Source organism: Coloeus monedula (assembly GCF_965178545.1).
Source record: "Coloeus monedula genome assembly, chromosome: 12".
NCBI classification, from domain to species: Eukaryota; Metazoa; Chordata; class Aves; order Passeriformes; family Corvidae; genus Coloeus; species Coloeus monedula.
In genome coordinates, this window is record NC_138792.1 from 19,123,209 (window position 1) to 19,192,410 (window position 69,202).

General features: G+C 56.0%; 1 protein-coding gene across 1 annotated transcript; it reads left to right on the forward strand.

Annotated features, from left to right (window-relative positions):
- The first annotated feature begins 11,025 nt into the window (after positions 1-11,025).
- EFNB1 (ephrin B1) lies at positions 11,026-60,152 on the forward strand. Its single transcript, XM_082289743.1, has 5 exons — positions 11,026-11,233; positions 39,552-39,829; positions 53,587-53,679; positions 54,624-54,752; positions 55,685-60,152. Exons 1-5 carry the CDS (start codon positions 11,118-11,120, stop codon positions 56,071-56,073), a joined length of 1,005 nt encoding a protein of 334 aa, XP_082145869.1. The 5' UTR covers positions 11,026-11,117; the 3' UTR covers positions 56,074-60,152.
- The last annotated feature ends 9,050 nt before the right edge of the window (positions 60,153-69,202 follow it).

The window sequence follows — 69,202 nt, forward strand, 5'->3', positions numbered from 1 at the left end:
CATCGTTTATCAGTGTAGCAACACCTTGAGGTGAAGGGGCATGCGGGCAGGGCCCCCAAACCATCCACCCTCTGAGTAAAAAGGCTTGGGAGCACCTGGAAGGATGGGATGGCTCGGGATGGGATGGCAGGGACCCCCTCTGCCCCCCATGGTGGGGGGTTTCACACAGCCGGGTATCCATCGGGCTCCCGATGCTCTCGCAATGCTCTCCCGATGCTCTCCGTGCCTCCAAGCAGGGCTTATCGGGGCTGGACATGCCTTGGAGGCAGCGCTGAAATGGATGCTGCTCACTGAGCTCCTTAATTGCTTTTAGCTGTAGACTTATTAAAGAACAAGATTTAAATAACGTCAGGGGGAGGAAGAGAAAAACACCTCAATAAAAACAAGCTGAAGGAGGGAGTGGAGAAGCTTCCTGTGGTGCCGAGCTGGAGTTACCGCGAGGAGTCGTCAGCAAAGGCTTCCAGGTTTCCTATTTTTCCTCCAAATCTGCTTTGAGTTTAAGCAAATCCCCAAAGATTGCCCATGAATAGTCATGCGGGAGCTGCCTGTGCCTGTGCTCCAGCCGCTATCCCAAAGAACTGGATTCCTGGCAAAAAGGAGATGAGAAAAAGCACCAGGTTTTCCTTGAATATTCCTTATTATTCGGGGAAGGCTTGTAGACACTTGTGCTGAGATCTGATAGGAAAAGATTTGCCCAATTATGGAATGGAAACGGTGCCGGGGGTCGCAGCCAAGGCAGGGAGCGGCTCCCGAGGCTCCGCCAGCCCAGCCCGGGCACAACCCCCCTGCCAGGCAGGGAGAGCTGCCCCTGCCCCTCCTGGCACAGCCCTGCACGTGTGGGTGTCAAACTCCGAGCGAAAAAATCATCCCGAGCACCTGGGGGAAATCCAACAGTGAAAAGGAGCCAAAACACTGCGGGAAAACTTCCCTTGATCACCCCTTGGTGTGCTCAGGGGTCAGGGAATGGGAGATGAATCCCAGATTTGCCCTGCGTGATGGAGGCAGATCATAGGATTCATCCCAAGGAAACACCCCGGAAAGGGCATTAGGAGGGGGACTCGTTGTGTCTCCATGGAGTTAATTGGGATCACGGCAGGAGGTGGGAAGAGGGTGCTGAGGAACCCAACACAAGCCGGTGGCTCTTGGCATGTCCGGGGGCTCTCAGTGGGATGAAGGATTCACCCAGGGCTTGGAATTTGCCCCAGATTGCCTCACCTTTTCTTGGTAGAAAAGACCTTTCCCCCAGCAAGGTTTCTAGAAGTTGCTCTGGACTTGGATGTTGGGATTTCAAATAGCAAAGGAACAAAAAGCTGTGGGTCACGTGTTTCTCTCCACTGTATCCTGTAATCCCACCAGCCATCCCCTTTCCCTGGAACTCAGGTTTTTTTCGGTGGAAATGCAGGAAGAAAATGGCAAAAAAAGGGGGAGAAGAATAGGATGGTAAATGGGAAAGAAATGTGAGAAGAATGGGATGGGAGATGAGAAGGAAATGGGAGAATGGGATGCTGGCAGGGCAGGAGCTCCTGCACCTCTGGAACTGAATGCTCCGGGCTCAGGATCTCTTTCCTCTGCGCCAGACCCAAAACTGCCTGGTCTGATCCCAGAAATGCTTTTGCCTGGGTCTGAAACTGGGAATAAACAAGGGGAGCAGAGCTATCCCTTGGCTCTCAGGGGTGCCCCTTGGCCCACAGAGAGGTCCCTTGGATCACCAGAGTGTCCCTGGGCTCTCGGGGGTGTCCCTGCGGAGCTGAGGATCGCAGCCGGAGCCGGGAATGGCAGCCGGAGCTGGGAAAGGCTGCGGGAGCAGGCGGGAAAGGGGCTCGGCCGCACGGGGCCCGTCCCTGCCGTAGCTGCAGCTCGTTAAAGTCTGGCTGGAGGCGAGAGAGATGCCTCGATAAAGATGTGAAGCGAAATCGAGGGTAAGTACAGTAATCTCCCAACTTCCCACCGGGGTGTGAGCGCCCAGGTTGTAAATAGGCTGGAATCAAAGACTCATAAACCATGCAAATTGCTCCGTGTGTGTTTGTCTGTCTCCTTCCCATGTCTTTGCCCCTCACCTCCTTCCTCTGTGTCTCTATCTCTCTATCTCTCCTCTTTCCATGAGCTCCGCTCTGCTCCCGACGAGCCTGTTCGGGCGAGGGAGGGAGGCTTTAAAAGGCATTTTTGTGGTTCTGGGCAGCAAGTCAAAAAAAAATCTGCTTTTTTTTCCCCCTGCCACCCTGCCCCCCTCCCCATTCCAGACTCAGGGACACGTCACCCCAAACCTACACAGCCATCAAAATAAACATTAATTAAGATATTTCCAGTGATCTTCACTGTCACAAATTACCAGCCCCACAAAAGTAGTGCTGCAACTGCTCAGGATGTTCAGTTTATCCCTTTTTGCGATTGCTGAGAGATAAAACTGAATTTCTCCACTTTCTTCTTTTGCCTTTCAGCCCATCCTGCTCCTCACAGGGAGCCAGCAGGGCTGGAAAAGCAGCGGCACCATGGAGCTGCATCCCCAAAAACTGCAGCGGGGCATGGAGCGATGTCCGAGTGGGAATCACGGAGCCATGACCCACCTGAATGGGAGGATTGTAGTGCCTTGTGCTCTGTGGGAAAGCGGGATCCCCTCCTGGGTCCTGCAGGGGTGGGGATGGGGCATGGGGGATGCAAGGATTCAGGGATGCAGTGGTACTGGGATGTTGGGATGCAGCGGTGCAGTGTGAGGGGATGCAGGGGATTAAGAGGATGCAGGGAGGCAGGGGTGCAGTGGCACAGGGATGCAGGGGCACAGGGATGACGGGAGGTACAGGGAGCGCAGGGGTGTAGGTGTGCAGATGTGCGGGCTGTGGGGATGCGGGGGATTAGAGGGGAGACAGGATTCGGGGATGCAGGGATGCAAGGACACAGAAATGTAGGGATACAGGGATGCAGGGTTGCAGGGGGTACAGGAGTGTAGGGGTGCTTGGGTGCAGGACTGTGAGGATGCAGGGATGCGGAAGTATAGGGATGCAGCACCACGTGGATTCAGGGGCACAGGGATACAGGAGAACAGGAGAGCAGGAGTGCAGGGTACAGGGGTACGAGGGCACAGGGGTGCAGCAGTGAGGGGTCCAGGGGCTGGATCTCCCTGTCCCGGCTCCCGCAGCCGCCCGGGAAGCAGCGTGGGCCGCCCGGAGCAGGCGGGCTGCCAGGAGCCTGAGCTGGCAGGGCAGGGTGGGGAAGCAGGAAAGGGAGCCCCGCTCCTCCTCCCCTCGGGGAGAGCTGTGGCTCTCGGCGGGAGGCTTGTGAGTACACACAGACTCTCTGGAGCCTCCCATGTAAATCCTGGCAGGACGCAGCCAGCTCTGAGCTCATTCACGTGAGATCACCGGCTCGTTCGGGGCACGCGGGTGGGGACGTGCCGGGAGCTCGGCGGGACCCTGCCCCGGGGGGCTGCCCTCCGCTTGGGAGCTGGGAGAAGAGCTCAGCCCATCCAACCCCTCTCCCTCCAGGTCCCTCTTACAGCAGCACCGTGCCCGTGTGGCCACACACGGCATTCCCCAGCCTCCTGCAGACAGCTGTCAGGAACCTGCTGTCGTGCCAAGATACGGGCTCTGATCCTGGGGATGGCACGTGGGACACTGGGGAGGGCAGGTGTGACACTGGGGATCAGCTCTGGCACTGGGGATCAGGTGTGGGATGGGAGATGGGGCACTGGAGGCGGCCGGTGTGACACTGGGAATGGCAGGTTTGACCTTGGAGATGGAAAGTCTGATCCTGGGGATGGAAGGTTTGGCACTGGGAATGGCAGGTCTGACCCTGAGGATGGTGAGTTTGACCCTGGGGATGGAAGCTGTGACACCGAGGATGGAAATGGTGACACTGGAAGTGGAGTGTCTCATCCTAGGGATGGAAGGTCTGGTCCTGGGAATGGTAGGTCTGGCCCTGGGCATGGCAGGTGTGGCACTGGGAAAGGAAGATCCGGCCCCGGGAATAGCGGGTCTGGACCTGGGGACAGCGAATCTGGTCCTGGGGACAGCAGCACTTGGATTTTCCACCCCGGCCAAGGAGCGGAGGCCACGGCAGGCGGGGGAACAGCCCTGGGGGCGGCGATGCCTTGGGCCATCCCCCGGCAGCCGCGTGTCCCGGCACTGCCTCGGGCTCCCGGCACTTCCCCTGGGATAGGACGCAGCCCCAGGTCACCTCCTGCTCTTCTGCCACCCTCCACCACTTTTCCTTTGGTGTTCAAACCCCGCGGGAGCTCTGTCTGCAGTTGCGACTTCCCCTGGCCGCTGGCGCTCCAAAGAAAACAGATCCATGTGTTTGAAAATCTCGGCTTACACAGCATTCCTTCAGCTTCTGCTCCTTTTTGGGGCTTCTCCTTCTTTCTCTGGCTCGGTGACCTGAAAATGCACTTTGTGTTTTCCCCGGGAGAGGTGGATGAGGAGAGCTCCGGCATAGCTGCATATTAAACCCTGCGGATTTTCCCGAGGTGCCGCTGCCGCGCTCCCGCTCCAACAAATTTTTAATCGCTCGCCCCAGATAGACCCGATTAGATTTATTTTTTTTCCCCCCGCTAACAAAACCATGGCGTTTCCTGTGCTCCTTTCTGGCTATTCAGGCCCCTTTCATGTCTCCCTGCCTGTGGAAGGACGGCCGGCCCCGCACACCGGGATAGCGGCGGGAATTTCAGCGGGAATTCCAGCGACAAGCTGCTTATCTTCCCTGCCAGGTCATTAACGAGCTGCTGGTGCCTTTTGCAGGTCATTAAGGGAGATGTTAAGGAATGACCTCGGCAGTGTCCCCTTGGATATTCCCGCCTCCTCCAGCAAGCTCTGCACGAGTGGGTACATTGCTACCTTATACATATATAAATATATAAAAAGACACATAAAAATGTATATAAAATACACATATATACTATATAAACATATAAAAAGGCATAGACCACATATAAATATATAAAACTCATATATATCCACATACAAATATATACTAATGCATATATACCCACATATCTATTTATAAAATTACATATATGTATATATATATATATACACACACACATTAATATATATCTATAGATGTTCCTTTTCCCACCATGTTCCTCGTGGAATCTCCCACTTCAGGGCTTCTCCTTCTCCAGCCAATTTGAGGCATTTTCCTGATATTTTCAACAATAACGGTCAGAGTTAAAGGCAGCTCCCCAGCATGTTGCACCCCTCACCTTTGTTCTTACAAGAGTGAGGTGATTCAGTGATGGGGTTTTTAGGATGCATCGCTTGGTTTTCTGGGAATCTCTGGATGCTCAGGACCCCTCTGTTGCCCTCAGTCCATGTTTAGGGTGGCACCAGCTGCCTGCCAGGGATTTTTCTTGTGGTTTTTGTTGTCCCTTCCCTGGCCCTTTGTCAGCCCTCAGCCCCACTCTGCTCTTTTCCAGGGCACAGCCAAAGCCACGGATTTGCTGGAGGTGGGGAATGATGTGTCCTGCCCTGGAGAGCAGCGGGAAGACAGAGCCAGGAGGGAATTCGGCCTCTCTCACCCATTTCTGCGGCCTCATTCGTTGAAGCCAGTATTCCTCCCTTCCCAGAGGTCCGGAGGAAAGGGAGCAGCTCCAGTGAGGATGTTTAGGATTAAACCTCTACTCCAGTTCCATTAAAACTCCTGATTAAAGTGCTGGACTCCAGACAATGCTTCCCTGACTTCCCAGTGCCAACAGCTGCTCCTCCAGCTCCCACTTTCCATCGCCAGCCCAACCCCTTTCCAGCCACCTTTGAATTTTCCCTTTCTTGCAGGGTTTTATTCTTTTTCTTTAATGTTTTTTTTTAAACCCCAAATCCATGAGTGGCCACTTCTAGAAGCGATAAAAATCTTATTCCCTGCCTTTGGATTTTTTTTTTCCAGGCAATTGCAGCTTGCAACACCTTAATTATCGCAGCTCTGAAAACCGGTTAAAGATTTTAATACTTCCTTCCCCAGCCTATTATGCAGCGACTTCTCAGCCCCATAAAATTTTCCTCTGGAGCCCCATGGCCTCGTGCTGCTGCATTTCCCTGCTCTGTCCTTTCCTGATGGATTAAACACCCCCAGCTCCCCCTTTCCCTCTCTTCCTGGGGCAGGTGGGAAGTGCCTGGATTTCCAGGTGGAATATGGGGCTTTTTTAAAATTGAAATCCGGTGACACAGCCAGCAAAAATGTTGCATCACTTTAATCAGGCAACACATCTGCAGAAGGTGCAAGATTCCCGGAGCCTGAGCGCGGGAATGATGGGATAAATCACGGGAAAGGCGAATCCTTGACATCACCTTCGTGGCTGGGTTTGATGCTCTGATTTCACTGCTTCCCTGGCACCCATCCTGCCTGCCTGGCTGTTATTCCATGGGTACACGGCTCTTTGGATGTCTCCATGCATTCCACATCCTTCAAAAAATCCCTGAGTTTTTTTTCGTTGTTGTTTTATAGAGACTTGGGTTAATCACAAATTTTGGCCCCATCTGTGCAGGGCTCCTTGGAAAAGCACTTTCCAGGGAGAGGGGCCACACCTCTGTGAGGGTGTTGGGGTACATGTGCCAGCCCGGTGGGATCTCATCCCTTTCATCCTAGAAAACACTTAGGGGGAATCTCTCCCTGGTCCCACGGTGCCTTTGGGATGAGAGAGGTTTATTCCCCACCGATGTTTTATTTAGGTGAGTTTTAAATAACTCCAGAGCTTTCCTGGGGGAACCATCCCCCGGATTTCTGCACTAAGCACTTTTTCCTGGTGTTCAGCCGAATTTTTCTTTTCCTTTTTTTTTTTTTCACTCTGTTTTATCCCATTTCTATTTTTTTTTCCACTCAGAAATTTCTCAGGTTATTTAAATGTGAAGTGGCTGTGGAATACATTGGGCTGCAGCTCATCACTTGATGAGGGGCTGATTGGGCTCAGAGAGACTCTGCCAGTGGCGGGGGAGGCAGGAGAACCAGGAATTTTGGGAATGATGCCGCGTGTCACCATGCCAGTCCCTTTAGAATGGAGCAGGTGAGGGAAAATCACCCGGATCATTCCCAAAAATGTTGTTTTAAAGAGGTTTCAAGGGAGGTGAAAAGGGAGGAGAGGGAAGCCAAGAGTCCAGAATCCACACAGTGCAGGAAGGGCACAGTGGGATGTGTGGGAAGGGGGCATGGATAGGACACGAGGCAGCTCCTGGGCCCCAAAAAGGTGAAGAATTTGGGAATTCAGAGATGCCTTTTTTTGTCCCTCCCCAGCTGTAGGTGAGGACTCTGGGGAACACCAGGTCTGTGGGTGGCTTTTGGATTGCTCATGGAATGGGAGCCTGGAGCAGCACCCCAGGATGGAGCTGTGTGGGAGCTGAGTCTCCCAAAACCTGTGACACCCACGTGGGAATGCCCATGATAGCCCCAGGAATAGCGGGGCGGAAGCAGGGCAGTAAAAGGGAAGGGAGCTGGAAATCTCGGTGACTCCTTGTGGAAGCACCAGGATCACCGACCATGCCTGGGATTTTGGACATGGATGGGGGGTTGTTGTCCCCTGGGCCTGCTCAGAACCCCCTGGCTCAGCCCCCCAGGATATGGATCCCCTCCTGCTCCAGCCCGGAGCCCAGCCCAGATCCTGGTGTCACCGCTGCACCTGAGGCTGGGAACCATTTCCCACTTAATTTATTGGGGCTTTTTACCCCGAACCATGCAAGGAATCGCCCTGGTTGGGCACCACCGATTCCTTCCCTTGGCTGGGTGGGAAGAACTGGCGCTCTGTTTCCCTGGGCAGGTGTTTCCTGCTGTGGGACAATGTGGGGAGGGCTGGGAGCAGGTTATCCCCGTTCTCCCAGACTGATTCCCACCTCTCCAAGGTGTCCCACTGCCCTGGATGAGACCTGTTCCCATTCCACGGGGCCTCTCCCACGTTATAGGTGTTTGCTTTGGTGTCGCTGACACATTCCAGAGTGGGCAGAGGCCACAATCCGGGTTTTTCCCGGCGTGCCAGGTGTGGCTGTGCTATGGAATTCTCCATGAAGTGGTGACCTTTGGAAGCTCGTGCCTGGCTCACCTGTGCCTGGCTCACCTGCTCCTGCCCTCATCCCAAGGATCCACAGCACCAAATTTGTCCCCATTGGGTCGAGGTGATGGAGTCTGATCCCAAAGTGTTCCCAAAGTGTTCCTGAAGGGATCCTGTGCCCTCCTCGCCAGGGGAAGTTGGGCACAGGGGAGCCGTGGGGACATCATCCTCCTTTCCATAGGATTCCCGGCTCTGGATCCCCACCTGAGCCTGTGCCGGGAGAGCGGCATTGCCATGGCAACAGGGCTTGATGTCACCGGCAGGGATGGAGGGGCAGGAGAGTGGGAACGGGCAGGGTCAGGGCAGGGAAAGGGCAGGGAAAGCCGGGAACAGGCAGCAAGAGCCAGGAATGGGCAGGGAATGGGCAGGGAGAGGGCAGGGAATAGGAATGAAGAGGCAGGAATGGAGAGGGAATGGGCAGGGAGAGGGCAGGGAAAGAAGGAATGGGCAGGGAATGGGCCAGGAGCAGGCAGGGAATGGACAGACACACCCGGGAATGGGCCAGGAACGGGCAGGGAATGGGTAGGGAAAGCCGGGAACAGGCAGGAAGAGCCAGGAATGGAGAGGGAATGGGCAGGGAGAGGGCAGGGAAAGAAGGAATGGGCAGGGAATGGACCAGGAGCAGGCAGGGAATGGCCAGAGAGAGCCGGGAATGGGCTAGGAGCAGGCAGGGAGAGCCAGGAACAGGCAGGGAATGAGCCAGGAGTGGGCAGGGATCCAAGGCCCCTCTCCCAGGTCCCAGCTGGGTGCTCAAATATATAAAAAATCAAATTTTTGGATGGTTTTTTCCCTCCTTCCTCAGGTATTTCCTTCTCCTTTGGGTCAGGATGGCTCCAGAAGAGCCCAAATCCCGCTGCTCCTGTGGCCAGGGAGCCCCCACACTCCATGTGCCACCCCCAACTTGGGGTTTGCATGGAAAAAGTAGAAAAATTGCGTTTAAAACTTTGACTTTAAAATAAATTTTATTAATATGGAGCCAATTTGACCCCGATTTTATCTTTTTTTATATAATTTTCTCAACAGAAACTGAACAGACCCCACCATTTTTCGGAATTTTTGAGCTTTAATTTGAATTTTTTAAATAAAAACTGAAAGGACTCGGGGGTGTTTAGGTTTATTTTTGTACTCAAAAGTGACTTTTTTGTTTGTTTTTCAATTTTCTCAAGACAAATGAAAGCCACGCCAAAGTTTGTTGGTTTATTTTTGTAATAGAAAGGAACTGACTTCAGGGTTTTTTTTAAAATTTCCTTAATAAAAAGTGAACAGACTCGGGAGGGGGTTTTATTTTATTTAGTTTTTATTTTATTAATAGAAATCAAACCAACTCCAAAGGGGTTTATTATTGTTCTTGTAATAGAAAGTGAAGAGACTCCAAAGATTTTCTTAATAGGAAGAAAATTAATTCTGGATTTTGGCTCCCCCCTCCCCACGGCCAAACTAAAAAACGATTAAAAAATAACAGAAACTCCAAAAAGTCCAGAAGGCATAAAAAAAATTGCCACAGAAATGAAGAACCCACTTTAAATAAAATTTTAAAGGAACCTCAAAATGGCTCCAACAGAAAAGAAACTTTTAAAAAGTTAAAAAAAAAAAATTAAGAAAGAAAAGCTCCAAACAATTCTAGAAAGGAAAAAAAAAATTAAAAAGTTAAAAAAAAAAAATCAAAAGATAAAAAAAAAAAAATATCAAGAAACCTTGGAAAAAAAATTTAAAATCTAAACACAACCCCTAAAACCCATCCCTAACCTCCAAAAACTACAATAGAAACCCCAAACTAAAAAAAAAAAAAAAAGAAAAAATCACGTAGACTTAAAAGGGTTTAAAAAATGTAAAGACCTCGAAAAAATAAAAAACTTTCAAAGAATTAAAAAGAAAATAAAAAAGCAGCAAAAAAAATCCAAAATAGTAAAAAAGAGAAACCAATCAGAAAATTGAAAAAATACATAAAAAATACTCTTCAAAAGAGTTTAAAAAATCAAAAATCTGGGAAAAAAAATTAAAAACCCTGTAAAAAAGTAGACAAATACCCAAATCTTAAAAAAAAGTGGTGAAAGGAAAAATATTTTCAAAACACTTTAAAAAGTCTAAAATATTAAAAAAAAATTCTTTAAACAAAGGCAAAAAAGTCAGAAAACACTTTAAAAAAACTTCAGAAAAAGTAAAAAGAATTTAAAAATCTTTTAAAAGCCTGAAAAAAATAAAAAAGTTAAAAAAAACTGAAAAAGCCTCAAAAAATTCCAAAAATACACACATTTTTTAAAAACCCTCGAAAAAAGTCCAAAAATATTGGAAGAGCTTTAAAAAATCCCTCGGAAAAAAAAAATTTTTAAATTCTTTTAAAAACCCTCCAAAACGTCCATGAAGTGGAAAATCTTTTCTTAAAATGAGGAAAAATCTGAAAAAAATCGTTGAAAAAGCCTCGAAAAAATTTTTTAAAATTAGAAAAACTTCAATAAATTTCTTTAAAAATGTAAATACCCTGCAATCCGCTGGAAAGAAGTCCCAAACCGGTCCAACTCCTTTAAACCCCTCCCAACTCAGATATTTAATGGAATATTTAATGGAATATTCACGTTCCGTTCCGGCTCCGCCGCCGCTTCGGGCCTAGCCAGCGGCGTCCGCTGGGGGGCGCTCTAGGATCGCGGCTGAGGGGGGGAGGGCGAGGCCAAGCGCGGCGCGCAGCGGAGGGGGTGATGGGCTCGACGGGGATGGGGCCGGGCCGAGGAGGCGCCCACAGCGGCGCTCTGCCAGCTCGTCCCCAACGCTGTCCCCTCCTCACCCTCCCCCCAGTAACCCGGCAGCAACGGCCGGCAACCGGGGGGGCATAAAAAAAGGCAAAAGTCCTCCGCACTCCCCTTAAGAACCCACAATGGGCGTGCCCTCCCTCAAGGCCCCCCCCGCTCCGCTCAGCCATTGGCCGCCGGTCCGGGCTGTCCGCGCCGCTGCCTGCGCGGAGGGGTAGAGCGTCTGCCGCGGCGGGCGGCGCCTCAGTCGGTGCAGGGCGGGCGGAGGCGGCGGGTTGGGAGCGGAGCGGGAGGAGGCGGCGGCGGAGCGTGATGGGCGCCTGACGCCCGGCCCGTCCCGCCGCCGAGGGACGATGGCGCGGCCCCGCGGCGGGCGGTGGCTGCTGGGTGTCCTGCTGGCCCTGTGCCGTCTCGCCGCGCCGCTCGCCAAGAGCCTGGAGCCGGTGTCGTGGAGCTCCGCGAACCCCAAGTACGTGCGGCGAGAGAAGGGGGGGGGGTCGGGAGGGACGCGCCTCGCACCCCCCGCGGGGAAAAAGGCATCGAAACCGCGTTCTAAATGCGAATTTAACGGAAACAGCGAGGTTTTTAAGGAAAAATCGCGCCTGGAGGCTGCGGGCGGCGGACGGAGCGACCCCCGGCTGAGGACGGACCCGCGGCGCCGCGCTGCTTTTCGTACCAAAAAAAACCCCTCCTTTCATTTTTTCCCCTCCGTTTTTAACTATGCGTTTGCTTTTTGCAGCTTTTCCTCTCTTGAAATCCGTTTTTATTTTTGAAAACCACGTTTTGTTTCTTGATTTTTAATTTTTTTTTTTTTTTCATTTTTCACGCCTCATTTTTTTTTCCCCACGGATCGCCGCTTCCCTCCAGCGTTTGGATTTATTACCTTTTTAAAAATTTTTTCTTTCTGGGTTTTCTCATCCGAAATCAGCCGCGGAGGAAGGCGAGGGGAGTCGTTCCGCCCCCACCTCGGGCTGGGTCCGAACAAAGCGGGCGGTGGGGCTGCTCCGCCTGTACAGACACCTAAATTCTATAAATTTATATATTTTTATATAAATATATGGATGTGGACGCGGCCGCCGTGCAGGAACAATATGAAGGGCGAGGAGGAGGAGTGGGGGGTGTTCGGTCGCCCCTACCCCGGGGCTGGTGGTCAGGATGGGTCGGTGGCCCTTGCTCAGCTTTATCTTGTAGATCATGGAATGTTTATTTATCTTACCCCTTTCTCCCTTCAAAAAATTCCTGCCTTTAGCCTGCCCTTTTTTTTTTTCCCACCACACTTCTCAGGGCAAAAAATAACCCAAAAATAATCCAAAGAGTTTTTGAGGGTTGGAAAGAACCGAAACAATTTGGACAACCTTCCTGCCTGGACACGTATTCCAACCAAATGTTTATTCCCTTGGTTTCTTGTGGGGGGGAAGGGGAAGGAACTTTGCAGGCACACTTTGTGTGTCCCCAGCTCTGGAAGCGCTGGGACAGCGGCTCTGTCACTTCGTTCTCCTCGGTGTGTTTTTCCTTTCTTTGGGAGTTGTGTCAGTTGGCTGGGAGCGGAGAGAGCCTTTTCCCTCGGGAATTGCCCCGCTGGATTCGTGAGCTTGGTGAGGGGCAGGCAAATTGGTTCCAGAAAATAGAGTTTTTATTTGGGAAAAGGCAGCTGGAGCCGGAGGCGGCTCCGGTTTGGTGGTGGGGGATGCCATGTCACCCTGCTTCCCGTTCTTATCCTGCGTTTTCCTTGAGCTGCTGAGGCCTGGGAAGTTGGGAGGAGGCCATGGCCATCGGCTGGCACAGAGGTGACACACCAGGACTTCCCACTGAGCCCTGGAGTGGTGGGCTTGGAGATGTCCCTCGCTGGTGGGGTGTCCAGGGAGAGCTCGAGGGGTTCCTTGGTTTTCCCGAATTGGGAGCTTGGTGGTTTTCTGCTCCCAGTTTTTGAAGCTCAGTGGTTTCTGCCTTTGGGTCACCCCTAGTTCAGAGCTCAGACGTTGTCTGGCTTCAGTTTTCCCCCAGTTCGGATCTCGGTGGTTGCCCTCTCTCAGTTCTCCCTGAATTCAGCGATTGGGGTTGTCCACCCTTGGTTATCCCCAGTTTAGAGCTCAGAGTTTGTGTGCTTCCAGCTTGGAACTCACTGGCTGCCCACTCTCTGTTCTCCCCAAATTCAGATCTTAGTGTTTGTCTGCCCTCGCTTCTCACCCAGTTTGGAGCTCGGTGCTTTTCCACCCTCAGTTCTCCCACAGTTTGGAGATTGGTGGTTGCCCACTCTCCGGGAATTTGGAGTTTAGGGTTTGTCTGCTCTCGGTTGTCCCTGGATTTGGAGCTCGGAGGTTGTCCGCCCTGGGCACAGCTTTCTGGGGATGTGGAGCTGCTCTTGTGGGTGCTTCTCCATCCCTGTATCGCCACAGGGACAGGAGAGAGTGGGAAGCGCCCGAAATGTCGGCGTTTCCACCCAGGAATGGCTTTGCCGGGACGTGCACGGGCAAAACCCATGGAAGTGTTTCGCCTCGGTGGGGATTGTTGGGGCTCGGCTGCGATCCCATTCAGATCCTTCGAGTCTGTGCCCCTGCGGAGCGACCCTGGATCCTCGTGTTTGGGATTTACTTTCCCAGCTCCGAGCTTTGGAGCGTGGCATCGGGCAGAGCCTCCGCATGACTGCTCCCAGCAAACCCAGTTGAGGAAACCAGTCTGGGGATTGGTGTGCTGGGCAAAGTCCGTCTCCATCTGGAGGAAAAGTCATGCTCTTGGTTGGACCGGGATTATCTTCCGGATAGATCCATGAAAACCCTTCGCCACTGTACCTTGGGCTTCCAAGCCCCTTCCTGGGGCGATGCCGGGGCTGTGCCAGCCCCCATCCCACTCTGCCGAGCTTTAACTCTTGTTTTTAGAGTAAAGAGAGCTAAAGCCTTTAAAAATAACACAGCTAAGTGGAATTTTCCAACGGATCCGAGGAGCAAGCATGGTGCTCCGGGCCCGGCTGGCCTCAGTGCGATTGCTGTAAATAAGGAAAATATTTTCCTGCCCTTTCTGGGCAGCTGGGAGCTGTGGGCTCCAGCTCCACCAGCAGGTCTGGGGCTCCTGGTGTTATCAGAAGGATGCTGATAACACATCCGATAGATGGAATGATTTCCTAATCGAGTTAAGTTAGGCTTAAGCTGTGTGCTGGGTTGGGAAGCCCAGGTCAGCTCCTGGGTGTGTGTCCCAAAGGCAGCGGTGAAGTCATCACCCACTTCCCACTGTGAGGATGCTGGGTCTTAAAAGGGAAAAAAATAGGCCTAGGAATGGTTTTGTTGGAAAAAGTGGTAATTGTCTCAAACCTGTGCTTGGGATGAGCTCACCCTCTGAGTGAGCTTTCCCTCGGATGCCTTCAGAGCCCTTTGGAAGGGGGCTTGGAGAGGCAATATGGCTTTAATTTATTCCATCGTGTCCAAGGGGGGCTTTGGGGAAAGTGCTTTTGGGATTTACTCGTCCCCTTTGCTGCACAGCCGGGGGGCGGTGGGAGCGTGCTCTCCTTGGACAGCCGGGAATTGCCAGAGGAATTCTGGCTAAATCCTTTCTCAACTCCCTTGGCTGTAATTTGGGAGAAATATTGACCCTGGTGGGCTCCTGTACCGACCGTTAAAGGGAAGCATTCCTAATAAAATATGGTTTGGAAAATTCATTTCAGGCTGGAATTTGCCTCCCCAGAAAGTATTTTAATAAGGAGGTGGGGGAAATGGGACACATCATCCACGCGGCTCCAGAGAACGGCTCCTTTTGCCTCTGCTTTTCCCTCTTCCCCTTCCAGAAAGTTTTGCTCAGCTTCGAACTTGTTAAAAACAAAGCAAATGCATTTATTTAAGAAAAAAAAAAAAAAAAAGGTGAGGGGAAGAGGAAAAAAAAACCCAGACAAAGCTCTAATCTTTTGTGGTATTTTTATTCCGCCTTTAATGACATGATGGTGTCCCATGGAATTCTGTCAGCGCTGGGGTTGAAGTCTGGCGGATCTTTGCCTCTTTTAATGCCGTTTTACGAGGGACAAAGTGCTTGCGGGAAGGCTGTTTCCGAGGGGAAAGGCTGGCCCAGAGCTCCGGAGAGGGGGGATTGCACTTGTCAGAGCAGATGGAATGGAATTACGGGAGCTGTGGGTGCAGGAGGCGCTCCGTGGTGTCAGGATTTGGGAAATGGGGAAAACTCGCTGCTTATTTTTAATTAAAAGTCGTTTCTGGCTTGTGGAGACTCCCCCTTCCTGAGGCTGAGAGGTGGGGAATGGCTTTAAACTAAAAAGATGGGAAGTTTAGATTGGAAATTGGGAAGAAATTCTTGGCTGTGAGGGTGGGGAGGCTCTGGCACAGGGTGCCCAGAGAAGCTGTGGCTGCCCTATCCCTGAAAGTGTCCAGGGCCAGGTTGGACGGGGCTTGGAGCAACCTGGGCTAGTGGAAGGTGTCCCTGTCCATGGCAGGGGGTGGGACTGGATGGGCTTTGAGGTCCCCTCACAACTGAAACCATTCCAGGATTAAGGATTCTGTGTTCCCATCAAGAATCCCATGGCCCCCATGTGTACCTTGGCCTTTCCAGGGCTTTGCTTCATCTCCGAAGGCTGGGTTGGGCAAAGCAAGCCTGGCCAGCCTGCTTTCCAGCTGGAGTTTCCCTTTGGTATGGGGGGGACCCTTTGCTGAGTGCCAGGTCTTTGGGAGCCCTCCCAGCTCCTGCTCCCCACAAGGCAGACTCCCCCGTGCCCAGCCCACGTTTCACCAGAGGCATTCCCCCTCTCCCTGTGCCAGGGGGAAAGGAGCACCCGGGGCTCCTTGCAGGTCGTTTGGGAATGACTTCATTAACTTAAATTAAAAAAAAGGGAAGGCAGGGCTGCGGCTCTTGCAGTAGCCGGGTAAATACCACTGGATTCCATAAAATGGATTTAACTGCTTCCTTTAAAAGAAAAAAAGAGCCGTGATGGGGTGGCTGATTGATTGTAAAAGGAGCCGGAGCTTTCTCTGGAGCAAAACAGCTGCTGCAGCTCCTTGGATCCACTTGGCAGCGGGGCTGGACAGGGCTTCCATGGGACTTCCATGCCATTTCCGACCGGCAAGGGCTGGCAGGGAGCTGGCGGGGGCTGCTTCTCTCTGCTGCACCTGAGCTCCTGTGTCACTTTGGGGGATCTAAGCTGTTCCATTGAATCCTTATCCCAAATGGGCTGGATGTGGCAGGGCAGGATGTGCCCGTGCCCTTGGTGGTGGAGTGGGGTGGGGTGGGCTGGGGGTCCCTCTGAGCAGCTTCACGAGGTGCTGTGGGGCCCCCCAAACAGGCTTTATTGGGGACTCAGGATGTCCCCAAGCCCTGTCCATGTTTTTAGGGATCACAGGGGTCCCAAAGAGCCGGAGTGCACGAGCAGCCCCTTGCATGACGTCCATCAGGAGCGGTTTGGATTGTCGCCTGTAAACCAGAGGCTTAGCAGTGGGGATGATCCCTTGTTTCCATGTTGGATTGTGTGTCCCACCTTCCCCCCGGCTTTCCCGTAGCTTTGTGCTCCCTGCCCCTGTGGCAGCACACCCTGTCCTCGGAACAGCAGTGGCCGTGCTGCTGGGAAGCCTGTCTGCCCAAGGAGCACTGGACTCCAGTGGGAAAACATCTTGGAGCGATCAGTAGCACATGCTACTTGGAGTCTGGCAGCTGGAATAGGGTGGGGAGAAACAAAGCTGATTCCATTCTGTCTCTAATTAATGATTGCTGGGATCGAGGAGCAGGAGCAGGACTTGCTCGGCGCTATCGCGGCGTCAAATCTGGGCAGGAATGTGCGGCCCGGCTGCAGGGCTTTTGTTGTGCAGGGCTGAGGGAGAGCCCAGCTCCTTGCTGCTGTTTCCTGATGCTTTTCCCCTTCCCATCCCTTGCTCTGGGTTGGGTGGTGTGGCAGAGAATCCTGCTCTGGAGAGCAGGAGGGGGATGGTGGTGGTGGTCCTCCTACTCTTGGAGAGAGTTGGTGCACTTCCAGCATCCTTCAGGATGGGTTTTCTTGCCCTTTGCGTGGATCACCAGCTCATGGCTGTGCCAGAGCTTCGGAATCCCATCTGTGGTTGGAGCCCTGATGATCTGCTCAGGGCTGTGCTGGAACCTCTGGGTTCCATCTCCCATTGGAGCATCAGAGCTCAGCTCATGGCTGTGCCGGAGCCTGGGGATTCCGTGTCTGGTTGGAGCAGTGGTGCTCAGCTCACGAAGTCTCAGGATCCCATCTCTGGTTGGAGCCTCAGTGCTCTGCTTGTGGCTGAGCTTTGGAATCCTGGCACTCCTGGCTCCCCCAGCCTGTCCAGGCTTGGTCCCAGAGGAGTTGGAAAGCCAGGGCTAAACGTCCTGCTCGGTGAGGCTGGATTTGTGCACACGGTGGGGTTTTCCTGGCCCCTGCTCTTCTGTGGAGCAGGTTCTGCTGGAGCTGGAGTGGGGACTGCAGGCAATCCCTGGAGCACAGCTTGGGGGCCGCCAGTCCCTCCTCCCTGGAGGATGAGGGGACAGGTTTGGAGGGTTCCTCGTGGTGTTCCAGTGAGCAGTGGCTTCTCTGTGAGCTCTCCCTGCCGGAGCCCCCAGGCGGGATCCGAGCCGGCTCAGGTGCCGGCGTGGCAGTGCCGCCCCGGCCGAGCTGAGCTGAGCAGCTGCACTTCAAAAATGCCAGCTATTTATAACCCTGGCTCGGCTGCTCGGGAATAACCTTTTCCTACCCGCAGCTGGCCCTTCCCAGGTGGGCTGCTCACCCTTTCAGAGGCCATGGGCCTGGGCTTTTCCAAGGGGGCTGTGTGAGGGCAGAGCAGGGGGGTTGGTTGGTGTCCAGCCATGAACTCCCCTTGGTGTTTTCCAAAGGGTCTATCCTGCCGTGGTGCTGTGCCTGCACAGAGATCCATGTGTGCTATGTCTGCTGGGGCTGGGCTGTGGTGAGAAGCTTGGAGTCACCTCGTTTGACATGGATTGGCCCTTGCTGGTGCCAACATGGAGGTGCCGGGGTGGGGTACTTGGGAGATGCCACACAAGCTGTCCCAGCTCCTTCTGTCCCAGCACCTTCAGGCCGGAGTTTGGGAAGTACAAAGCCCTGGAGTGGGTGCCCTCCCTAGTTGGGAGTCGTGGCTGGTTTTGGTGGCACCCAGGCCTGCGTCACTGCTGGTGATGGGACAGGAACATCCCACTTCCCAGCAGTCCCTTTCCTTGCCCCTGGCATCCTGCCGGGATGAGCCCAGCCCTGTGCACCAGCTGTCATGCCTGGCTTTTGCCATCCAACCTCTTCTGAGTAGGTACTTTGGGAAAAGCAAAGTGCCTTTTCATGGCTTATGAGCTATAAACCCCCTTACACCATTCCCATTGATCGCAGAGTGTGTCCATGTTTTCCTTCTCATTAGGCTGGGAAGCGTCTGCGGTTGCTCGCGCGGGGCTGAGGCTCGGCGCCGTCTCCTCTTTGCCACCGATTTTTCCCTTTTAATGGATTTCTGAAACGTGGGAGCACGGCCTGGTGTGCGGGTTGGCAGGCGGGGCTGGCAGCCTCTGGATGTGGAGGGATGCAGGGATGTGCTGGCGCTGGGCTCTGCGCTCTTTGTCTGGGCTCGCTGTAGTATTGCAGCCAAACGCGAGAGGGAGGGACGCAGCCCCCTGCTCCCACTGGGATTTCGGGGGGCAAATCCTCAGTGGGGGTTGGAAGGGGAATGGGCACAAAGGGACTCCCCCATTAAGGCAGGGTGGCCAGTGTTCCTGTGCGGGGGGTCAGGTGGCTCCCAGTGCCGCAGGGATGCCGGTGTGCCCTGCCTGCGGCCGGCCGGGAGCATATGGAAAGGATCTGGGTGTAATATCCCGGGCTGCTCCGCGGCTTTGCTGAAGAGGCCACTTCAGCAGGGGACGCGGCGTGGTTAGTCCTCCCGGCTGACACATCCCAGGCCTTCCTCCGACTTGAAAGAGCTTGAGTTCGCCTTTGAATCTGAGGATTTATAGCCCTTTTAGGCCTCTCCAATAAAAGCACGGCTCCCTCCTCAGACAGAGCCCACCGTCTCCCTCCTCCGAGCTCATTATCCCGGGGATTTGTGTTGCTTGCTCTCGCTCTGTTGTTCGCTACCGCCGCTTTCTTCAGATGTGTGGCCGAGAACTTCAGAGCAGAAAAGCTGAGCTGGAGCGGCCACAGGGCCCGGCCTCGCTCCAGGTTGGAGCAAGCATGGATCCACATCCAGTGGTGTTCCCAGAGAGAGCCCTTATCTGCTGATGATCCCCTGCAGCTGGGGAGCATTGGGGAGCAGCAGTTCCTCTTTGTTCTGTGTGCTCCCTCAAGGATTGTGAGCACATCAGGATGAGCTCCCATTGCATGGAGAGCTGCAAGTGAGTGTCTGCCCCATGTATCCATCCCATCTTCCTCATCCCAGCACGTGTGGACACTGGAGCACCCTCAGCCCCACAGATTTCTGCTTTCTAGAGGCCCCTCAAGCCTCGAACTGTTTAAAGGGAGGCTTAGGGAAGAGGCCAGAGAAACGACATAATAATTATTGTATTACAAATTGTTTCCTTTAATGGACCCTGTCAGATCGCTCAGTCTGCTAAACACATTGTGCCCTCCCCCAGCCCCTTCCCACTGCTCCAGCCTCCCCTCGCAGCCCTGGCCTGCCAGAAGATTCCTCCTGGTGAGGAGCTGGGGTGGTGGGATGAGGGATGGGGCTGTGTGTGCATCCACTTGCTCCCTCGGCGCTCCATTTGTGAGGGGAGATGGCGTGGCTCTGCTTCCGCATGGGGATCCTCTCCCTGCGGGTCCCTGCCTGTTTCCCATGCTCCGGAGTTTTGTATTACCCTGGATGTTGCATATTCCAAGGGCTTTTGGCTGGTAGCACCCCCAGCTGATTCTGGGGGCTCATGGACATGGACTCAAAAACCTCTTGCTGTGCAAGTGCTCCCTCCCTCCCGTTCTTTCGTGGCGTTCCGGTGTGTGCTGGCGGAGGCTCCCAGGCAGCGTTTTGGCAGCTCCCAGCCCCAAGGGCTGTGGGGTGTAAGGAGAGGAGCCACCAGCGGCTCTGTGAATTTTTTCGTTGCCCCCCAAAGAATAAACGTGTTGGAATTAGGCAGCAGGTTACGTTTCTTCAAGGCCAGGCAGCAAATATGTTTTAAATTTGGCAGCCGACAGCGGAGAGCGGGTGGGAGAAATTTTCCAGGTATTGCGTTACACTTTCCCCTAAAAGGGCTCTGCTTTGGGGCTGGGGATTAAAGGGAGGAGAGGAGGGGGACCCCTTCCCTTTCACGTACTTGCAGCCCTGCTCTGAGGGTGTTGGGACTGGGATGCCCTCCCTGGGTGCTGCCTATCCAGGGTGATGCCCGCCCCAGGTGGTGCCCATCCCGGCTGAGTCAGGCCCTGCTCGGGGCAGAGCTGTGCTGCGGGGGATGATCGGGATTAACTTTTGGGCTTCCTCCCTCTGGGTGCGATGGGAAATTTACAGTGTGCTCTGGGCACCGCCCCGGCCTGCCGCGCTCTGCCTGGCCCCCCTCCCCTCCTCTCCTCTCCTGTCCTCCTGTGATGTCTTTAATAAACGCTTTATGCAAGAGCAGACCTGGGATCCACTCCCAGCACGGACCTGGGGCTCGGCCAATTAGTCAATTATTTCAAAAGAAGAAATTAAAAAAAAAAAAAAAAGATGAAATGTTATTTTTGTAAGAGAAGGTCTGGCCCATGGCTCAGCCAGCACCCCCTCTCCTGTGGGAAGAGCTGGGGTGGGGGAAGATTGGGGAGCTCTGTACAGCCCCTCCCTCAGTGACCATAGCCTGCAGTGGCTGAATCCCGTGTCCCTCTTGTGTCTCCCCCCATGTTCCCAGGACAGGGAGCTGCCCCTCACACCAGGCAAGGGGAGGGGGTCTTGGCAGCTGCCTGTGCCCTCTGCACCAGGCTGTCCCTGCCAGCCTGTCCCTTGTCCCTGGGCAGCCAGGCGGGTGGTCCATGAATGTCCATCCCTGCCGGAGCTGGCACTGGTGCATCCATTGTTCCCAGCTTCTTTCATAGCATGTGAGGAAGAGGAGGAGGAGATGCTTCCCCAGGAGGTGGGAAGGGCTGTCCCAGTGCCACTGGGGATGCACAGCCCCCTTCCCTCTCACTGGGCCAAGGAGGCCTGCCTGGATGGGGGTTTCAGGAAGGCACTTGGAAGTGTGAAGGGCTGGAGGCAGCTGGAATTTCCCCTTCAGCTGTGTTAGGGTTTAAGATTTGTATTATTCTTCTTTCATGGAAATTTGTGAGGCCGAGATCTGGTTGTGCATCCCAGCCGGTTTGTGCCCTCCTTTTCCTGTGACCCCCTTTCCCTGTGCCCCCTTTCCCCTGCCCCCCATTAGCAGTGCCTCAGCTCAACTAATTACTGAAATAATGGAGGCAGCAACATCCTGGCAAAGCAGTGCGGGGAGGGGAAAGGAGAGGAGGGTCCCTTGTGCTTCCTGGACCCCCAGCCCTCTCCCCCTGCTCCGTCATTTGCAGCTTTGTGCCTGCTGCTCATTTAACGGCAGTAGAAGAACTTTTTCCTATTTTCCTTCTTTTTTTCACTCCCCTGAGCTACAGGAAGACTCGCTGGCAGTAGGGGATGGAGGAAAGCCTGCTCATGTTGTCTTGGTTTTCCCTCCTTGCAGTGAGTGGTTTTGGGGTGCAGGGATGGGGTGGGGGGGGCCCAAAGGAGTCCATTCCCAGGAGCAGCTCCCGATCCTGGTGAGGTTTCATACTTGATGCTGCTTTTGATCTCTGCCCTGACATGGTGAGCGCTGGATGCTGTTCCCTAATTACCCCCTTCACGTGGGTCTGTGCTGGGTGTTTGTGCTCACCCGGTCTCTCCAGAAGAAAAACCCACCCTGCGAGGGCGTGTGTGGGGTGGGGGAGCCCACGTGCTTTCTCAGACCATGGAGGAATCCTCCGGGCTCTCCATATAGCCCTGGGTGCTCCCACCCACGGCAGGCAGTTTCATGCTCCCTGCCTGGTTTCATAACATCCAGGAGAGGCACGAAAGTCTTCGTGAGCCACCTCCCTCAGCTGCATGTGGAACTCGTGGGCTCAGGATGGTGGGCAGGGGTGCCTCTTTTTTAGGTGCTGGGGGTTTGCTGGACGTGCCAGCCAGCTGGAAAAGTCCTGGTGCCCATCGACGAGCCCTTCTTGGCTGGGTTTTCTTTTTGGGATGCAAGCTGCTTGTTGTGCCCTGAGCACCGTGTGGGATGAGGATATTGCCAGGGAGAATGCAGGGACTCCTTAGCCTCAGGAGGGTGTGTTCAGGGTGGTGGGGAAGGGCTGTGGGATCCTCCTGCTCTCCTAGACAAGGCCTGTTCCTCCTTGTTTTTCCTCTTTGAGGATGGAGGCACGTGGGTTGAGGATGGAAACACATGGTTTTAGGCTGGAGGCGTGTTGGTTTAGGATGCAGCACATGGTTTGAGGATGGAATTGCATGGGGTGCGTTGGAGGCATGGGGACCATCCCACAGAGCTCCCAGGAGTTCATCCATGCCTGTAAAACAGTTGGAGGCTTTTGGGACATCAAACTTGGAACTAAAATGTTGGAAGTGCTGCAGCGTCGTACGAGGGCACAGGCAGAGGAGAGAAATTGTTGTATTCCTTGTCTGAGTGGGGTTTCCTCCTTAAGGTGCCTACAGGTGCCTGTCGCTGGTGTGCCCAATTCTCCTGTGACCTGGCAGGAGGGACCTTGGCCACCCTGCCCTCTGTCGGGAAAGTCTCCACTGCCTCATTGGGATGAGGGGGAAGAATTCCTTTCCTGGTTTATGACAGAGAGATTGCTGATACTGGGAATGGTTCCTTGCAGAAGGAGTGGGTGACAGATACAAGAGTGCTGGGATAATTGCTTCCAGATGCTGCCTCCCCTTGTCTGCGGGGCTGTGTGTGTTCCAGAGTCCTGCCAGCTCCAGTGAGCGAAACCAGGGAGTCATCCCAAAAAACAGGGCTGGCTGGAGCAGTGTCAGACAGCTCAGAATCCTCCACACGACTCCTGGTGTCACCCCAGCTTCTGGTGGCCAGTGTGACCCTGTGTGGCTGTGGGAGCAGGCGAGCTCACGGGGACTCTCCCAGGTCTGCCAGCCCCTGAACTGGGGCTTCAGGAGGAATACCGAGTGCTGCGGGACTGGGATACACTCTGGAATTGGCAGCGCCGGCTGCATTGTGCGCAGCAGGCGGCTCTCCCGGATCCTGCCTCCCCTTGTGCCATAAACACGGCATTTTTGGCATCTGGGCTTTCTTGCAGAGAGCCTGGTTGCTGCAGCAGCATTAATGATTATTTATTGGCTCTTAATGCCGAATAACGTCAACATCTGGCTGACGCACCACACGTGTCCCTCATTCCATGAGGCATCTCCGGGTGCTTGGCGTTGGGTTGGCGTTGGGCTTGTGCGCTTTAGGAATTAGAAGGTGGCAAATGGTGGGGTTGTTTGGATACTCCCCTGAAGGGACAGATTCTTGAAGGGCTTCGCTGCTGACCTTCTCCTTAATTGCTGCTCTGTGGCGCCAGCAGGACCAGCTCAAAGGGAGCAATGAAGCATCGGCACCGGCGCTCGGCCCAGGGCCCTGCGAGGGGAATGCTGCTCCCTCTCTTCTGCTGGGATGGTGCCTCTCTCCATGAGATTCCCTGTGCCTGGCAGCTCGGAGCTCCACTCATAACACCTGTTTTAAGGTTACCATTCTAACCTTCATTTACACCAGCAGTTGAAGCAGAATTTTTCTCAAGGTGACTGCCACAGAGGTAAATCCAGCTGATTATAAAGGTGCCAGGGAAGACAAGGGAGGAAAATGGCTTTGCCACACATTCTTGCTGATGGACACAGGCTTTAGCTCCCTGCAGCTTTCCCTGCTTTCAGCCCCAGACAGAGCTTGGAGGGAAGGAGAAAGGAAAATGTGAATGGAGGAAAATTTACTTCTGTGATTCCTGTGTGGCTTCTGAAGGTGAGAGTTGAGTCACTTTGCCTGGAACCAGCTCAGCAATTCCACCTCGTCCCCAGAGAGTGTCTGAAGTCACACAGGGAGAAATAATGCTGGGGGTTAAAAATAGATGCTGACAATAGGAAGGGAGGACTGCAAAAGCTCTGTGTCAGGCAAGGTGGACAGAGCCTGGTGAATGGCATTGGGACTGTGCACTGCTAGAGCTGGGCTTTACTGGGTTAAACTGGAGTTAAACCTCGTTTGCACTTGGAACCAGGAGCCGATTTCAGTCTTGGGCTTGTGTGTCCATCTGGCATCCTGGGGAAAGCACCTCTGCTTTTAAGGGACTTGGAAAAATGAGGGAGGATGTGGCACTGCTGGGGCCAGGGTTGGGGGAGAAAACAGCTCAGTAAATCCAAATTGCTGGAGGAGGACAGGTGGGACAGCGAAGGGGCAGAGCAGAGTCTGGCACTGGCACCTGTGGAAATGTTCTGGCTCCGCTGGCGTTTTGAAGACTCATCTGCAGAGTGAAGCGCTTACACTCGATCCGCTTCGTTGCCAGCTGGGATGTGCAGTCATGACCAAGCCCAGAGCGCTTTGTCGGGGTCTCCCAGTGCCACCAGTGGCCTCCGTGCTGGGAGTGGGGTGTGCAGGGCGCTGCTTGGCCGGGGACAGCGGAGCAGGATGGTGGCTCCTGCAGCCCTTGCCCGAGGCTTTTGTTGAAGCTCACTGAAACCATCTGTGGCCACTGGAGCCCGAGCAGAGCCCCGGGCGACAGCGGAGGCTGGGGCAGCGAGTCCCCGGCCCCGCGGAGGGGACACGGCCAGCGCCGTCCCCCGGGGCGGCCGCCAAGCAGCAGGCGGGAGGAGATGGGGTCACAGCTCCCGCTGGAGCGGGACCAGGAGCGATTCCGGCTTCTCTCTTAGTTTCCAGCTCTTTTCTTTCTCTCCTGTTCCTTTCCCGCTGGCAGCGCGCTCGGCCCTCTCCTGGGGCTGCGAGGACAATGGGGCTGCGAGGTGGGGTGGGAGGGGGACGGAGATGAAAGGGGAAAAGTAAAATCGAAGCATGTCTAGAAGGGCATTTTGATGTAAATGGGACTTTTTGATAGACTTAGAGAGACACCGGCAGAAAGGGCACCGGCCCCCTTCGGCGCGCTGAGCTCCGGGCTCAGCTCTTTCATTTCGTCAGGAAAAGGGCATTTTTTCACCTCCTGTTGGGTGCAGCCACGGTTCCTCCTGGTCCTCTCCCCGTCCCCGTCCCTGCCCGTGTCCTGGTGTGAAGCACTGTGTGCGTGTCTTAATGAACTCCAGCAACCGGAGCTCCTGTTCAGATGCTGAAAGCAGTGGCTGAAACTCAGGAAAGGGAGATGGCTGCTTGCAGCCCATGGGCGGCCGGGAGGGCCCGGCTCCATCCCACCTTCCTTCCCCCGGGCAGCTCCCTCCTGAAACCTTCCCCCTCCCCGGGAAAGGCGCGTGTTTGATCTGCTCCCGTGCTTTTGATCCCAGCCTTTGTCCTTGGCACCGTCTCGCAGCTCTCGCGTGTCGGTGGAGATGTGGCCTCACCGTGAGTCATCCTCCTTCCTTTCTGCTGCTGTTTTATTTTTCCCTTTTCCTTCTCCTAAGAGAGCACTTAGTAAAAGGAAGCAGCGCATTCATCCAGGAAACAGGAGCACAACAAACGCCTGCCGTTTATCCTTTCAAAGGCGTCTCCCTTGAGCTGTTGCTGCTGCTGTGACAGGCTGGGGAGAGAGGCAGCTGCTGGTGGGGGGCCCGGGGATGCTCCCCTGTGCATCGTCCCCGGGGTACCTGGTCCTGCCTGGCCTCGGGGAGCCCTCGGGGCGTCACCTTCCCATGTGCTGGCAGCTCCTGACCCTGCCCAGGCGGGAGGAGGAGAAACGGGGACAGAGCTGCTCCCTGGAGAGAAGTCTGACAGGTCGGGGGGCTGGGAGGGGGGGCCGGGAAGGTCGATTGGAGTCGGCATCCGTGTCCCTGTGCCGGCGCTGGGGAGCCCAGGAGGAGCCCTGTCACTTCTCATCTCGGAGTTGTTGCCTGAGCCCGGGGCTGGGCTCGTGTCCTCCCCGCACCTCCCCGCCGCTGCCTTCAGTTGTCTCGCACACCGAGCTGTCAGCAGCCCAAAATTTACTGCTGGCATAAACCCATCAAAAAGCCAAACTGCTGGTCGGTAAAAATGGCAAAGCAATTGCAGGGAAACTTGTTTCTTCCTCTGACAACTTCTGAGTCAGTCCTTTAATCTCTAATCTAGGTTTATGGTCATTTTATTGAAATGCTGGGCTCTGTGGAAAGCTGACATGTATGACCATCATAAAACAGGAGTTATGGGAGCCCAGAATTGCCTTGATGGTCCAAATGTCTGCAGGAAGCATTTTTAAAATCTGTAATTGGGATTTATTTGCCATTGTGGCTCAAACTGTCAGGAGAAAATAAAATAATCAGTCTGGGATTTTTTTTCCTCTTCGTCTTTTGACTCTTTCCACATATTCTTAAATCTTTTGGTGCTTTGCTTCCGTGCTTAATTCCCTTGTAATGGGGGGACATGGGTGAGAGAAGGGAGCCCAGCCCTGTGGGTGTCCCGGCTCCCATCCTGGGGGTGCAGGTTCCCCGTGCCCCCCTGCCTCTTTGTCCTCCACCTTGGGATGGCTGGGATCTCATCAGTGTCCCATGGGATGTGGTGGTCATGGACATGTGGGGGATGTGGATGTGGGGACATGGAGCAGCAGGGGAGCCTGGAGGAGGCCTCTTGGCTGGTTCAGTGGAGGATGTGATTTGTGGGTTGGTGAGGCTTTGTTGGAGATGGACATAGCAGGAAGCTTGTGGTGGGCTGGCATAGGGAGAAGAGACTCCTGTGTCCTGCCAGAACCCGTGTCAATCAAAGCATCCACTGCCATGGGGTTAAAATGTGCCAACACCAGAGCCCAAGGCCAAGGGCACATTTTGTACCAAGAGCCCGTCTGAGGCAGTGCCATGGAGGGGGGTGGGCGATGCTGGAATGGGCCAAGCCCTGCTGGGTGTTCGGCAAACCTCGGGAAGGACCTTGGTGCTCCATGTCATGTTCTTTCTTTTTTGGATGTGTTGAAGCAACCCAGCTTTTGGGGTTTTTCTTCCCAGTCTGTGAGTGACTCCTGTGCTTTGCCTTATGTCTGTCCATGTCCAATGGGCATGGACATCCAGGCTATGGATGCACCGTATGGTTCTTGTCAGTGCTGCCATTCCCTGGCTTGCCTGGTGCAGGATGCACCCGGAAAAACTCCTGCCCCTTCCCCGTTATCTGCCATTTCCAATTTTCTCTCCATTAACCTGCGACCGTAAGCAACACCCAGCAGTGCCAGGTCCAGAGTTACCCTGGAATAATCTGCTGGGCTTGATAAATATCTCTGCTTCCGTTTTGTTTAACAAATATCTCCTTTAATGGCACAGCTTTTTGTTAAGCTTCCTCGCATTATCATCCCGCTTAATCATGCAGGGTGACTTCTAAAAGTTCTTTTTTTAAAAATGCCACTTTTTATCCAGGTTTTAAAATTGAAACTCATTTTTTATCCAGAGGCAGGATATAAATGAGTCTACTAAAATTAGATTAATCCTAATAAGAATGTCAGTTATCATTTCTGAATACATTAATTTTTTTTTTTTTTTAAATTTTACATGCCTCTTTAGCTATAATTGCTGGTGTAATTTCTTACACAGACATGGTGTGTCCTCATGGTTGACAGAAATACTTAATGCAGTGTCGACACCGCACTAAGTTCCAAATTAGTGCGTCGCAGACACTGCCAACAGTTTGAACTTTCTCCTTAATAAGTTAAAAAAAGAGAAAGGCAGAGAAAAAAACATCTTAAATGCAATGAAAGACTTACATGGATTGAGGGGGTTGGAGTGAAGTGGGATAGTTGGAAGCTAGAGCCCCATGAATGGCTTTTGTGGGAGAGGGAAGCAGGAAGGGATGGAGGAGCTGGGGGTCCTGGAGGTCAGGGAGGAGATTTGGGGTCCAGCGAGGTGTTTGTGGGCTGAGTCCTGCCGGGGGCTGGCAGCTGCAGGGCAGGATGGAGGAGCTGAGGGGCAGGGAGGAGATTTGGAGTCTGGTGAGGGATTTGGATGAGTGAGTCCTGCTGCAGGGGCTGCAGGGCAGGATGGGGTGGTCTCGCAGCAGTACCAGTGCTGCTCACTTGGGATTTTCCCAAGCCAGGATAAATGACCCTGTTTCCTGGGGGACACCCCAAAACCATTCACTCCAAGGTGGGGCTTGGTCTCTGCTCTCGCAGCTCTGATGGGTTTGAGGGTGCTCTGTGTTGGGGACCAGCTCTGCCTGGGGGGTCAGCGGAACAGACGGACACCAGCCTTGGAATAAACTCCCGTTGGGTTGGTGGCATCAGCCCTCTCAGGCTCCCGGCATGGTGACATGGCTGGGATGTGGCCCCAGCCTGGTGGCACACACTGAGTGGGGCGAGGACCACCGCTGGGAATGCTGGAGCTAGCAGGATTTTGGGACAAGGCTCTGGGGGATCGCATCTGGCAGCAGAGCAGGGGGGCAGGATGTGGTTGGGGGAGACTTTGGTCTCTCCTGCTGCTCTCGCCAGTTTTCTTCCATGAGTGTGGGTGGCAAGGCAGAGGATTTCGTCTCGGGGGGAGGATTGGGAACACTCCCCATCCGCAGGCAATTGGAAACTGCTGGCGCTGGAGCGGGACAGGCTGGGTGCTCTGCCCTCCTCCTCCCCAGGCCCAAGGGCTGGGTTATTTTTAGGTTTAAACACGAGCTTTGCTTAGTGCCTTGTGAAAGCTCCCTCTAGGAGTGGGAGCCGTGTGTCCCGGCGGAGTCTGGTGACGTCCTTGGAGATGGAATGAAGCACCAGTCCCAAGATCTCCGGCTCTGGCAGCGCCCGTGACACCAGAGCCAGTGCTGGGTTCTGGTTCCTCTCCTCTCCCATTCCCAGCTGGAAGTTGTATGTTGGATTGAAGTTCAGCTGTACGGTAAATCTGGCCTAAAAATAAAAGCAAGTACAAGCCAGATCTCTGGACTGGAGGAGAGATTAAAACCTGACACTGCTGTGCTGTGCTGGCATCTCTCCTGGCCCCTCCCTCAGCTGCTGCTCTTCCAATCAGCCTTCAACTGGGTAAACTGGGAGCAGTGGAAGGGCTGCTGAGGGGGAGCACAAGAGTGTCCCAACTCCTTCCAGTGGTGAAACCTTTAGGAGGGTCTTTTTGGTGTGGATATGGAGAAAATTTGGGCTGTTGTGCCAAAACAGGACCTCACAGTAAAGAGGGGATGTGGGCAGCACTGGCAAGAGGTTCTGGGGAGAAAGGGGCAATTTCTTCCCTCCTGAGTGACATCCAGAGCAGGGCTGGAGGAGGCTGGATCCAGCTTTCCTGCAGAGCTGGCTCTCCAGGCTTTGCTGATGGCTCAGTTCTGTGCGGGAGGACAAGAGGGGAGAAAACAAATAAACTTTTGAGGACCTGTGACTCATCTTTAGTTTTTTCTCCCAGACCTAACCCAGCCCCATCCACCCCCATGGAGTGGGGCCAAAGGTCCTGGGCGGCCGAGTGCAGCGTGCCGGTAGTGGGACTGGTGTGGGAGTGAGGAACACGGGGTGACCTGGTTCAGCCTGGAGAAGGGAAGGCTCTGGGGAAATCTTGGGACCCCTTCCAGTGCTTAAAGAGGCTCTAGGACAGCTGGAGAGGGACTTTGGATGAGGGACAGGACAAGGGAGAATGGCTTCCCACTGCCAGAGGACAGGGTTAGATGGGATATTGGGAAGAAGTTCTTCCCTGTGAGGATTGCGAGGCCCTGGCACAGGGTGCCCAGAGAAGCTGTGGCTGCCCCTGGATCCCTGGCAGTGTCCAGGGCCAGGTTGGATGGGGCTTGGAGCAACCTGGGCTAGTGGAAGGTGTCCTGCCCATGGCAGGGTTGGAACTGGATGGTCATCAAGGTCCCTTCTAGCTGGGGTGGGCAGCTGTGGGCAGATGTGCACATGCTCTGTGTTGGGATGGGGGGTTTGGGAAGCTCTTCATAACCCACCAGGGCCGGTGGCAGCCAAGCAAGTTCCCAGTAGTGATGCTGGGGCTGAGGGCTGGTGATTTGCAGCTGCCTGGGAAGATGGCACTTCCAGACAGGAGCCAGAGCTGGAATGCCAGAACTCGTTTGGCCACTCCATGAGCCAGGGGATCAAAGAGCCCGGTGTGAGTCAGGGCGGCGCGGTGGGGGTGACGCTACTCCCCTGGGACCAGGGGCTGGCAGGGCTGGCGAAACCCGGGAGACCTGTCGGGGCAGGGCAGGGCATCCCACAGCTGGGATGGGGAACCCTCCGCAGGGTTTGCTCCTCCCTGCCCAGTTCCTAACGTTGGGATTAATCCTTCAAACCGCAGCATTGCATCCCCAGGCTGAGCCAGAGCCCCAGGGACCTGGGTGGGTGCTCTGGAGCTGTCACCCAGCCCTCAGTGAGATCTCCAGGGATGGAAACACGAGCCCTGGGACACAGTGAGGGGCTCCTGGGAGCCAGGGGAAATCCTGCAGACCCTGTGGTTTCTGCTGCTCCCCAGGACATGTGTGGGCTTTATTTTTGTGGTATTTCTCAGAAAAATGGGGGAGGCTGGTGTCTCTTCTCCCTTGCTTTGGTGGTGGCCAGAGAAGTGGGAAGCTGAGGGATTTGGGGAGCCCTCCTGTACTCCTTGGAATGCAGCAGCAGGAGCACCTAGTCACTGTCCCATAGGGAGATTTGAGACTCCCGGCTGCAGTCCGTGTTTGTGAGGTGCAGGGTTAGTGGGGTGTCAAGTCCTGGAGTTCAGGAAGGAAGGGGCTCCCTGTCTCCTAGGGCCCAACCACCAGTTGTAACTTCAGCTCTTGGCTCTTAGCTTTCAGTTCTTCTTTTCTTCCAGCTGAGCTGGAGAAGTGAGAGATGGGAAGATGGGGGATCTTGGAAAATGTTGGGGTTTGTGTCAGGTCTGGTGTGCTGAGCCCCCCACCCACCCTTCCGTGTGCCCCCAACCCTGCTCTGGGGAGGGGGGGGCTGCAGTTTGCCTCTGTTCTGTCCCGACTGGGGTTGATCTGCATAAGAATGAGCGGGGCTTGGCGGGGAGGGCTTGTCTTGGGTTCCTTGGGCATATTCCTGCCGCTTTCCTGTCCAAGTGGGCGCCTGGAAGGGCAGCCCCTGCCAAAGTAATTCTTTGCTTTGGAACCAGGAGACGAAATCTCCTCCGTTTTATTTCGGAGGGGTCAGGCAAGGAGTGGGAACCCCGCTGATTCAACCGTGTTCCCTTTTAACCTGCCTCTCCCTCTCTCCCCCTCCCGGCCCCCCGTCCTCCGGATGAGCGGGGCTGTAGCCAGGGCACGAGTGGCCAAACCGAAGCCGGAAAACGCACGGAGCCGAGCAGGAACATGAGCTGTTTCCGATGGATCATTTAATATCTGCAGCATCCCAGGGCTGGGATTGTGCAGCTCCTGGTGCCGTCAGGGTTTCGTGATGCCTGACGTGTGCTGGACTCTGTCGTTCTGCCTCCATGTTTTCCCTGTGGGTTTTAGGTGGTGGTTTTTGGGATGGGGGTCACGGTGCACCATCCAGCTGCCAGCCCCTGTTGGGGTAGGGATTGGGGTGCAGGCAGGAGAAGGTGAGTGCCCGCTGCCCACACCTCGGCCCCGCCGCCACCGCCCAGCCTCATTGTCTCACTTCTCTCTCCATTCCTACGCCAATTAAAGCGCTGTGTTGCCATTCATGGCCCTTATGGTTTTGTTCAGTTGTCTGTCAGCTCTTGTCAAGCCCTGTCCCCTTCCCCTCCCCCGTTTCCAAAAACAAAACCCCTGACAAACCCCCCTTTGAATCCCCTCTTACCTCACTCCCAACGTGGGGCCCCATTGCCGGGGGATGCCGGCGGCGGCGGCGGGGAGACCGCTCCCCATGCTGCCTTTGTGGGCCGCCGCCCCCCGGCCCTCGGCCTCCCGCTTCTGCCAGCATTAATTAGATAACTCAGCCCCTCTTGATTCCTCTGAGGGGAGATGGGGACGATCCAACTCCGGGGAGAAAATATGGCTTTTCTTCCTCTTTATTTTTTGGCCAAGCCCTTGGTTCCGTCACTGCTGGAGGTGCTTATTGTGCTGGGATGCACATGTTGGGGGTGGGTGTGGGGTGGGGTTGGGTTGAGCCTGGGGGACTCCCAGTGTTCCTCATTCCCTGTCCATCCCCCAGGTGGGTGTGGGTGGGAGCCCAGGGTCCCCCGAGCCCATGCCAGCGGCTGCAGAGAGTGCTGCAGGTGGCAGCAGCAGCCTGCACCAGTGCTCTGGCCCTAATTAAATCTGCTCCAAAATCCGTCAATTAGCAGCAGGTTTTGTTTCCCCTCCCTTGCAGGGTTTGCATTGAGATTGTTCGGGTGCAGCGTCCGAGTGCATGGAGTGTGCGCGGAGCTGGGAGGACAGAGCAGCACATGGCTGCTCCCGGCAGGCCCGGCTGCTGCGAGGGCTGGGAGTCTTCCCTCTCCTCCCCCTCTCCTCTTCCTGCTTTTTGGGGCATGAGGGTGGTCAGCAGCTGTCCCTGGAAGTGATGGACTGGCATCAGGATACATCCTGGCTGAGCCCATGCTGGGACAAAGGAGAATGTTCTCCTTTTGTGGGCGCTGCCTTTGGTGGTGGTGATCTGTTGTCCTCCTTGGGGCTGCTGGGGAGTCACTTGGATACTCTCCCTGGCCATGCTCTAATTATGGGGATAGCTCAGGGAGAAAGCCCTTCCTGCAGCCCTGCTGTGGCACAGGAGGGCTGAGTCACTGGGGCCAGGGATGTCACCAGCTGTGGTGGCAGCCGCTGGCTGTGGGTGCTGAGGTGTGGCTGGCATCCCACAGCATCCATGCCACCTTTCCTGAAGCCTGCTGACCTGTTCTCCCAGCATCCTAATGGCTGGAATCCTCCTCTGCTCTTGGCTGGTGGTAACCTTGGTGTGACCCTTCCCTAGGAGAAGGGTTCTGGACTGCAGGACGGAAAAGCAGACCTGTCCACAAGCTGCGGGTTTGCAGCTGAAACCAGGATCCTGCTCCCAACTTCCTGCTTGAGAAACCCAGCAGTGGTGGGTATTTTCATGGGAAAGTGGGCTCTCTGGTGTTTCCCCCAGATGCTGGGTAAGGGCTTGGTCTTCAGATCTATGGCAGCGACTGCAACATATAAGCAAAGCTCAAGGAGCTATAGTGGGACCTTCCCTGCATCCCACCTTCCCTGTGTCCCACCTTCCCTGCTTCCAGTGCTGCTCAGGGTAAGCAAGGTGCTCTCTCGGCCTTCAGTGTTTGAGGCTGCTTGGGGAGAGTTATGGTCCAAAGTGTTGAACATGAGGCTTGTGTTTGCCAAACCTCTGTGTGAAGTGTTGGAGTGGCCTTTTGGCCGTTGCCAAAGCCATGGGAATCTTCAGAGCCACCGGTTTCCCTGCGGAGAGATGCTGGGAGCCAGACCATGACCGGGGCTGGTGTTTGAGTGTGGACAGACTACACTGCCTTGGGCATCACCCCCCTTTCTGGGCAGAGAGGGGAAGTTTGGGTTCGTTTCCCCTGCACTCGGTGTTTCCGTCCCTTCCACTCAATCCCAGCCCTGGCTTGACTGTGACCCGGAGTCGGTCACGGTGCAGAGCTTTCCGGGGTGTCTGTGCCAGGGGAACACTGGCTTGGTCATCTTGTAACTTCACCTCAAAAAATGGTACCCCTGGCACCCCGGGGTGTGGGGTGGGAGGGTTATCAGCCTGCAAGGAGCCTCCCAGCTGGCAGGAAAGCAACAAAGGGGTTTTGGGGAGCAGCAGAGTTGGAAAATGGCATCCTGGAGCTGGGGGGGGGGGTCGGTGAGCGTTACCATGGAGACCCGTTTATGCCTCACTGATGCGTCGTGTAAATCCGTTTGGAAACGAGAAGGGCCTTTTGTCTTTGGGAGGGTTGAATGGGCCTCATTAAACCCGAGATGAGGAAAAAAAAGGCCCTTAGAGTGTATGTGGGAGGGGGACGGGACAGCCCCGGGGGGGCTCAGCAGAGGCTGTTCCCTCTCCCAGGGATGGTGAGGAGCCGGGGGGTCTGGAAGGTGAGAAATACCTCCCTGAACAGTGGACACCAAAGGAGTGAAGGAGATAGGAGCTGCTTTCAGATACCTGGAATCGCTGGCTCTGTGTGGCCACCTCAGCTCAAAGGATGGAGCAGAAATAGAAGAGGGCTGCCGAAGGGCAAGGAAAATAATTATCCATAGATTAGCAGGGGGAAAAAAGATGGCAGGCTCTTCTAAAGGAGACTAATAATAGAGGAGCACATGAAAGGAGTAGGATCTGAGAGTGTGGGGGTTCGTGTGCTCCTATTTACCCTCTTGTGGTGATGAGCGGCGCGATGGACAAGCGAGAAGGCGACAGATACAGAGGGAGGAACCTTTTCATTCCACTTGTAATTAACTTCCTTCCACGGAGTATCTTTGTTCCCAAGAGCTGAATGGGAGTCAAAAAGGAGAAAGGGGCTGTGCCTCTGCGTGCTGGCACCACTCCGGGGAAGGGCTGTGGATGCTGGCAGTGTGCTGGGATCAGGTGGGCCTTTGGGATTAGGGTGTAATTCCTCTGGTTTGATTGTGCTCAGCTCTGGAGAGCTGAAGTGAGGTGGATGGGGGCTGCAGTGTCTCACTGATACCTCCTGGTGTCACCAGGAGAACCTCTCCCTGTGACATGGGGTGTCTGAGGTTCCCAACTCAATCTCCCTGGGGACCATGTGGTTGTCCCTGTCTGGTAGCGCTGTTTGACCTGTGAAGTCCTGCTTTCACGTAAGTGAGGTCCCAGTTTTTACTACTGACCTCTCAATTCTCAGTGAAAACACAGATTTTGGCAAGGGCAGAGGTGTCTGGCTGTCACCAAGGGAGCTTTGGACAAGCTGTGCAGGGACCCTCCAATGGCTGGAGTGTGATGTGGCTCTGTGACATCGGGGTCTGGAAAACAGCTCTGCAGTGGCAGAGAGTCCCAAGTACCTGGGCATGGCTGCTGTGTCCTGGGGAAGCTTGGAAGAATGAGGCAGAGAGGGCAGGGTTGGATTTGTGTGTGGCTGGGCACTGGCAAATCGCAGGGCTCAGGAGTGTTTTTCAGGATCCCACACCCAGTTTGAACATGGGGCTTTGGCTTTTTTACTGGATCTGGCCCTTTCCCATCCCTTCCTTGAGGTGATTCCCAGTGGGTGGGAGCTGTGATCTGTCTGGAAGGACTCACATGTTCTGTTGGTGTGGAGAGCTGGGCCCACGGGGGCTTCAGCTGCCCAGACACCAGGAAAACCTCCCAGCTCCTGCAGGTCTCGCTCTGCCGGGCATTGTCAGCCTTCCCTGCCAGACGTACACGTCCTCCATGTAAGATCCAGTTATTTTTGGATTTCTTTGAAGCAAACAGCATTTAGCATATGTCATCTTATATGTATGTCAGCATCAGCTTTAGAATATCTTCTCCAAGGAGAAGGTTCTTGGGAAATGTTCTGTTTCTGCCAAGCCTGAAATCAGGTGAGGGGTGTCGTATGCCGTGGACGTGGGGAAAGGTGATGCTGCCCTGAAGATTTTGTAGTTGACGTGGTTCAAGGAATGCCTGGATCCAGGGGGAGAGCAGTTGGAAAATGTGTCAACCCATTCTTTAAAAAAATTGTATTTATTGGTCTTCCCTAACAAAGAGCTGAAGGGCTGTTGGATTTTAAGGTTCCGGATTACTTACCTGCAGGACACTTGTGTCTGCAGGATTGCTGGGAATGTGTTGGCTCATCCATGTCTCTCCATGTGTGCCCACATGCAGGAGAGGAGCCTGCATGGGAGAGGGGTGTGGAGGAGGGGTTTGTCATTCCCAACACAACTCCTGAGCTTTCTCTGGCCAAACTTGCTCGATTTTCCTCCTTAACTTGTGTTCTTCCTCCTCTCCCAGCAAACCCTCTCTGGGATGCCTCTGACACCGGGCCCTGGCTGAGTCCATGGCTCTTCCAGCAGGTCCTGCCTGTAGCCCCTGGTCACTCCATCAGATCCTGCATTTTGAACCCCCAAGGGGAAGTGAGGGGGGCTCTGCAAGGGATTGGGGGCCCCACCAGCAGCCCCCCAACTCGGGGCATGGGAGAGGCTGCACTTTAATCCCATCTCACTGCTCCGGCATCCCGGCATCCCGCTGCCAACAGAGCTCCCGTTGTTTACCCAACTCAAAGGAATCGGTTTACAAGGCTCACAAATCCCCTTTTCACCTTTCCCATCAGAAAACACCTCCCGAAACAATGAGGAAATTGGACGCTGCCACCTGATCGCTCCCAAGGAACCTGCGGGGCCGGGAGCTGGGGGCCAGGAGCGGCACTGGGGATGAGGATGTCTGGCTGGGATGGCCAGGATGGTCCCTTGGCTCTGCAGGTGGGCAGCCACGGGTGCCACCCAAAAATCACCTCAGGGGCTTTAAGGGATGAAGCTGCCAGTGCTCTCCACCTGCTCAGCTGCCAAAAAAATACTTGGTTTAAGCTTTAATGGCTGTAGTTAATCATTCCCACCGCCTTGGACACCAGGAGAAAGGATGCTGGGATATTACCTGTGAACTGGTGATGGTGCCAGTCACAGGGTCGCAGAATGGTTTGGGTTGGAAGGGACCTTAAAACTCATCCAGTTCCACCCCCTGCCATGGACAGAGACACCTTCCACTATCCCAAGTTGCTCCAAGCCCTGTCCAACCTGGCCTTGGACACTTTCAGTATGGGGCAGGAATAAAGCTGGAGCCACTATCCTCCTTGTCACGTGCGATGGGTGAGGTAGAGGAGAATGATTCTTAACGCTGGGAGTTGTTTCAGCATTAAGGTTGAGCTAAATTTTAGTTTTTCTCTTTTTTTTTCCCCTCCCACCTTAAAACAGGGAAATCAAGCTGTGTTTTCCAGAGGAACAGCAGATTCCCCCTCCCCTCCTTGAAATTACACCGAGTGCTCTGAGGGCACGATGAATTTCCCTATTAATTTGAGAGTTGCTCTGTTCATTCCTCCGGGTTAAGATAAATCTGAAGACGTGTGCTTGTGAAGACAAGTCAAGAGTGTAATTCTTTTTTGTCTTCAACCATGCCTCAGAACTAAAATTCCTCGTCTTCAGAACTGGCTGAAATCCTGCATTCAGGCAACATGTGACAATTTTTGCACGTTTTTTTCCTCTCCTTTTCTTGTGATAAATGGTGCTTTTCACTATGTATTTTAAAGGAGAATTTCCCAGAGAACTAGCCCCTGGCATGGTGGGAGCTGTTGTTGGTCTTCCTTAGGATGATCATCACAAGCTGTTCTTATGACAAAGCAGAATTTTTTTGGAAATAAAGGTCTCTGTGTGTGGTGAAAAGCTGGAAGAGTTGTGTGAGGGGTTCAAGGCACACACCTCAGGTTTATCTCCTCTGCCTGCGTTGCCCAGGCTGTCATCTGGAAACAGCCCTGCTGTTGGAGAAGAGGGGAAATGGAGGAGAAAAAATCAGGAAAATTGGACGACAAAGGGAAAACCGTCTGTGTGCGGATGGGAATGCGGCTGGTGGGGAAGAGCAGCTGGAGGGAGCAGCGCAAAAGCTCCGTGCACAGGGAAGTGGCTCTATCTTGCTCCATGTTTGCATTGATCTGGAAGACGTTCCTGGGCTAATTCCCAGACAGCATCTGTGTGCTTCTGGAGCTGAGGCTGAGCATTTATGGAAGAGATTTGCCTCCTTGTTTTATCCTTACATAAACCAAAGGTAGGCCTTGGTCCTGAAGTTCCTGCGATGAAGAGGTGCCAGCAGGATGTGGTGCTGGGAGGTTCTCAGCTCCCTGGTTGCTTCATGGCCCCTCCCCTGCTTACAAATCCATTTGGCGTGTTCCCAACAGGCTGGTGGCCCAGGGCCGGGTTGGTTTGTAGGTGTTGGCCAAGGTTTTGGCCACAGAGGTGTGATAGGTCCTCCTGGTATGGAGATGAGGGTGGATAGGAGCCTTCTCCTCCTGCTCTGGCGGTGCAAGACATCTGCTTGACTTGTTTGTGGCTTCCTGTTTGGCATCTTCTGGGCAGGAGGGAGCTGGCAGGGGCTGGAGGAGGGAGCTTGAGTCACTCTGGAGTCCTGTGCCAGGAAGCCTCTGACTCAGCCCAACCGTGGAGAAAGGAGTGTGGGATCCAGCTGCCTCTCGAGGTGGGAACCTGTGCAAGTGTTCACTTGCGCTGCGTGTCTGCGGCCGGGCGGGGAGGGAGGGACAGGGGCTGCTCCCGGCTCCTGCTCCCGCTCCAGCCTTGCGTCAGGGCTCCGGCCGTGGGTGGGGAAGCCTTTATCACTCCCAAGCCCTTGGAAGCGCATGCTGGCCACTGGCCAGGTGACCTACTTGGTAGTGTGAAGCAAAGCATGGCTCACCTGCCAGCAGTGCTGGGATGGAGCTGGGCTCTTGCATCCCACCTGCATCCCTAAACACTCTGCAGGGGTCACATTTCCCGCTCTCTCCTGGTCACCTTTTGCCCAAATCATAACTCGTATAAAACTCCCTGCAACCTCATGTGGCCAAGGTGCTACTGTGCCAGTGGTGCTGGGGTTGGTATGATCCCAGCTGCCCCACTGTGCTGCTTTGGGTACTACTGGAGCTGATGTGGTGGAGGCAGAGCTGCAGCCAGGCTGGAAGGATGGATCCATAAGCCCTCTAAATCCAGCTGCATGGTGGGGCTGTGCCTGCCATCCCTGTGCCATGCCCTGGGTGCCAGGGATGCTCCTCTGACCTGGTGAGCTGCAAGTGAGGCGCAGATGATGTCTGTGTGTCTGCCCTGCTGCTACAGCTGGCATCGAGCTCCGGAGCCTGTGCCAAGGGCACTGGGGGTGCGTGGGCTCTGGCTCCTCCTGCCTGCTCCCAGCCCAGCCTGTGGATCTGCTGGGCTCCTGCAGCCAAAGGCCTGGTGCTGGTTCCAGCTCTGTGGCTTCTTGCTAAGACTTGCATGGAGCCACGGAGCAGGTTGGTCTTGTGTGTTTGATCTTCCTTCAGTGGAGCCTGCAGCTCCTGCTGGAGCAGCTGGCTAGGGGAGAAGGTATCTCGGCCCCCGTCCTATCTCCAGGGTGGGCTGGGGCAGGGATGGGCTGTGTCCGACAGCGGAAGGGGAAGCGTGGCCGTGCAGCCTTGGCAAAGCGCTCGCTTCGCGCTTTGCCGTGCCCAGATTACATTAGGGAGTTGCAGCAGAGATAACTGCAGGAAAATCCATTCCCACCTTATCTCCCATCAGGAACGCGTTTAGTTGCCTACATCAAAGTAGATGATCTGCTGCTTCACTCCTTGCTGCCCTAATCCTCTCCTTCACGCTGAAAAAACCTAATCAGAGCCTTGCCCCACCATAACGAGATCCGAATGTTAATTATCAGCATCTTGTCTTCCTTGCCTTCCCAATGCCCTGCCTTCCAGCCCCGAATAGCTTTCCTCCCTCCTTGCTCCTCTCCATCCGGTCCTCCCACGCTCCTGGGCACGCTGTTGAGCCTGGCTCTGTAGAAGTTGTCCTGCAGGATGCTTCCTTCCCTTCCATTTAAGGACAGGAATTCCTCAGGGAGCCGGGGTGTGGACGGGATCCCTCCCTGCGCCCCATTGTCAGGACTTCTCCCTATGCCTAATTATTGCCTGTCCCTGCAGGAAGCTCCTTGCCTGGCCGTCGGGCAGAGCCGTGGCGTCTCCCAGCCCTTTGTGGGAAGACTCATTCCCGGTTGGATGCCAGACTTGGGGCCGGGAAGGGTGCCTGCCCTCATCATGGCTGGCAAGCGGGTCTGACCCAAGCCAGCCCTCGTTTTGTCAGCAGGAGCCTGTGCCGGGTCCATGCACAGGCTGGGATGGTGAGGGAAGAGGAAAACTTGATTTCGGTGTCAAAACCCATCTTACAGAGGGGGAGCAGAAGAGCTGAAGCACAAAGTAAATGGTGTCAGAGTGGGGTGGGCCGGGCTGGTGTGGCCTCTGCTCCAGCATGTGGTAACCTCTTACCCTCCTCTCTTCCAGGTTCATGACTGGGAAGGGGCTAGTTATCTACCCGGAGATTGGGGATAAACTGGACATTATCTGCCCCAAGGCGGAGCCTTCCAAGCCTTACGAGTACTACAAGCTGTACCTGGTGAGGAAGGAGCAGGCGGATGCCTGCAGCACCGTCATGGACCCCAACGTGCTGGTGACGTGCAACCGGCCTGAGCAGGAGATCCGCTTCACCATCAAGTTCCAGGAGTTCAGCCCCAACTACATGGGCCTGGAATTCAAGCGGCAGCAGGATTACTTCATCACATGTGAGTTGCCCTCGTCTTCCTCGCTGCCAGCCCTGGCTCGGGAGGGCTCGGGTGCCTGGAGAGTGTCACCAGGCGCTTGTGTGTGACTTGGCCGGTGCAGAGAGCTGACACGGACGGAAAATATGTCCCGCTGGATGAGAGCAGGGGGAGGAATGTGTCACTGGCCGAGTGGGTCAACAGTCCCTATCTGGCTGCTGTGCTGTGTCCCCTGCCCTGCTCGTGGCTGGGAGCAGGAGCACATCCCCATCTGGGGTCGGCCCTGCAGTGCTGTCATGCCTGGAGCCTATATTTTGCTGCCATCTTTGCTGGAGGTGTTGCAGGGCTTTGCTTTGGAACTGGGGAGAGAGAGGAATGGTGTCCAAGGAGATGCTTGTCCTTATTCCTGGGTGTTGCCTCCCAGAGCAGCCCCAGCAGTGGCAAGTGCTGGTGGTGTCCAGTGTGTGATGTGATGGAAGTGGCTGAAAAATTCTGCACACTGGCCTGTTCTGTTTGTGTCTTGGTGCACCATGGCATTTTCTGGAGGGGAGAGAGAAGGAGGATAGAACTTTCTTGGAGCCTTTCTTGGCAGTCTGTGCGCGCAGGGGATCACTGCACAGAGATGTATCCGCTTGTGCCTGCTCCGGTGTGGATGGTGGGGGACCTGGGGAGCTCGGCCATGTCTGGGTAGTGCTGCCAGCTCTCTCTTTGTCCCCTCCCCTCCTCCTCAGCCTGGCTGTCCCTGCCTGGCTCAGTGCACTGCAAAGGGCACAGCGGCTGCGACGGCTCAGCTCCCCTCGCTGTGTGCCGCGGGCTCTGCGGCGAGCGGCCGGCGCAGGGGTCACCGCCCGCGTGGGAGCGGTGTGTTCCCGGCTGGAAACAGGGTATTTTTAGCCTGGAATCTTTGGGAGGGGGCAGCGAGGCTGTGGTGGGCAGTAGGGGCGGGAGGGGCTGTGCTGTAGCATGATGCCATGGTGAGGCTGCGGGTCTGGATGTCCCCAGCGAGCCTGGCTGGGGCTGTTGGAATCTTGCTGCAGAATAATTTGGAATAAACCTGATGCAGAGGAAGCAGCTGGGCCTGGCTCTGGCAGGTCAGCCTTGAGCCCTTATCATTTCTGTTATGGCAAATTTTGCCGAGTGCTTCCCGATGCACAGCTGAGCTGGATGGTGGCAGGGGCTCATGGGGGGCTCTGTTCCCTGTATGGCCATGGAGATGCCAAAGTGGCTCCTGGATGGTCAACCAAGAAAGTTTCCCTAACAGGAGGGGTGGCAGGAGGGACGACCTGGCGCCACAACCCACGGAGCCGGCTTGGCTCGGCGCGGTGCTGGCAGCAACCACGGGCTCTGCAGGACTGAGTCACTGTGGCAGGGCCGGGCTCTTCCAGAACAATGGTCACTGTCACTGTCCAGACATGGGGATGTCTGTCCTGTGTCACTTGAGGGGCACCAGCTTTGAAGCCATCATGGGGGCAGGACACCCTGGTTCCAGCCCAGATGTCCCAGATGGGCTGGGGATGCCAAAAGCCCTGGCACAACTCCCATGTAGGCTCCTATCTCCCTTACCACAGCTGGCACCAGCCTGGTGGCTCTGGGACCCCAAAGTTCAGCCCTTCTGCTGTCCTTCAGCTGATACAAAGCTTGATTGAATACAAGCTTTGCCTGCAGTGGGCAGAAATTGGGAAGAGAGGCCAAAGTGCCAGGCTTGGGTCAGGCAAACATCTTGAAGCACTCGATCAGTGGCTCCTCTGTGTTTGGGGGTCAAGTTCAAGCACTAACGTGGTCATCTAACTAATGAGGGCTGAAATCGGGGTCCTCCGAGCTACAGCCCATGGGACTCTCAGGCTGCAAAGAGCCCTCAAAGAGAAATAGGTTCCCCAAAATGAGCTCAGGAGGTGAACAAAGCACTGAGAAGAAGAGATATGGGATCCCTCTTACAGTAACCAAGTCCAGCAGGAAGGTGGAGGCAGAAGGATTTACCAGCCCCTGAATTACCCAAATTTTAAGGAGCTGTTTTGCATTTCACACGAAAACTTAAGTGAAAATCAACCTCCCGGAGCTTTGGGAGGCGCTTTCACAAGCGGCCGCCGGTGCATTGCCGACTCCAAACGCGGCTCCCGCGGGGCCCCCGCGGCTTTGAGCCGGTGCCAGCTCCCCTCCAAGGCTGCCAGCACACCTGGGTCACTGCAGGTGACCGGCTCCAGCTCACTGCAGATCCGACGGGACACGCAGCCGGGATTTTGCAAAGCTGGCATAGCCCAGCTTGGGAAATCCCGGCTGTGCGTCCCGTCGGATGTTGGGCTGAGCCTTTTAAGCTCATATTTTAATTTAAAATCCTATTTATCCTCTTGTTCCCAGTTTCAGGCTATATAGGGATGCAGCAAGCGGGGTGCTTGGAGCATCCTGAGCATCCCTGTGGGATGCCCCCCCTCTCCTCAGGGGGCCGGCAGTGCCCTCTGCCCCTGCCATGGACCGTTTCTGACTTTAATTTCTCTTGACTCCTCCATGCTTTGATGCGAAACCCCTTGGAGCTGGGAGCTGCCAGCTGAACTTTGGCCCCTGGGTGGGCTGAGGATGCTCCTGTGATCTGGCCATACCCTCTGCCGAGCAGCCCCAGGAGTTCTTTCTGCCAAGAAATAAAATAGCCAAAAAAAAAAAAAAAGTCAAAAGTCTCCTGAGCAGACCACCCACATGTTGTCTTTTTTTTTCCCCCATAATTTTTCTCCCCTCCCTTTCCCCAAGCTTTGCCTGGACACACAAAAGGTTTTTTTCTCCCTTTTCATTTCTAAGCCGGGGAAGCGATGCTGGAGTCGAGGGGAACAGGGCGTGTGCTGCTCATCCCCCACCTTCCCCAGCGGCTGGAAAACCTCCCCACCAGAGCCGGGGGGCTTCCCGGGGTCCCTCCTATTCAGGATTGCTCCTTGCCATTGCTTTGGATATGCCAAGCCTTGTTTAGGGACACTTTTATCACGGAGGGACACGGCCCCAGCCCTCAGCTTAGCAATGAAAAGGCTTTTGAAAGCTGCCGTTCCCTGTCCCCGAACTCTCCGGAGCCTCACACCGACCCCCTCCACACCAGCTCCAGGCTTTCCTTAGAAGCATCTTTGCTCCTGGGGTGGATAAGGAAAGGTGATGCTTATTCCTAAGGCTTTCCATAAAGAACAAGATGCAGCTGCTCCTGCCTGCAGGTCTGCACTGGAGACTGAGACTGGGGGGGCACATGGGACTCCAGCAGGATGTGGGGACCATCCCCAGGATCAAGTGCTGAGGGGGTGAAAGAGCTGGGAATTTGGGAATTGTGCGTTTTATATCATGATGTGCTGTGGCTTCTTCCATCTCTGGTCTCCTGGGTGTTTCCCTGCTTGCCTTTGGTGCCTTGGTGAGATTCCCTGTCCCCAGTGTCCTGTCCCCTCCCTACAAAATACACCCCACTGGAATAGCCTCCCCCCTGCCTGGTGCCTGCACTCGCAGGACGTCGTGGGCAGCTCCAGCCCCGCCACGGCTTATCCAGCCCTGCAGGTTCAGCTCCCTCCACCTCCCCTCCTAATTCACTCCAGCTCCTAATTGCATTTGCTGCTCCTCTTTGAACTTGCTCCAGTTTTACTATCTCTGGTAATGAGGTGCCTGGATAGAGATCCATTAATCCCTGTGTCCTGGCAGCAGGGTGACGTGAGGAGGAGCTCCCGGAGTGGCTCCCTGCTATCCCAGAGCTCTGGATCAGGGAATCAAAGAGTGGTTTGGGTTGGAAGGAACTGCTAAAAGTCACTTAGTCCATCCCTGGAATGCCCCATCCCTGAAAGCGTTCAAGGCCAGGCTGGATGGGGCTTGGAGCAACCTGCTTTAGTGGAAGGTGTCCCTGCCCATGGCAGGGGATGAACTGGATGGACTCCCATAGTTTCCAGTCCCTTCTGCACTTGGTTTTGGGGCTGGTGGTGGTCCTGGCAGCCCTTTCTGTGTTCAGTGGGGTGTGGAGACCCCAGGCAAACCTTGCTCAGCCTTGGGGTGTGCTCCAGGCAGCTGTTTGCAGAGGTGGTGGTGGTTCTGAGGTGTTCTTCCAGGTGGGATCTCTCACCTGTCCCTCTCCCAAGCCCCAGGGCATGGCCTCAGTGTCCCACATGTCCCGTGAGCCTCTTTAAAGCACAGAGCCCTTGTTTGATGACAATGCTGAAGGAAAAGCAAGGTCCCAATAGATGTTGCCTCATAAATCCGAGGCGTTTGCTGTTTATTGTGAGTCCTTAAGCCCTTCAATCCATTTTTGATGTAATAACGTCCGTAATCCAATCCAACGCTTTTTGGCAGCGGGATGCAGCGAGAGCGGATCTATTACCCTGAGTGTTGTGTTAAAGCCCTTGTCTTGCATTTCTGTTTTTAGATGCAATTAGTCTTAACCTGGCAAGAGTTATTTGTTGTAAACCATGGCTGCTGCTGCTGCGACGCAGCTTCGTCCCTGGGCCGCACTCCGTCAGCGTTTTCCTGCAGCTCAGCATGGGGAAGGGGGTCACCTATACCCTGCCAGCTGCCAGGATCATCCTTCCTCCTTGGAAGCTTTTTTAGGACACGTTACCATACTCGCTTTTCTGGCTGCGCTCCTCCAGCTTCCATTGGTTTGGGAAGCCTTCAGCCCCTGCCAGTGTGTGTGTGCGGAGCTGCTCGCGCTCCTTCCTGCATTCCTTGGGATTTGATAATTCCCTCCCTGGTTCCTGGGGCTGGGGTCTGTGCTGGGGCGGGGGGGGGGGCTTTGTCAGCCCGCCAGCTCTTTGCTGATGCCATTTGAATGTGGCCACTTTCATGTGCTCCTCATCCTCCTTCCCACAAATTGTTTGGTGGAGGGGAGTTGAAAGCCCAAGGGCCGTTTGATGCCATGATGGGAGCTGTGAACTTCTGCTGATAAAACCCAATTAAGTGGCTTCCTCATTCTTCCCCCAAACGGGCCTGGCTTGTGACACACCCAGGCCAAGCAGAGCCGGCCTGGTGGCATCCATCTGGTTTTGGGGCTTTGCTGCTCCATCCCCATCCCGCTGGGAGCTGCTGGCACAGGGTGGTGATGCCGTGTGGGAGCCGGCAGCCGGACACAAATGGCTCTAACGGTGTCCTGCTCCCGACTTCAAAGCCCGGGCCCTGGCCACGTCAAACCCAAATAATGGCCCTTAGACGACACGCAGTTCCTTGTCTTGCAGGCTTGTCTGAAGAGCGTGACCACAGTAAATGTGATTTTGTTGAGCCCTGTCCCTTAAGCCTCTGCCTCTTTTCTCTTCTCCTCCTCCCTCCTGACCTTTTCGGCTCAGCACTGTCCCTGGACAGCCCCTGGCAGCTGATCTCATGGCTCAGCCTTTCATGGCCCTAATAGGGATGAAAAGCCCCCTCAGAAAGGGCCGGTGTCCTGCGCCCAGCCGGGAGGTAAATACCCCATGCTTTGATCTGCTCTGGGGCCAGGGGGGCCCTGCCTGCCACAAACCCCTGCCCAGGGGTCCCTGCCTGCCATAACCACCCACCCAGCGTTTCCATGCCCGCTCAGCTCCCTGGCTGCTGGGCAGCCCAGCCCTGCCTGCGGCCCTGGCACAGCCAAAGGCTCTGGAGCCGGGCACTGGGTGCTGTCTGCCCGGGAAATTGGGCTGGCTGCGTCCCAGGATGCTCTTCCCCAGGAGAAATGATTTCCAAGAGCATCTCTAGCATTGTCACGACCCATTAGGAGAAAAAAAACGTGTTTAACTCCTCAGTGCTCCTGAACACTGAGGTGACAGCAGAGATGACATGCAGGAGTGATGGCAGTGAAGAGGTGATGTCTTCCCCTGCATCACCTGCCTGATCCTGCTCTGCCCCCCTGTTTCTGGGACACTGGGAATCTGCCTGTCCCCCCCCAAAGAGCTTCCTTGGCAGCTGTGTTGGGGAGTTCACAGCAAAGCAGGTGTTTTGGTGCATCCCCTCTTCCCTTTCCTCATCCTGCTCTTCCAGCCCTTGCTCCTCTTGCCATGTCAGCAGCAAATCCCAGGGCATCTCCTGGAGCTGCAGCTGCATGGACTGTGGTGGACCTGGCTCTTCAGTGATGGTCACCTCCAAGGGCTTCCTCTGGGATACTGGAAGAGATTAAACTTGGCTCCTTTTGGATTAAACATTGAGTAGGAGACTCTCAAGGCAGAAGGAGCTTTCAGCTTTATGAGGAATTGAAACAAATCCTGGCATACTGGTGTGTCTGGGAAGCTGTGCATGGAGAAGTGCAGGCATATTTCTTCCTTGGCTTATTTTTTCAAATAACTATAACATCAAGACTCTCTCCCTGGGCTTTTCCCCTGGGATCCCTATTGCATTCCACTGCTCCTGTAGTGCTGGGAAGAGGCTTGTCGTCATCACTGCCACTCCAGACTGGTGCGAAGGGGCCTGTGAGGGTGGATGCTGGGTGTGTGATGGTGGGTGCTGGGATGTGGTGGTGGGTGCTGGGATGTGGTGGTGGGTGCTGGGATGTGGTGGTGGGTGCTGGGGTGTGGTGGTGGGTGCTGGGATGTGGTGGTGGGTGCTGGGATGTGGTGGTGGGTGCTGGGGTGTGGTGGTGGGTGCTGGGATGTGGTGGTGGGTGCTGGGGTGTGGTGGTGGGTGCTGGGATGTGGTGGTGGGTGCTGGGATGTGGTGGTGGGTGCTGGGATGTGGTGGTGGGTGCTGGGGTGTGGTGGTGGGTGCTGGGATGTGGTGGTGGGTGCTGGGATGTGGTGGTGGGTGCTGGGGTGTGATGGTGGGTGCTGGGGTGTGATGGTGGGTGCTGGGGTGTGATGGTGGGTGCTGGGATGTGATGGTGGGTGCTGGGATGTGGTGATGGATGCTGGTGATGGTGGGTGCTGTCTATCAGACCAAGAGCTCACTGGGGGCTCCAGGAAGCACTGCCACACTTGGACCCTGAGATGCGCAGGGTGCAGGGAGTCTGGCATTAATGAACTGTGACATGCCTCCCTTTTCCAACCCTAATTTCTAGGGATCTGTGTCTGTCCACCCCTCAGCCAGGCTGGCCCAGGTGGTGTGTAGCACCTTAAGCAGGTCATCTTTCCAGAGAGGATTGGTGTCACCCTCCATATGGAGTCTCTTTGCCCTGGGAGTGATGGTTTTGCTGCTGCTGTGTAATGCCTGAGCTCTTTTATCCCACCCTGACAGTGTGGAGAGGGAGTTACACAACTCATGGAGAGGGGGCTGTGGGAGCACAGGGATCCAGGGGTGGCTGCAGTGGCTCTTAATTTGGGGGAAGGGAGGCCCTTTCCTCCGTCCATTACTCACCAAGGAGGCAAATCCTTGTCTGGATAGTCAGGGGTTTATGTGGCATCTGTTGGAAATTTCCAAACCCTGTAACTCAAGGTGTTGCTGGAGACCATTTGGTCCATTCACTGCTGTCCACCTGGAGCAGAGACCAACTCCTGCCATGCAATCCCCAGGAGCAATGGATCATCTGCTCCAGCTGTTGTGGGGTGCAGCACTGGGAGCTGCAGGTGATCCTGCTCTGAGCCAGCCTCCAGTGGGTGCACGACCACAGTGGGAGCAGTGCCTGGGCTGGCTCCTCTTTGCAGTTCTGGGCCAGGAGTTTCACCGATGTCACCTCCCCACATCCAGAAGTTCCTGGTTCTTATGCAAAGTTTGCCTGTAATTGCACTGGGGTTTCCTCCTGGCTGTCCCACAGCACCTGGAGTTCCTGTCCCTCCCCACTGCCTGGCACCTCCTTGGCTCCCTGAGCTCTCCCAGGCAGCTGGAGCTTCCAGAAGATCTGCACATGAATCAGCCTCTCTGTCCCTGATAACCTGAAGTTTCTCTGAGCCCCTGGGAATGAGGATGGAGCCCGAGCTCAGGTGGGCAGCTGGTGTTGGCATTGGTCTTGCAGCTGGGGATGGCACTGTCTGTCCCCATCCTCTTCCCAAAGGATTTCTCAGTCATCTCCCAGATGTTTTGCTACCTAACAGGAGAGATTTACCCTGTTAAAAGGCAATAATTGCTTTCCTCCCCTCCTGCTCCCAGTGGGGCCCACAAATGACTCTGCAGAGCATCAGGTGGGGAATTACCTGGCACTTTCATCTGACCTGTCTCCAGTTGCTTGGGGCGACTGCAGAGACTGTACAAATCACCCTCCTCTCCCAATGATGTGCTCTTTGTTTGGAAGGGATGGATAGACCTGAAGACAAAGGGTTTATTTAGGGCTGTGGTCCCCCTGAGCTGGGCAGGGAGCAGGATGGGGACACTGGCAGTGTCCACAGCTCATCCACACGGACATCTCACAGTGTTGATGATAAAGGGCTGGAGTGAGTCACCAAGCTGTGGTCCTGCAGCCAAGATGTGCTTTCCAGCCTGGATGAGGTTCCCTGCAATCAAACAGTGACTCTTAATTACTATACTAATTAGGGTTGGTTATAATTTTCCACCAGAAAGCTGATTTAATGGGAAATTAGCTTTTCACTTAAGCATTACTTGGGTTCAAGTGTCTTTTTCCAGTGGATACTTCAGTGTTTGCCTGTTGTTCTCCCTTTGCCCCAGGAAAGAACGGGAGAGAGTGGAGCTGTAGGTGGTGAGGATGAGTGTGGTGGGTGGTGCCCTCCCTCCTTCCCTCTGTAACTGTGTGAGTGTCCCTGTGTTCTCTATAAGGAATGGGGCTAATTTAACCCTTTAATTTGATTTTGGGGGTGCTGACCCTGGCCAGGGAAAGCTGAACCCCATCCCAGCCAAACCCCGTGCCATGGTTTTCATTCCTGTTTCCAGCAGTGCATTTGAACTGGGGATTTTCCCACTGCCTTTGCTCTAGCAGGGAGCGTGGGGTGAGATGGCCAGATTCCCGGTGCTCCATGGGCTGGCTGCAGCAGCAGGCTCCTCACCTGCCCAGTACAGATGTGGGGAGAGACACAGCAATCCCAGCTGGCCTCATGGCATGGGCATGGGCCTGGCCTTACCCTGATGCCAGGGAGGAGAGCAGAGGGGGCCCTCCCGGGATCAGCGGTGCAGGCAGAGCAGCCTCCATGGCTCTTCTCTTTCCATGCTGGACGATGTGGCTGGAGCAGCTCTGGAGCAGCTCTGGAGCTGGCAGGAGTGGCTGTGAAACCCAAGCCTTGTACCTCCTGCACCGTGTGGGGATGGGACAGGGCCGGGCTGGCTCGCACAGGCGTTTCAGGGGCTGCAGGGCCCCTTCCCGGTGCAGCTGCCTCGGGAAGGCTGGGAGAAGGCTGGAAGAAGGCTGCCGGCCCCGCTGGCAGTGTGACAGCGTGGGGTGGGCTCCCCCCGCACAGCCCCTGCCCCGGCGCTGGCAGCAGCCCCAGCCAGTGTGCTGGAGCTCAGGGAAAGGGCTGGGAGATGTGTGCGGGGTGGGGGGCTCATGTCCCCACAGCTAGGAAATGACACCGATATTAATATTAATAATACCGATAACGGGATGCCCTGAGCAGGAGCTGCGTGGCCCTGCTGCCTGGGAGGAGCAGGAGGAGGAGGAGCAGGGGCTGTAAGCAAGCTGTGCTCCCTGGAGGCCCCAGGGAGCTGGTGTGCAGTGGAGCAGGCGGGTGCCTCCAGTCGGTGACCTGGAAGCGGCTTCGTGTCCCCTGGGGTGCCAGTCCTGGTTGGGATGGGGGAAGGAGCTCAGTGCCCGTGGTGGGTTGGGCTCCAGGGCAGCACCTCTGTGTCGGTACTGAGGGAGTGTAAAACAGCTTGAAAGACCTGGAGAGGGGAGGTGGCAGGAGCTGGGATTTTATTTGGAGTGCAGTCTGCTTGTGGATTCCTGCAGGGATCTCTGGCAGTGTCTGAGCATGTCGGAGATGTGGGAGGCACATCTCCAGGGTGACTTGCAGGGGCTTCACCTGTGCCAGGAGGGCCTTTCAGCCCAGGGGTGTCCAGGCTGGGTTGAGGCTGCTCTGCACCAGCTGCCCCTTGCCAGGGTCAGTCCCTTGGCTCCAGCGGGATTGGGATCAGGCTGTGGGGCACCGGTGGGATGCTGCCACCTCTCCTAAAGTGATGGAAACACGAACCTGGTGCAGGTCTGGGGCAGGGGGGGTGGTGGGGATGGCGTCCGGGCTGCGGCCACGCCGTGCCTGGCTGGGGCTGGAGCAGGGCTGTGTTGCACAGATGGAAGAGTGATTAAGAGCAATAAAAGGAAAGAGACTTGGATTCGCTACAGTCTCAGCACATTAATTGTGCTTTGGGGCCCAAATCATAACGCAGCCCTGCTAGAGGGAATCCAGCAGAGAAACCAAACATCTCGCTCTGGCCAAGGCTGACCATTTAAGAGACCCTTGCCTTCATCTCTTGCCAGGTATTACTTCCAGCGTCTCCCATCTGCCAAAACCCGAGTTCTCCTTTGAAATATTTTTAGGGGAGGGAGAAAAGCTCTGGTGACACCGAGTGCTGGCAGTGGGGAGGCAGCAGGGAGAGCACATGGCATTGCTGGCTTGGAGATGGGACCATGGGGTTGTTGGGTGTCTCAGCCATCTGTTCCAGCTCTGTGGTGTGTGTCACTGGGCTGGATGGGCGTGTGGGATTCCAGGAGTGGAGGTCCTGCCTGGCTTCCATGGTGGCTGAGCATCTCCTCTAAATTGACAAGCAATTACATGGTTAATGGTATCACTGTTAAATCCTCATCACTCAGCAGCCCGAGGCTTAATGCTCCATTAGGGCAGAGGCATCTGATGGCTCTCCGGGCTGGGAGTGGCCTTTGGAAATCGGCCTTTGGAAGTCGCTGGCCAGAGGTTATTTTTGCTCTCCCAGTCCTACAGCCAACCTGTGAATCCATCCAAAATGGAGTAGGGCAGGAAAATGCTCCTGTACGCTCAGTGTTGCTGGGGCTGGCTGGGTTGAGCCTTGCTGGTGTGGCGTGGGGAGGTGAGAGTGCTGTTTGAGACCTGCCATTTCCTATTCCCTGGGTATTCCCAGCTCCCTGCCTGGCTTCCTTCGTCGTGTCACAGCCGTGCCTCCTGCTGCTGACCTGCAGCCGCCTCTCTCCAGCTTGGGGCTCTCCCAGCTCTCCTGCAGCCGCTGCCTTGCCTGTGGATTTAACATTTTCCTCTGGGTTGCTGACTCTGGATTCCATTGGCAGCTGAGGATTGGTGGTGTCACCACGGCTCACCCTAAGCATGGCGGTGAGTGGCACAGGCACCTGGGGAATCCATTAAGTGCCACCTGGATCCCAGTCTGGATCCACTGGAGCTGGGCTGAGCTGAGCCTGGAGCCTTCTGCTGGGGCTTCTTCCACTGGGAAAGCAGGAAACAGAGGAGGAGGAGCAGCTCTTCATCACTGAGCTTCACAGGGAATTGTGCTGGAGGAGCCTTTCCTGATGGATCAGGGACCTGCTGCTCTCACATCACCCTGTCCTATGTGTTCACGTCAAACTCTCTGGACTCTGCACCATTGGATGGATTTGGGGATTTAGGATTTTGACTTTTGGAAGCCCAACCAGCTGCATGAAGCATCCAGCTTCTCTCCAGCCCATTGTGGATTTACATGGAATGTGGCAGCTCATGTCCTTGTTTCCAGAGGCCATTCCAAGACCATCACTATGGGTTTTACAAATGTTTTCCCCTTTTTCTGTTCCCTCAAGCAACTGCTTCATTTTTCCACGTGGTTCCCTCTCCAAGCTACTTTCTCCCTCACCATTTCCATGGGCAGAACAAGAAGAAACTTCATGTCCAAGTGTGGGGTGGGAAGAAGGATGCTCGGCTGTGTCCCTTCGTCCATCCCTGTGGCTCCAGCTGCTCTCTCTGTCCTCTTTGGACGTTTAATATTTTTGTTATACGTGGATGGAACATCTCATAGTTATTTGCAGGAACTGCTGCCTTTATGGGATCTTCTGGTTCCCCCCGCAGTGAACTTTGCTTGCTTGTTACCTCATTTTGATATAATTAGTTAATTATTATTTATAAATCAGACCTTGTAAGGCCTCACAGGGACTGGTTTTTACAGACTGCTCCCTTCTCCCTTGATGGATGAGTTTCTTTGAGATGGAACAACCAATGGCATGGAGCGGGGAAGCTGGGAAACTGTTCAAGGAGCTGCTTCAGGGCTGTGAGCTGGGATGTATCTGCTGATTTCACCCCCAAACCGGCGCCTCTGGCCTGGGAGAACTGGGCTGCCGAGCTTTCTGCTGGAGTTCACTTCAGATGTGTTTTTATGGGGAGTCTGAGCTCAGGTCCATCCTGTTTGGATTCCAGAGAACTCGTGCAGGCTGTCGGGGGCGTTTCTCCGCATTCCCAGGCGTTTGCGTGGGGCTTGGTGCTGACAGTGCTGCTGTCGGAAGGGCCGCCAGCAGATCCCAGCTGGATGCACCATCCCAGCTGCATGCACGGCTCCATCCCGGGAGCTGCTGGCAGGGGGGACCTGCTGAGGGAGAGATGATAACTCAGCAAATGGCCCAGGGACTTCCTGATCAGGAAAACGTTTACTGGGGTTTCAGGCAAGAGCCTTGATTGCACAGAGGTGTTTGGAAAGAGCTGATGGACTTGGAGCCTGCTTCCCGGCAGGATCTGGGGGTGCTTTCCAGAGTATCCCAGTGTGGCGGCTCATGGAGGCACCCAGCCTCCTGCTGTGGGCAGGGGAATGTGGAAAGACATCCTTGCTCTGTAGTCCAGCCTCTTCCTGTCCCCTCACCAACACCCAGCAGGGTCCAATGGATTCATCCCAAATTTCCATCAGTCACCTGCCCTCCCAGACCTGCGTTTTTGCGGGATGGAGGCCAGAATAGGGCTGCACAGGGAACCTGAAACCCCGGGGCTGAGCTTTGGCCTTGAGGCTCAGGGAGGTGTTGGCTGTGCTGTGTTGGCCAAGTCCTGCCTTGTGTCTGGAAAATTATCCCTGGACTCTGTGATTCTCCATCGCATCGCCTTCCCCAAGCTGTTGCCGAGCTCCTCCCATGTTTCACTGCTTCCCTGGGTGAATTGTTCCCTGTGGCTGGATTTGGTGGAGCACTGGGATGATTTGTGTTTGCCACGATGGAGGGAGGTGCTGGGGTAGGAACCATCCTGGTCCCTGGGCAGATCTGGCTCCGTGCCAGGCACAGCGGCCACATCCAGGGCGCTTGTGGGATCAGAAATGAGTTTTTTCAGTCTGTTTAGCAGAATGTGCCATTTAGGTGCTTAATCCTGCAATCCTCTCATTTGGGTTTGTTCTCTCTTGTGTCCCCCCTGCCCTGAGCCCTGCAGAGGGCCAGAGGGTGGGGGACCTTCCCTGTGCTCCCGTGGGATCCAAGGGCTGAAAACTCCGTGCCGGCTCCATCGAAAAGTTAATGTGAATTTAAGTGACTTCTGCCCTGCAATTAGAGCCCCCAGAGCCCACTGGGGCTCTGAGTTTACATTCTTCACCGAGGCACAGGGTGTAATTAGAGATGTATAATTTAAACTGTGCATATGCAAGTGTTCCCATTCTGCACCAGGAGCAAAGGAAATTATCCAGGAATTAAAGGGGGAGGAGGGTGCAGGCGTGGAGAATGGCTCACTTGTGTGGATGTGGCAGTGACAGGAAGCTGCAGGGATCATGTCCTCACTGCTGCAGGCAGCTTTGGAAGGGGCAGGAGCTGGGAATTCAGTGTGCTCCGGGTTGGGGCACGAAGATGTGGCTGTAATGGGGGATCAGGAGTGAATCCCTTGGGTAGGAGGTGCCAGGGGATAGCTGGGACCTGCCTGGCAGTGCCAGGGGGCAGTGAGGACCTGCCTGGGGACAGGTGGGGACCTGCCTGGCAGTGCCAGGAGACAGTGGAGACCTGCACAGTAATGCCAGGGAACAGCAAGGAGCTGCCCAGCAGTGCCCTTCCAGCTCCTAGGAACCTGTCTAACATGCCCTCTCTTTTCTTGCAGCCACTTCCAACGGCACACTGGATGGCTTGGAGAACCGGGAAGGAGGGGTCTGCCAGACACGCTCCATGAAGATTGTCATGAAAGTGGGGCAGGGTGAGTCCTCCCGTTCCCTGGGGTCTCCTGCTGCCTGCTGACACAGGGTCTCTGTCCCTCTGGGGAGTGTGGGAGTTCAACATTCCAGGGAAACTGAGGCCAGGCCAGCTACTTCCTGGGAGCACTCCTGGGTTAGTTCAGCAGAATTTCATTTTTAGGATCTTGCTTCCTGCCTTTTTTCTCTTGCCAACATGGCGCATGTGCAGAGCACTGGGATTGAAAGGGAGCGATTGTTCCGGTTACCTCGTGGGCCGTATCCCTGCGGGAAGTGACCTCGGCACAGGACCCATGAGCCCTGCGAGTGCCTTAGGGGAGCTGGCACAGGCAGTGCCCTGTAACTTCCCAGGCATCCAAGGGGGGATTGGAGCTGGCCAGGCATCAGGGCTTGGGCTTGGTGGCTCTCAGCTGTGGATGCCACCGGGCTTTGGGGACTCTGGTGGCAGTGGGACACCAGGGATATCACCAATGGGCTCTTCTCCTGGAGCTCCTACTCCCCACCACCTCTGTCCGGAGCTGCTTCCCAGCCCCAGCGATGCCCTGGGCTCATTTCAGCCCCAACTCGGATGCGCAGCTCCCGATTCTGCTTCTCATTATTGTGTTTGCACGTCAGGGCCTATATTTATAATAAACAGGCAAAGCTGTGCTGCAGCCTTGGCCTCCTGCCTGCCCTTCCCTTCCCTTCCTCCTGCTGCCCGAGCAAGAAACCTGTCCCAGCCCACGCACGGGAGCTCTGAAAACAGCAAACCAGGGAATTAGGGTGGGGACCTCCTTCCCACAAGCCCTGGAGCAGCTCAGCCTTGCTCTGTTGCTCTCGGCATCTCCCAGCGCTTCTGTGCCCCGTGGGAGTGGCTGGCATTTGGGGGCACTTCTTTAGGGGGGAGCAAGCTGCTGCCTTCCAGGTTGGATCAAGGCTTCTCATCCATCCATCCCCTCCATTTTCCCAGATCCAAACGCGGTGATCCCAGAGCAGCTGACAACGAGTCGGCCGAGCAAAGAGTCAGATGACACCGTGAAAGTCGTCACACAGAGCCCGCGCAGCAAGGTCCCGGCGGTGGAGGAGCCCGGCAAGCCAGGTGGGTGTTACAGGGATCCCCAGGAGAAGGATGGGTTCTACCTGCCATGGGGCCAATGAAGCCCCTCCAAGCTGAGCTTGTTGCTTGGATCCCAGGGATACCAGACTCTCCAGATCAGGGATCTGGATGGCTTTGCCGTAAGTGTTGTGCCCATCTCTGCCATCCTGCTGTTGTCCCAAGCCCAGGGTGCAGAGCAGCTCGGGTTCGTTTTCCCAGCTCTTGGCAGAGCTTTGCAGGGAAGTGCTGTTTCAGCACTCTTCCTCCTCCTCTTCCCATGTGTTCCTCACAATACATCTGGGAGGGCTTGGAGGAGGTGAGGTCCTCAGGTGTGAGAGCCCTTTGAAGGTGGTTTCCTGAGTTCCTGACCCTTCTGAGAGCAAAGTGGAATCAGATGAAGCCAGGAAGAGTCTCTCTTTTCTTTCTGCCTGGATCGGCCTCTGAGCTCCCTGCAGGAGCTGTGGCTGCCCCAGCCCGGGGGTCAGCAATTGAAGACTGGGGGGCTCTGGATGTCTGTGAAGGGCATCCAGGTCTGTTGTGGGGAGCGAAGGCTCCCCGGGTCTGGAATGGTGTCACCTGGACACAATCAACACTCTGCTCCATAGGCTGGGAGATGGGAAGGGGAGCAGTGGTGCAGGGTGGGGGACAGAGCATGTGGTGCCCCCTCTGTGCATGCCTGAGGCTCCTGCCTGCCCTGCCCAGTCCTTCCCAGGGATGTGTGGGTCTCACTGGGGAGGGAGGGTGAGGAGCAAGTGCCATCCCCTTGGAGGTGGGGGGCTCCCCTCCTTGGGAGCATGGCAGAAGAATGTTGTACTGAGTTTGAGGGGCAGAGAGGAGCTATGGACGACTCATCCCCCTGCTCGACAGGTGTAATCCATGCATGGATAGAGCATGGATCTGGCTACCTCTCTGACTCATCTCCCCTTGCCTTGCAGGCTCTGTCAACCAGGACGGCCAGGAGACCCAAGGTCCCAGCGATGGCTTCCTGAGCTCCAAGGTGGCCGTGTTCGCGGCCATCGGCGCTGGCTGCGTCATCTTCATCCTCATCATCATCTTCCTCGTCGTGCTCCTGATCAAGATCCGCAAGCGGCACCGGAAACACACGCAGCAGCGAGCTGCAGCCTTGTCCCTCAGCACCTTGGCCAGCCCCAAATGCAGCGGGAACGCGGGCTCGGAGCCCAGCGACATCATCATCCCCTTACGGACTACAGAGAACAACTACTGCCCGCACTACGAGAAGGTGAGCGGGGACTATGGGCACCCCGTCTACATCGTGCAGGAGATGCCCCCGCAGAGCCCAGCCAACATTTACTACAAGGTGTGAGGAGCAGCCTGGGAACGGCCGATGCAGCAGCGCGGGAGCGCCGGGCGCGGGGCTGGCGCCGCAGGGAGGAAGCGAAACGCCCCACCCGGCACGGCACGGGCAGCGCCGGGAGCGGCGCCGGGGAGCGGAGGGCTCAACGCTCACGTGCTGATTCTCCCCTTTGTATTTAGTTTTGTAGTTCTCAGCTTTTGTAATCCCGAGACTCTGAGGGTGAGCCTTCAGCCTCCTCCTCTTCTTCTGCAGACTGTGGCCAGCCGTGGGGGGCAGGCGCTGTGCCTTTCCGTGCTCGGGACACCGCTTGCAAACCCGGAGACTCCACCTCCCCTTTGTGGTTTAGGATTTCCCTGCGTCACCCCTGCGGCCCTGCGGGAAGTGCCCGCCAGCACCGCGGGCTCCCCGAGCCTGGAGCGACGCCGGGGCCTCGGTCCCAGGAGCAGCGAGCGCACAGGGGGATGAGGAGGAGGAGGATGCTTTGCCAAGGTGCCAAGATGCAGACAACTGTGCAGGGAGGAAGCTGGCAAACCCGATTTACTACTACTACTATTATTATTATTATAATTATTTTAATTTTTTTGTAACATTTTTATTTTTGTGAATTCCGGGTGGGACTCCGGCCCGCCGCCTCTGGGCACACGCCATCACCTCCTTCCAGCACGTCATCCCGCTGGCCACGGGGCAGATTCCGCTCCCCCCGCTGCCCCTGGAAACTTTTGTGTTCGTAGCTGTTGACTCTTGTTTTAGTCTCTTTATAAAAAGAAAGAAAGAAAAAAAAATTCTATCTCCACCCTGTCTCAAGCGTTCCGTGCGCGAGGGGCCGGACAGCGCTCCTGCCCCACGCGGAGCAGCCGTGGCCTGGCAGCTCTTCCCAACCCCTCTGGAGCATCCCACTGTGGAAAAAAGCCTTTGGCTTTCCATCGGGCTGGGGCTGAGCCTGCTGGAAGCAAAGTAGGGGGTGGCAGGGGGAAGCTGCAGCCCCCTCCTAAGCTGGGCATACTGCAGGTGGTTGTCCTTGGAAAGGAAAACTGGAAAACAAAGGTTCCCGACCTGCAGCTTGTGCTGGGGGTGTCAGGAGGAGGCTGGTGCTCAGGGCTGGAAGCCCCCAAAGAGGCTGGAGCACCAGGCTTGGCTTGGTTGGGAGCTGAGCCAAAGGCTTTTCCACCCTCCTGCTTTACCTGGAGAATCCAGTGCCCCTTGGCAGGACCTGCTTTGGGGACCAGCCCCTGCTGTGCCTGTTCCCCACCCTGCTCCTGGTGCAGGAGCGTTCCCTGTCTTGCCACCTCCCGGGGGTCCCACAGCCCGGGCTCCCCTGCCCTTGCCTTGCCCATCTCCTGCCCAAAACTGGAAGGGGTTGAGCCTGTGTGGTGGGATCATTCCCAGCTTCCTCTTGCCAGGAGGAGCTGCCGGCACCGTGGCTGATGCCAGTGAGCCCAGCGGGGCTGGCAGTGCCCTGTCACTGCCTGGTCCTCGGGCTGTCCCCCCTTCCTCACTTTCTTTTCCTTCCAGCAGTAGCTGCTTTTGCTCAGGGAGCAGGAGTGGGGCCAGCGGGGCTGTTCCCACCTGGGCTGTTCCCGCCTGTCCCCAGGGCCCCGAATCCCGCGTTAGGAAGTGCCCAAAGAGCGAGGGAGCTGCTCTGCTAAAGTGCCTTGACGAGGAGCGGGCGGGGGCGGGGGCAGAGCAGGGACGGAGGGGATCCATGGCCTGGGAGGATCCGGTGGCTTGGGGGGATCTGGTGGCCCGGCTGCTGCGCTGGGGTTTGGCCCTGAGCGGGATGGGAGCACCCTGTGGTGTCACGTTGTTGGGTTTGTGGTGGTTTAGGGCAGGAATTTGGGGTGGAGTGGAGCAGGATGTCCCAGCTCCCCTCCTGCCCTCAGCATCCCGAGGTGGTTCTGCTTCCAGGGCCCCGAACCGGCTGCTTCCCTCGGGAGAGACGCGCCCCAGCGGGTGCTCCCCCCGCTTCCCCCGTGTAGCACCTTCTGTCCCCCTCTCCCTTGTGGGATCCACTGCCCATCCTGGTCCGGGAGCCGCCCCCACCAGGACCCCCATTCCCCGATAGGGAAATCCCAGAGAATTGTGTCTTAAAAAATCCCCCTTTCCCTCCTCCCTCTGCCAAACCTTGGCCTGTGTTTCCCAAAGTGGGCAGAGCCCTGGCTGGGCAGTGGTGGCAGCAGTGACGGTGACAGTGACAGTGGAATCCCTTGGGAGTCATGGCTGGAGTAGAGGGGGAAGTGGGGGGACGATGTAGTTTTGGTTTGGTTTTTGTGGAGAAGGGACAGAGTCTGGCCATAGGTTGTACCAAAAGTGATCTGACAGCGCCGGTGGCTTCCCACAGTGGCCATCCCCAGCTGAGGTCTCCATCAGTCCCACTCCTGCTGCTGGGAACAGCTGGAAAACCTTGTAAATATGTGAAGAAAGGGTGAAATCAGAACTCTTGGTTTTTGCTGAGCACCTCGGGCTGCTGGGTCCTGGATCAGAGTGTGTCCCTTGGGTTCTTTTTGTGGAAAGCATTGAAGTTTGATTGATTTTTCCTTTTTTTTTTTTTTTGGATTTTTTGTTTCTTCCCCCACCCCGTTTTGTTTGTGTAAATACTAGTCTTTTTTGGAAGAAATAATGTAAAGATGTTTTGTATAAACTCCGAATTATTTTCTGGTTGCTTTTTCTTAGAAAAACAAATGAGAACTTAAAAAAAAAAGACGAAAAAAAAAGAAATTTTAACCACAAGAACGGGTGTAAAACATTGTCATAGAGCTCAGCCCGGAGCCCATGGGCTGTGCTGGAGTGTGGGAACTGCCGGGATCGGGACTGGGGACCTGCCCTCGATGTAATGCAGGATCAGATGGGCTCCAAGCAGAGAGTGAGCCAGGAGTCTGGGATTCTATTCCATCCCAGAATCTGTGGCTCATTCCCAGTGAGTCCCAGAGCTCTGAGCCGTGCCCTGGCCACAGGCAAAGACTTGGGGACACATGGTGACCTGAAGGAGCATCAAATTTATCTCCTTTCTTACCTTTAACCAAAAAATCCCTGACCTGGGGATGCAGAACTCAGTGCAACATCCTGAGATCCTGCTCTGCTTTTTCAGGCCTGTGGAGCTGCTCCTGGTGCAGATCTCTTTCCCAACCATCCCTATTTTCAGTTTTCCTGTTTTGGTTGCCAGCTGCCAGCTCACCGTGGCCCCATCTCTGCTTGGTGCCTGGGCTGAGGTGGCTCCTCCTCAGCCGTGCCCACCTCAATGCAGGGGCCCTGCCCAGGGGTGGTGGCGTGCCTGGAGCCATCTCTGGTGTCACCTGGCACTTGCTGGGAGCATTGGGGACCCCCAGTTGTCCCAGTTGCTCCCGGGAGCTGGGCTGTGAACCTGCATTATATCGACACAGGGTTCCCGGGGGGTTCTGGAGGTGCCGGAGCAGGGATGGACATCCCTCTCTCCATCCCGGCAGCGCCACACCCCAGCACGTCCTCACCGTGCTCCCACATTTCAGAGCTGTGCCACCTCCGCATCCCACAGCGTCACATCCGCGCCGTCCCCTGTCCCCAGGGGCCCGGCCCTGCCATCAACCAGCCGGGGCTGCCGCTGCCCCACCCCTGTGCCATGGTACCGCTGGAGCAGCCGGCCTGCCGGATTTTCCCTGTCCGCTCTCCACTGCCGTTACCGAGAGGTGGATACGGACCTGGAGCCTGGATGTGGTCCCGGTGCGGGGCACACGGGATGGGGCTTGGGCCGAGCGGGAATGGTTGGGCGCCGTGTGGGGAACTGGGCACGGAGGGAGCGAGGCCCCTCTGTGCCGGCACCTCCTCGGCTGCAGGGGCACATCCTGGCTCTGGCCTCAGCATCCCCGTGCTGGTTGATCCTCCTTGGCTCCCGGTGGGGCTCTGGCGGTGCCGGGATCTCCTCGGCCACGCTCCCAGTGCCGCAGATTTTCTTTCTTCGTGTCATGTTCCTGGTTTTGATTCCTTTTGCCTTCTCCCAGCTCTCCCGCCCAGTAGCATATCATCGGCATCGGTAACAGCTCTGTGGCAGCTGAACTCCATGGAGCCGTGATGGAACCTGATATATTGTTAAATAAAAGGGTTTTTTTCCTATGGAATCCCGGCTGTCTCCCGTGTGCTTTATTCCTGCCCCAGGCTTGAAACTGCAGCCTGGGCTGAAGAGATCTGGGAAGCGTTGGCTGGGACAGATCCTCACCGGCTGGTCCTGGAGGGACCTGGTGGGTTTGGTTTGGTCAGGAAAAGTTTGGAGATTTTCTGTCCAGTATTTACAGCATGGACTCAGGATTGGATGAACACGGGGTTGGATATGGATGGATATGGTTGGGCACTCCATGGATATGGTTGGACCTGGTGATCTTAAGGGTCTTTTCCAGCCCAAATGATTCTGTTTCCATGGCTCTGTCCCTGCAGCTGGAGGCTCCTGGAGGCCACTGGATTCCCCTCGGGCTTGAGGAGCTGCTCCTGTGCTCCAGAGCAGGCCGAGCCTGTTGGGAGCTGCTGGTGGCTGGCACAGGACAGGGGTGTCCTATTCCTGGCAGGAATGAGCCCGCTCCAGACAGGCACAGGGAAAAGCAGGAAGGGAGTGAAGCCGGCTCCTCCTCACTCTGGAGATGCTTTAGGAGAGCATGGAGTCATGAAGTTCCTGCCTGGTGCAAACCACACCTGCTCCAGTCCAGGTTGTCCTGTCAGGAACTGTGGGTGCTGAATTCCAGTGTGACCACAGGGGTATGTGAGGGAATGGGTCTGGTTTATGGGATCTTGGAGTTAAAGTGGGGCTGAGGCACCAACCAAGAGAGGTTGGAGAAAACTCATCCAACATGGAGGGGTGAGGTGAGCCTTGGGGATGGAACACAGCAGGAGCTGCTTGGGCACAGCCGGAACCACTGGGACAGTGCCAAGAGCCTGCTGGAGCGAGCAGGGAATGGTGGGATGGGGGTCGGGATGGGGGGCCCTGGGGTGCGCCAGCTGGGCTCAAATGTGGTTTGCTGGTTTGAAAATCCTTCTCTGCGTGCTTTGATCCCAGTGGGAATGAAATAAGGCTTTTAATTCTAAACAGCTTCGCTGGGCCCTGATGCCCGCAGGGATAACTGGAAGTGCCAAACGTGCTGGGACCTGCCAGCAGAGGGAAAAGTGCTTTAACAGGTTCCTGGAACCGCCCCCGGGCCGGGAGCGGGAGGGAGGGAGGGTCCCCCCGGCTCCGGGGCTGCTCCGGGTGGGACCGGCACGGACTGGGGGTGCAGAGCCTGCCAGCCCCACGGGATCACTCCTGGTGCTCCATGTGTGTCCCGGGGCAGCTGCAGAGAGGGTCCCACAGGGCAGGGATGTGCTGCAGCTGCTTTATCCCAGGTACACCGAGTTTGGGGAGTCTCCGTCTCCTCCCGATCGCACCCCTGTGTGAGATCCTGTGGAAGTGCTGGGAAAGGTTTGGTTGGGAGCACCCTTGTCCCTGTCTGTAGTGGGAGGGGACATCAAGCCCTGGTGCCAGTGCCCACGGGGACATGGAGGCTCTGCTCTGCTCCCAGGGGCCGGCTGGCAGTGAGGGATCGGCAGGATCCTACCCAGGAGCCTCTGGATCTGGAAAGTTCATTAAAGCTGCAGAGCTGCTGATGGTTTTGGATGTCCATCAGGACTGGAGGAGTTATTTTAATTATTTCACATAAAGGAGCTTTTTGTCGAGTTTATTAACTCGCCCTTGGCCGGATACCACTTGGGAGTGGGGCGGCTGCCAGGCCAGCAGAGCCAGAGCATTTGGGGGGATTGGGATGCTGGGGGTAACCACGTCCCTGGTGCAGGAGTGTTTGGGGGATCGGGGTACTGGGGGGCACTGTGTCCCTGGTCCAGGAGCATTTGGGGGGATCAGGATGCCGGGCTCACCCTGGGTGCAGGAGCAGTGCCACTGTGTGCCCTGGCCAAGGTGGAACCCCCACGGAAGGGCAGCCTGTATGGGAAGCACCTGTATGACCTGGTTAAGTGATGGGAAGCTCAAAGCCCCTTGGAGGCAGGTGAGCAGGGAATGACGGATTTGGAGCACTTCCAGCTCCGATTTGAGACCAGGCTCAGCTGGAGATGGGGCACTGGGGCTGCTGGGGGGCTCAGGAGGAGCTCTGCTGTGGAGGAACACGGGGCAGGGATACCCCCAGGACTCCCGGAACGTCGGCTCCATGTGCTGGGGCTGTGCTGGTGGCACTGGTGCTGACAGGGCGCTCTCCCTGTTCCACCCATCCTCTCCCTCCTAATCCCAGCAGTGCCAAGGCATTGCCATCCCTGGAGCTTCTCACTCCCGTCAAGGGCCTGAGCAGCTGTTGCTGCTGCCCATCCATGGATGAGCTGGCCCTGGGAGGCAGCAGGGATGGAGCTGGAGCACCAGTGCCTCCAGCCCCTGCTCTTCCCAGCCTTGGCTGTGTTCCCTGGGTCTCGGCTGGGCTGAGGGTGAGCAGGACAATGTATCCCAGGCTTCCTTTCCAATATCACACCCCATTCTCCCATTGCTGCCGCCTGTTCCTGGCCTCATCCGCCCTTCCCAGCCCACTCAGCCTCCTCCTCTGGCATTTCCACTCTAAGGGGAGCATCTGAGCCCCCCAGCCTGGAAGGGGCTGGATAACAGCAATTCCTGCTCATAAACCTTGGCTGGACCAGCTGCGGCCGCCAGGACTGGGAAGTTTATCCTTGTTTTCCCTACAGTATATCCAAAATAACTAACAGGTTTTCCTGGTCGAGGCGCTGGGCTTTTCCCACAGCCAGGCTTTCTGCTGCATCCACTGGCTCGCCTGCACCTGGTTTCCAGGGAGAGGAGCCTGGAAGATCCATTAGGCTGTCGTGGAATGCAACGAGTCCCGCGGGCTCCGTAATAAGAGCAATAACAGGAATGCACTGGGGGGCTGTTTGTCACAGGGATGGGATGGGATGGGATGGGATGGGATGGGATGGGATGGGATGGGATGGGATGGGATGGGGATGGGGATGGGGATGGGGATAGGATGGGGATGGGGATGGGGACAGGGAGGGGATGGGGACAGGGAGGGGATGGGATGGGATGGGGATGGGAATGCGGACAGTGGTCTCTGCTTTAGACGCTGAATGGGATCGGAGGAGGAGAAGGATGAGGAAGAGGAGGAAAAGAGCACAGCTGGTGCTGGCAAGGCAGTGGGTCAGTATCCAGCGCTCTCCCTGTGTTCCTGTGCCACTGCCAGCCCCATCCCTGTGCCAGGGCAGCCATCTGTGCCCGAGGCAGAGCAGATCCGGGCAGAGCAGGCCCGGCGCCGCTCGCACAAAGGCCCCGCAGTTGGACCCAGCGGAGCTCAAGTGCTCGGAGAAAAGCGTCACATGCTGCCAAGGTTTTTCCTCTGCAGGCAGGCCCGGAGCCAGCGGGGATGGCTGCAGCCTTTTTCCCCTGGCAGCGCTTCCAGCATCCTGAAAGGCTCTTCCCTGGTCATATCCCAGCCTGCCGGGATGTGCAGGAGCTCCCATGAATGATGTCCCTGGGTTTGCCAGCTGAGATAACCATGAGCAAAGAGCTGGGCTGGAAGGGTCACAGGGCTGGAAAAGGCAAAGGAGTGTGCTAGGAAGCCATGGAGGGATGAGGAGGAAGCTTTCTCCCAGTGAAACAGGGAGCTGCAGGATAAATCCTGTAGGTTTTGGTTTGTTAAGAAGGAATGAACACGACTCTACGGCAAACATCAGTTAATTATGTGCAAGGTTTTAATGTTCCTGAAACACAACCCTTGGAGAGGGTCCCCCAGCTGCTGGAAGGGGGTCTGAAGGAAACACAGAGCTTTTCCTTTTGTTTTTGATGGAGGATGAGAGAAAAATGGGAAATATCAGTGCTGTGGCCACCCTGAGAGCTGCTGCTGAGCCAGCCCAGGATCCTGCTGGGGTTGGGGTGTTCTGTCTCCCTGCAATCCTGGGAGTCTGACAGGGGCTTGTCCCAGTTTCCAGCAATCCTGGGATCCTGACGGGCTTGTTCTGCCTCTCACTAATCCTGGGACCCTGTGGGGGTTTCTCCCTCCTCTGAGCCAGCCCAGGATCCTGCTGGGAGGTTGCCTCATTTCGGTGGTCACTTTGTGCTTCTTCCCTGTTCCCAGGGGCACAGGGATGACACCGTGACTGCAGGGTGGATGTGTCCTGGGGGAGGTGGGATCCAGGCTCCCGCCGCTCCACCACACCCCAGGGAGGGGTGTGGCTGAGGCCTTGGTCAGCTCCGTGTCCCAAGGCCAGCGCCCAGAGCTCAGGGATGGGATTTGGGCAGAGCCAGGACAAGCTGGGCTCCTGTTCCCATCCTGCAGCTCCTGTTCCCGTCCCAGTGATCGCCCCCAGCCTTGGACCTGCCCTGGCTGGGAAGGGCCGAGTGAGGCTTTGGTTTCAGCTGAGCTCCCCCCTAATTCCTGCAGCCTGGTGTAATCCTCCCCAGTGAGCCCAGCGCCAGGTTCCTGCTGGAAATTGGCTCTGGCTGTGGCTCTGGGGTCTTTGTAGGGAAGCTGAGCCAGGAGGAAAAGCGAGCTGGAGACTCCAAAGGGCTGGGGAGCTCTGCTCTCCACCTGAGGGGCTGGGGGAGCTCAGGTGGGGACGTGGCGCAGCTGGTGCCTGGGGTGGGGTGGAAAAAACCCTGAATCCTGCTGGGAGCTGGGGTGGGATCATCCCTGCGGTGGGGGGCAGGGGATGGGGTGCTGTGCGGTGCCAGCCATGCCCAGCAGAAGGTAAAGGGCTTCCTGGGGTGCCCAGGACGTGCCCCAGCTGGAGATGAGCTTCTCCTGGTGCAGATGGAGGTGGGAGGGATGCAGGGAATACCTGAGGAGATGAACCGGTGGGTGAATCCCCAGCCAGGAGCACAGAGACAGCTGCCTGTGGGGTGATCTCCCTTTGCATCAATGAAGGGAAGGCTCCAGGAGCTTTCCTGCTGCCCCAGCCCTAGCAGGGAAAGCTGCCCTTGGAAAAATGGGGTGGAGAGCTCCCATGGCTGCTGTCCCTGTGGGACCCCCTGGTTTTCCCCCAACTGTGGCTGTGCCAGTGCCCAGCTCACTCCAGTGCAGGGGCTGCAGGAACTTGGAAGGATGGCAGCTCCCAGCCCTGCATCCCTGCATCCATCACTTTGTCCTGGCTGGAAACCAGAGAGCAGCTCGTGAGGAGGATGCGGGATGAGCTGTGGCTTCCCACTGCTTGATGTAAAATGGGATTGGCCGTTAATTATGAACAGGGCCGGGCTGGGGGGACCTGCAGGGGCTGGGTCACAGCGAGGATTGAGGGGACCATGCGGCAGGGGAAGAGGTTTCCCAGGGGAGGGATGGGAAGGGCTGAGCTTCATCCCAGAGGGAGAAGGCAGCTCTGGGCAGGCAGAGGTGGTCCTGCTGGGGTGCCCATCCCACCTCCCCCAGGGAAGGTCCCTCCCACGAAGTCCTGGCCGCAGCCCTGCCAGAGCCTGACGCCTCTCCTCGCCCTCCCTGGGCTTCCAACAATAATCCCGGTGCCGGCTGGGCTTTGCTGCTCTTGGACGCGGGAGTGGGGCCGGAGCACTCGGCTCGTAAGGCGATATCCCGATATCCCGGCAGCCGGAGCAGCAGAACAAAGGCGCAGTGTCTGCGGCCCCCCGGGTCACCCGGAAACCCGTCCCAGCCTGGGGGGAAAGGGTTAAGGAAGGCTGAGCCTCCAAACATCCCGCGATCCCTCTCAAAACCAACAGAGGGATAATTAGCTGCTAACAAACGGGAGAGATGAGCCTGGGTGTCCTGGGGGGTGCCGAGGGCTGGGGGCCGTGGGGTCCGCAGTGCAGGGGCAGCAAGGCCGGGGGGACTCATCCCACATCCCAGGCAGCATCACCCACAGCTCAGGCAGCGAAGCCTGGGGGGTCGGGATTTTATTCCATGTCTTATCATAGGATCACAGAATCATCCAGGTGGGAAAAACCTGCTGAGATCGTCGAGTCCAACTGTCCTCCCAGCACTGCTGCGTCCCCAGGTGTCACTTCCATGTGTTTTTGGAACACTTCCAGGGATGGTGATTCCATCACTTCCCTGGGCAACCTGTTCTGGGGCCTGACCACCAACTTTCAGCCAAGAAAATCCTGCAAGGTTTCCCAGAGTCAGTTTTGCACCTTCCTGGTGATCCCAGCTGCTGGAGGTGGATTTCCAGGCACAGAACCCCTGTGTAAGTGAGGGGAATGCAGGAATTCCCTCCAGGAATGCCATTTGGACGTTAGAACCCCCTCATTCAGCTGGGGATGGGCAGGAGACAAAAAGGCTCTCCAGCAGCAGCAGTGGGTCTCAGGCATGTCCTGCCTGGAGATGCTCTGTGGGATGATCCATAGGATGCTCCATGGGATGTTCCATGGAATGATCCATGGGATGCTCCATGGGATGCTCTGTGCAATGCTCCATGCAATGCTCCATGGGATGCTCTGTAGGATGCTTCATGTGATGCTCCATGGAATTCTCCATGCGATGCTCCATGCGATGCTCCATGCAATGCTACATGGAATTCTCCATGCGATGCTCCATGGGATGCTCCATGGAATTCTCCATGGGATGCTCCATGGAATTCTCCATGGGGTGCTCCATGGGATGCTCCATGGGATGCTCCATGGAATTCTCCATGGGATGCTCCATGGGATGCTCCATGGGATGCTCCATGCACTTATCCGGCCCCGCCACATCCCGCACTCCCTCCACTCTTCCCCGCGGCACCGCTGGCTGCGGGAGAGCGGCGGGGAGGGCCGGGCAGGCGAACGCTGCCCTGAATGAGAGAGAAAGGCCCTTTCAGGGAGTGCAGCCAAGCACAGAGCGCAGCCGGAGCGCGGCCGCAGCCGGGGGAGGCCCCGCAGCCCCAGCGGACGGGCGGGGAGGAGACCGCTGGGGCATGGATCTGCTGAGCCACAGGATGAGGAAAATCTCTGGAGCAAGGGAAGGTGGAGGCTTCCTGGGAGACCAGGACTTGCAGCTGGACCCTTTGGATCATCCTGACCCGGCACCGGGGCTGGTCTTGCTGCAGGTGGGGTGTTCCAGATGGGATGGGCATCTTGGCTGTGGAGCCACCCCCGTCTCCAGCATCAGGGGGCACTGGAGGAGCAAAGGGCTCCTCGGCTGTGTGGGATTCATCCTTCCAGGAGCAGGAGCAGGCAGTTGGGAATGCTCCCAGCATCATCACGGAGCTGGGGGGTGCTGGGGGAGCCGTGGGGGGGGTCTGGGGGAGCTTGGCTCTCACCCTCCATTGGCAAAGTGATTCCTTCCCCTCCAGCAGGTTTTTAAAGGGATGGTTTTGCCCTAGAAGTCACATAATTAACATTTCCCACTTCACTGTGTCCTCTGGGCAGGCTGGTGTCCTGCACAGTGTCCCGTGCCCAGCTCCACAATTCCAGCACCAAACCTGGAATTGGCTCTGCCGTGGTCGCTTTGTTTCCACCGGAGTGGGGTTAAACGTGTCCGATTAATGCTGTGCTCAAGAAAAATATGCAGTTTTGGACTGGCCTGGACTATTCATTCATTCTGGCTTCAGAGCCAAAAGAATGGATTTTTAAAAATATAAAAATGTCTCACTTCAACATTTTTTAAATCAAATATTTTGGCTTTGCCTTTGGAGTCGGAGCTGGGAGATCAGGTGAAGCCATAGGGAGCACTTTTAAAAACATTTTTTCCAGCCTAACTCTCCCTTCCCAAACAAACTTGGCCTTTTCTCTGGCTGTATTTAACGTGGGATTGTTTGTTTATCCTCGTGCAGACCACGGCATTTGCTTTTGTGGTGTTTCTTGTTTGTTCTGGGATCCTTGAAATGATTTGGGTTTTGTTATTATTTGCTTGCTGAAGGAAACCCCAAATCCGTTATTTTCACACTTCTTGTTGCAGTGGGTTTTCCTCCAGCACTTTCCCATTACCCACCAGAAGGAAGAGGGATTTGAGGCGTCACTTTGCATGGACGGACCCTTGTGGGGTGGTTGGGGTTTTTTTGGGGGGTTTGCTTTAGGGTTTTTAGGTTTTTAGGGAGTGTGTGTGCCCGGGCTGGGAGGATTTTGTAGTAGCAAAGCCAAGGGGAGGCCATGGGAGCCATGGGAAGGGGGGTCCCTGGGGATGTGTCCTGCTCCACCACCCACTCAGCCTCTCCTCAGGGGGTCCTGGAACATCTCCGAGGTTTTATCCAAGCTAAGTAATTCCAGGATTCCGTGTCGATTCTGGGCTGGGCGGCGGGTGATGCTCCATGGGGAGCAAACGGGGGGGTTCCCGTGTGAGCTGAGCCCTATCCCGTGCTCCCCTTCCCCCCGAGCGTCCCTGCGCGCTCCGAGCCCGGCTCGGGCACCGCCAGCGCTGATGATGCGCCCTGGCAGCCGCCGCCTCCGGCTCCTCGGAGCGCGGCCGCGCGGGTGACGAGATGTGCCCTGACGGCCCGGCCACGGTACACAATGGGCTGTGCTGGGGAGGGCCCGGGGGCTGCGGGCACCGGGACCCCTCCCCGGACACCCCCCGTGCCTCGTCCTGCCCGGCTGCTGCGCTTCTCGCTCCGCTCCGTGGGGTTTTCCATGGGGATGCCGTGCCGGTCACTGCGGATGCTCTGCCGGTCACTGGCCTTATGGGCTGGGAGCAGCGAGCCGTGGCCGAGGGAGAGGATGGTGGGGGAGGAAGCTTTGGTTGTGCAAGGCCTCCTTTTCCCTGCTCCTCACCGCTTCCCAGATCCTGGCCCTGCTGGAGTAGCAGCTCCCCGGCATCCCTGTGCCGGCTGCGGCCCCCGGGACCGGCTGGGCTGGTGCGACAGGCGTGAACGGCGCGGTGGTGACACAGCTACGTGTCCTCATTCTTCACTGTGGCCTCTGTGTGCAACTTTTAATTGCTTTTGTGCCGTGGGTGGCGAGTCCGGCAGCCCAGGATCCGCGGCGCCAGCGGAGCTGGCTCTTCCTCGCTATTGTTGGTGCCCCTGGAATGTTGGAGCCCTGGCACAGCTTCAGTCTGGAGAGACCCCCGGGCCAGGATCAGCCCCCCAGACTGGGATAGAGACACCTCCAAGCCATTCCAGGTGCAGGGAAGCCTTTGTAGCCGTTTCCATCCTCCCTGTCCCCACATCCTCCCACGCCAGGCTGGTGGCAGGCGCAGAGCGGGTGGCAGGGAGCTGGAATGGTGACGGGGGTGCTCATGGCCAGCTGAAGATCTTCAGTGTCTGGTTGGACTTGGCATAA

Coding starts and splice junctions, on each gene's coding strand:
- EFNB1 (XM_082289743.1), top strand. CDS start 11,118: ATGGCGCGGCCCCGCGGCGGGCGGTGGCTGCTGGGTGTCCTGCTGGCC. Junction 11,234..39,551: donor TGGAGCTCCGCGAACCCCAA/GTACGTGCGGCG, acceptor CCTCTCTTCCAG/GTTCATGACTGGGAAGGGGC. Junction 39,830..53,586: donor GCAGGATTACTTCATCACAT/GTGAGTTGCCCT, acceptor CTTTTCTTGCAG/CCACTTCCAACGGCACACTG.